Below are 72,089 nucleotides of genomic sequence, written 5' to 3'. Positions count from 1 at the left end.
TTGTGTCTTTGATGAGAGATTAACAACAACATGGACAAAAACAAATAGTGGGGGTTTTAAAAAAAAATGCGACACGGCGGGCAGGGGGGGGGCGGAGCGGGTAAAATAAACAAATAAGACGGGGAGAAGATAGGGGAGGGGGAGGAGAAATGCGACACGGCGGGAAGGGGAGGGGGCGGAGCGGGTAAAATAACAAACAAGACGGAGGGAAGAGAGGGGAGGGGGGAGGAGAAATGCGACACGGCGGGAAGGGGAGGGGGCGGAGCGGGTAAAACAAGACGGACGTGCACGCGCTTTTAAGCTCAATGCGCATGCGCATTGAGCTTAAAAGTCACGGGCACTGCAAGGAATCGCCACGATTCCTTGCAGTGGATAAAGAGTGGATAAGCCCCCATAGTCTCGCTTGCTCGATGCGCATGCGCATCGACAGGCGAGACCTAAACAGGGTAAGAAAAGAAAAGAAAGTTGATCTTTAAAGTAAAGAAAATAGAAAAATAATACACTGTCCCACTATCCCTGATACTAAAGTTCCATCATTTTCAGGCAAGTTTGTGCATATGTGACCAAGCAAAATGCATTTGATCACTAGGTAATATAGCCAATGGCAGAAACCATTATGACGTACTTCCCGCCTGCTATATTACAAGTGCCATTGGATATAACGCATTCGTAATATGGCAGAGTATCTCTAAATCTGCCCTGGTGTCATAAACACCAAGATCCGAAACCGATCAGATTATTGATAGCTAGTCATCATAAGCAACTAGGGCCATATTATACAATGCAGCACATTTTCCATGTTAGCGCAGGGCACACCTTTCAAAAGGTGTGCCTGGCGCTAACAAGGAGAGTGTGCCGTATTAGATTGAATGCGCTGCAACCAGGGCAGCCGAAAACTCATGCTGACCTGAGGGCAGCGCATTCAAGTTAAATACGGACCAGCTTTGAAGCAGCCACTCTGTGTTTCACTGTGCAGGCGGCAACCCACCTGCACTTTTAAAAGGGGTGAGAGATCTCTTGCAGGGGTTGCAGTGAGTAACTGCATCCGCCTGCAAGGGGATGTCAAGGAGGTCCACCGGAGCCTCTTCATCCCTTCCAGAGGGCTGCCATCAGGGGGCACATTTACAGTGCCTCCTAACAGCTTTTTACGTTTGCGCCCATGTCTATAATACTGCGCAGGCACAGAGGCAAAGAGATTCCCTCATTTGCATGGGGCAACAACCTTATGCAAATGAGGAAACGCCCTCTGATGATAGTGCTGGTGCCATATGTGCATAGTGCTCTGGGGTGTGCAAAGGGGGTTCAATTGCAGTTGCGCCCCTGGGGCACTTTGTATAATACGGTCCCTGTTCAATTGTATTGTGCATACTCTTGCCAAAAGACAGCCATCAGGCATACAAATATAAAATTGCAAAGGTACAAAATTACAGATGCCAAAACAATTTATAACCCTCGTAAGCATAGTTCACCCGGATTACCAAAGTGCAAAACCCCCAGAGTTTGACACAGGGGGTTGACCAAAACTAAAACCCTTGCTAAATACAGTAATATGTTTGATTCCATGAAACAAAATACCTCTACATGGGCCAAATGTACTAACATTGGGAATAGCGATTTCCAAATTGTGATTTTCTCTGAATGTCAATTAGGAAATCGCTATTCCTAATGTATGATACTTTTATTTTTAAATTTCTTACTGGTAGGTCACAAATAAACGTACCTCAATAATATTAATGAGGTAGGTCACCATTTGCAAACCGTTAAGAATGACCTTCTGTGGTCTGATGACCACCATGTCTGTGATTGCTTTTAAGTACAGCAGAATTGTTTTTTAAAAGCAGCCTGTTCTCCTTAAAGAAAAAGATTAAATGTTTGTAATTTTTTAAGTGTGGCAGTGGCCCATGTCAATGATATATAAAGATATTAGTATTAAGTTATAGTTACGTATGGTAATAATCATCTATCTTATGTAAAAAAAATCACTGAATAAAACAAAAGTTAAAGTGACATTACAGTTAGGCACTTAAAAGTGTTAAAACTCACACTAAAGAAACCAAAAAGCCAATAACATTCTGAAGTTATAATTTACTGAGCTATCTATAACTTGTGCCTCATCATGCACTGGCCTTCGGCTAGGCCTTGCACCCACCCCTCCACAAACACTCAACCCACTTTCTCGTCCTTTATTCTAATTTTTTTTAAAACAGCAGTTACAGTAATGTTGTAATTAGGTGTTGAGATGAAAAATGAGTCAATGTTTATTAAAAAAAATGAAATTCGGCAGTTACAGTTTAATCAGTTAGCTGTAAATTCCACCCCTTCATGCCCTGCTAATGACCTCACATATTACATCACTTGTGGCATGTTGAATGTCATCATTGTAACGTTCTAGTTGTTTACTAGACCTCTGTGGTGACGCTGCAGTTGAGCATTAGGGAGTTAATTGACAGACTGCTGCTGATGTTGAAAGCGGATTCTTCAGTCTGCATTTCATAATGTTTTACTGACATGGATGATAAATATATATGAGTATACAAGGAAAAAGGGCCCTCATTTTAGCTTTCTAAAGCACTAACCATTACTTCTATGGCAAAATGAACCCTCTCATTAATTTCTACAGGAATACTTTATGTTTTATGGCGGTGATTTCATCAACATAGTGTTCAAGTTTACCTCATTTTTGCCATATATACAGAATGTTTGTACTCTTGTTACAGCACTGTGGGGAACCACAGTAGAACTCTCAGTAACAACTGAGAGGCTCTGCTGTTGGAAGTATAGGTTTTACTCAGGATATAAGGATTTCTTCTCACATGGCTAAGGAGGATAGTGTGAACCTATAGAAAATGTCCTCTTATTTTATCTTCTGGAGCACTTTCCACCTTTCTATATGCGAAAATCATGACAGAAAACAGTTTTCTGTCGAGCATGGAGCTTCAATTCCCAGCAGAGGATCAGCCCTTTTCACAGGGCAAGATCACCTGAGAACTTACCAGAAGTAATAAAATGTGTATAACACACCCAAAAATTGGTTATCTCTCTCGCATCATATGTTCCTTTTTTGTGACCCTCAAAAACAGGCTTTCACTACCGTGTATTTCAGTTGGTGCCATAACCCTGAGTTCTGATTATGGCTGCTGCAGCATGTTTTCTATGTTGCAGCCAGCCTATCAAGGGGAGTCACCTTGGGACCAGGCCCTTGAGTCCTATAATGGCTGCCACAACATATTGGTCATGTTGTGGCCGTCAAAATAAGGTTGACTCATCCCCTCTAAATTGGCTAATCAGAGCATCTCTGAACACCAGTGGTCCTGATATCTCAACTTTTTTACCCAGTACGGCCTGTGCAGGTAAGACGGTGGGGTGGTGGTGCAAGTGGGGGGTACTCAACAGACAAGTAAATATTTAATTGTCCCTTGTCGTCATCTGTCGATTCCCACCACCCAGCCCACCGCTCATACCTTCACGGGCCGCTCCTGCTTTTTATTCTCTTCATGCCCAACCTGACTACCTCTTTAAACACTGATTTCTCAAAAACTGTTAAAGTTCAAACTTTCTACCCAATACAGTGTTATCACACTCAGCCATTTTTTTCTGTATTAGAGAACAAAGTTTCCAATGGAAATAATCATGGGACCTGCCTTTTTCTTGGGCCCTGCTTGATAGATCACCAAAAAGCTCTCCTAGAAGAAGCCCAGGTATTTCGGGGTCCTCCAGTTTGTCGGCTAGTCCATTAATGTTCCAACTGCAAATATTGAGTTTGTCTTTGTTTTTATAGAAACCCACGGTTTTGGTGACTAAGTCTGACTTTGTTTGTCAGTTGGTGTCGCTTCCTGTTATTGTGCGAGTTATTGTTTCTTTAAAGGGGGCTGTTCGTTGAAACATTGGGCTTTGCGGTTTCGTCAGAAGCCCAGGTGGATGAACTCTCTTTTTGGTAAGTTTCATGCAGATTTGTCAAATTGCACTAAAGTCTTTAAAAAAACAAACCATGGCAGGGGTACTCGCAAACATTTTCCCAAGGGCCACACAGTTTGGTCTTTTATGTGGCCGAGGGTAGCAACGATGCCTGCATGGTACCGATTGAGGGGACAGTGCAAGATGGCTTTGAAAGTAAAGGAAATCCTAAAGTTAAGTGATGCTGGGAAATATAGTCACTTCCTTTCTTTAACTTCAATTAACCTTTAAATAAAGCCCTGCTTGTATATTTAGCATCTTTTTTATGTTAGTTCTGAATTGATTGAACAGCAGCCCAGTGCTGCGGTTGAGCAGGTGGCTGCATGGGGAGGGGTGTGGCGCCGCAGCCAGGCCGACTGTCACTGGACGCTGGGGATCACGGTTCGATCCCCGGCTCCGGCGGCAGGGTTCTGCCCAGCACCATGCAACTCTGGCCAATAGCTTGCTTAATCTTCCCAATGGCCCCCAGCCCTTTTGGGGGCGATTCATACTCTATACAAGTACTGGAATTACATTTACATTTATGTAAAGGTCAGGAGGGCCGCCAGCGGCACCCGGGCCATACTTTGAGTACCACTGAACCATGCTATTCCTATGGAAACTCCAGCCTAATTGTAGCTGCACAGAGACTGTCACCACGGTGTAGTTATAGATTGGTCAGAGTTTCCATAATACAAAGGACATACACAGTGGGTGTTTGGTTGCCTTTGGGTGGGTTGGCTGAAAATGATCAAAACATCCCAGAAATTCACTGAAAAAAGCAAAGATTAATGTGGCATTATAGTTAGGTTTGGTAAAAGTAACTTAGCTTACTTAGAGAAAACCTTAGAAATCCATTAAAAAAACTAAATTGTAACTGACAATTTAGTGAGGTGTTGAAAAGAGATTAGAAACTAATGTTTTTAAAAAAAACACTAAAATTCACTATCCTCGTCATCTTATTACTTTATTCGTTTTTAAAACAAAAGTCATACAAGTATGCAGATCAACCACACTTCATCTAATATCAATAGAGAGATATCTAAAAAACAGTGCTAAAAATACATTGCCAAATAAAAAAACAGTAGTTGGAGGAATTCCAAAGAGCCTGCAGACAACATTAAACAAAGATCAAAATACAAAAATAAATAGTAACCTAAACAGCAGTTAAAACTGAAATATATTTGAAAAAACTTGAGAATTGCACTATAAACACCAGCCAGAAACTGGGACACATACGGAGACATTTTGGAATCAGATAAAAGTTGCAGGCATAAAAATGCAGGTCTAACGTGCCTCAAATTTGTCGAAAGCATGAGAGGCCTTAGGTATTTATGGTGGAGAGCAGTAAATCTGGGACAGATAAGAACAAGTGCATATATCACAGACTGAAACCTTATCACATATACAGGGCGGCAAGTTAGATGATTTGTACCAAACACCTTTCGGGAACAATAATTGATGAAAAATGCCCAATCACTAATTATTGTTTACAGAGCTAACTATAACTTGTGCCCCGCCATGCACTGTGTATGACCTCACATATTGCATCACTCATGACATGCTAAATGGCATCATTCAGGACATCACTGATGACATCTTAAACAACACCATTGATGACATCACTAACGACATCATACAATCATTGTGACACTGTTCTTTAAGGGTTATGGAAGTAATTCAACAAGCTATACCTGTGGATAATTTTCTAATCACCTTAATGAGATTACCCTCCTAAAGACTTCATGTGATCCGCAATTTTAAGTCAAAAGGTTGACAGATAAGATTGGCTTTTGAAAAGACACCTTTGTTCAGGCCCTATGAATAAACCTCTGTAGTTTAGTAAAATACAATATCCACATTTCTGAGATGGGCATACTGGCATACAACCTTAGAGCCATGCTTATAACACCACTGTGAGATAAATCACCTCTAAGTAGGACACCTCTAACATTCAACAAAATGCAATGCCTCTAAATCTTCAGGGAAGTTCCCGAAAGTAATCATCCACACCTTATCAATGCCCTAGCTACACAGAATTAGTCTATACAACTCTATTACAACTAGTTAATGTGGGCATGTGCCAAGGTATCCAATGGTAGATCATCTATCATCTATTGTCAATAGAAGATGTGGTCCCATGCCATGGATGCACAAATGTACACTTAGTAACTTTATTTTGTTTTTGACTATTGTGTTATCACTGATATCATCAGCGATGTCAGTAATGTCAAATAACAGTTCAAGAGTGATATAATATGTGCGGTCATAAGCAGCGCTTGCTGAGAGCACAAGTTATAGTTAGGTCAGTAAACTGTAAGCTGCAAATTTCAGTGTTTTTTAAATCTTATTGCAACTCTCAACTATGTCACTAAAACCTTTGTTTTTTCAGTGAATTTCTAGTTTTTTTTAAATAAATTTTTAATTTCTTATTAACATACCTAACTATGACATCACTTTAACATTTGTATTTTTCACAGAATTTCCGGAGTATGTTTAAAACAAGGGAAGATCTTATTACCATACCTATCTATAATGTAACTTTAACTTTTGTTTTATTCACTGCATGTTCATACATATAGCTATGCATATTTCTGACCTCTCTTTCTATTATTAAATGGTGGTCACCACTAGATAGTGAAATTTAGGCCAGTTGTTCCATAGGAAAAGCATTTTTTTGTTACTAATAACTTTGGGTCTTTGATGATTCACCACAAAACTTTCCCTAAAGGTGCTACTTTATGACTAGTTTTTGCATGGAAAGTTTCGAGGTGATCAGTCAAACTGGAGCTGAGAAAAAGAGGAGTCCCAAAGAGCAAAATCCCCATGCATTTTCAATAAACTTCTTTAGACAGGGCTACAGCAAAAACTGCTGAAACGGAACAACACTATATTTGGCAGGAAGCAAGATCTTAGTACTCTGATTGTGCTTTTTGTGATTTGCTGCAAATTCGTTCAGTAGTTTTTGAGAAATTAAGAGTCATACAAAGATAGATATCTGGATGGTTAGGTCTGCAAGAGTCTACAGAGACTCTTGTAGCAGGCCCAATTAAAAAATTGGGCATTCTGATTGGCACAGGGAGCTTTATTTCCCTTGGGCCATCTCACTCCGGTGGGAATCAGACTCCTGCCGGAGGAAACGCTCCGATTAGCTGCCAGCAAAATGAGAAAAAGGTTGCTGGCAGCCATTACAGGACTTAGTCCCATGTCCTGAACATATACAAAAAAATATTTAAGGTGTCTGGGTAGGGATACCTTCCCCCCCCCCCCTATGCCCCATAAGGAGGACCCAGAAGGACCCAGCTCCCCGGGCTAAGATAAAAAAAATCTCAGCAGTTTTGGACACAATCCCACAAGACTCCCACAAGTACGAAACAGAAATGGTGGCCAGGAATGCTTTCTTTTATTAATAGGATGGGGCACATGACCCCCCTCCCCTAACCTACACAGGCCCTGTGAAGCCCACCCCAAGGGCCAAAATTACTCAATGTTGGGAGGTGATTCATGCAGCCCGATTCCCGAGCATTCACAGGTCCTGGGGATGGCATCACCAGGGCCAGAATTTGTCAAAAAGGGTAGTGGGCTATGCAGTCCTCCTCACCGACGCATTACAGGCCTTTGGGAGCCCACCCTGGGATCAATATTTGTCAGAAAGAGCAAGACTTGGGGAGTGTGCCCCCTCCCCAAGCTTCTAAAGGCCCTGGGGACCCCATCTCCCAGGGACGCTAACCTAAATAAAAAGGGAGGGGAGCTGTGCAGCTCCACTCCCTGAGCCACTAATGGTCCCAGGACCCCATCCCCTGGGGCCGACTCATTAGTTATGTTCCATATTTGCTAGCTATGTCCCAGGCCCTGTACTTGTGGCAAACTGCCTGATGCACTTGGCCGATGGCTGTGTGTGGTGGAGGTTGGCTTTAGATATGATTAAAAAATTATTTTATGTAAAAAAAAAACTAAAGATTCACTGAAAAAAAACAAAGGTTAAGTAACATTTTATAGGTGTGATAAAAAGATCTGTTTTTGTTTAATCAAAAAAACCTTAGAAATTCACTGAAAGGTTAAACTAACTTTATAGTTTGGCGAATATGTCAGTGACAACATTAGCGTTGATGATATCAAGTGAGATGTCATCAGTGATGTCATAAATGATGTCATAGAACATGTCATGAGTGATGTAATATGTGAGGTCATAAGCAGTGCATGGCAGGGGCACAAGTTATAGTTTGCTCTGTTAACTATAACTTGTGAATTTCTGCATTTTTTCTAGTTCAAAATTTTAATGTTCACACTGACATATCCACCTAACTATAACGTTCCTTTAACCTTTGATTTTTTTCAGTGAATACATAAATCTATACACATATATGTATATATAGAGATATAGATAGAGAGAGTGAGCGAGAGCGGTACCGTTCATACAACTCTCTAAAAAGAGAGAGATGTATTAACAGTATCACATATCGCAGTCACAATTAAGCCTTATAGAACTGTTAAGGTGTGCCTGCCTGAACTAACATTCAGTAGTTCATAGAGTGTGCGGTCATTTAGCTCTTTGCCCTCTAACAGATGGTAAAATGGAGCTAAGAAGGGAAACAAGTAATTGTTGTCTTGTCAAATAAAATAAAAAAAAGTGCACATTCTACTTAACAAGAATACGCACCGGCTTCCACCAATTTTTCTGCAGCTCGTTTCCCTTCAGACGGCAATTGTCTGGCCTTCCCTTTCATGCATCCTTCCATTGAGACAGGCAGGTCCCTCGAGGAGGTGACACCCACCCAGATCTTTGTGATTTTAGACCTTCGTTTGCGTCATTTACACTGGAGATAGATCATTGAGCTCTGGCAAGAGCACATCCTGTGGGATGAAAATAACAGGAGACATTTGACCTCAAAGTAAAACAAGATTTAGGTGGAAAAGGAAACATGAAGCATCGCAGTGGCTATAGGAAACCCGCTCCCTCGCTAATGCAATGTAATTACAGTGTCTTCTCAGCTAAGCACTGCACCCTGGAGATTGCAAAATGTAGCTCATAACAGAATATTTATTAGAGGTAGTCATCTTTTATGATAATTGGCGTAATCTTCAACCAATAAAATCAGGAGATATATAATGTCATCATCTCAAGTAAAGTACTTCCTGGGACTCTGGAAATATTAAGTGAAGTGTGAAAATGTTATCTTTACGACTATTGTTCACTTTAACGTTTTGTCCACTGAATTTTTATGTAACACTTTTTAGTGCTAGTTGGTTCCATTAGGCCCACAAAAATGGAAGAAGGTCAAGGGTCACTTTGAAATATATTAAAATAAAGTGGGAAATGAAATTGATAAATACGCTAATCACTTTGGATAGAAAATGCCATTTATAGAGTATATTGTAGTTTTCTGAAGAAGACTGGATAGTATGTATGGATGCTAACATGCCATACTACATATCGTTTTTCTTTAAGATAAATAGCCTAAAAGGATTAACCTCAGGGCACAAGACAGGGCTAGACGCAGGTGGACGGCGCCCCCCACCATTTTCACTGGATGGACGCCGTCCCCCCTGCAACAAAGTTGGGCCCCAGTGAGATATGATGAATGTGTAATTTGCCAACTAGGGTGACCAACCGTCCGTAAATTTCACGGACAGTCCGTAATTTCGGACGTCTGTCCGTTGTCCGTGAAGGATCCTTTAACGGACGCCATTTGTCCGTAATTTTAACTGGTCGCACAACCGGCACAGCTGGGCCCCACCTCCCTTCTTGACTGCGATGCTGCTGAGGTCGGGTGTAATGAATCCGAGGCAGTACAAAAGCTCAGATACCAGCAGCATTGGCGAGGCACAGCGGGATGGCAACCCTCACACCTTCAGCCCTTGATGAGCTGTTAATAGGTGCTTGAAGGTGACAGAGGGAGGGGCGGCAGCTTCAGGAGCAGGGGCATCTATTCAGATGCAAACAGCACTGAATGCTTCTTGTATCTGCAATTGGTGTGAGACATTCCCTTTCTGCCCAGGGCCCCAAACATCTTAGAACCGGCCCTGATTACACCAGGGCAGCACCTGGTTCACTTCACAGAGCTTAATTACTGTCACTAAATTGTAAACAAACCTCGATTCTTCGAACATGCAGTCTATATTGTATTAAAATAGAGAAATGAAACAATCGCACCCACACGAATTAACAAAGTATGGAGGACAATCAGTTAAATCAGTTCTCTTGGAGTATCTCCTTTCAGTACTGTACATCAGTGTGGGGGGAGGGGAGCAAAACTAAAATTTTGGAAACAGAACCTGTCTTCTCTTTGTCTTGTCCAGGAGGGGGTGAGGAGGCCTCCCCCACCCTGGAAGAGACCAAGATGATACTATAATACTGCATACCCATCCCTGTGTCCACCCTGGTGGATCCTGTTCCCCCTCCAGTGATGGCTCTTGTCCCCCCATGTGGTGGCTCCTGTCCCCCCCCACCCCCGCCTGTTATGGCTCCTGTCCCCTCCTGTAGTGGATCCTGTCTCAGCCCTGGGTGGCTTCTGTCCCAGTCCTGGAATGGCTCCTGCAGCGAGGGTGAAGTTCTTGATGGGCCTCTTCTCAAAAAGGCTCAGCTCAAAATTAATATGAAAAGGTGGGCGAGTGAGTAAGTGAAGGGATGGCTGGATGAATTAGTGAAAGGGTGAATGGATGAATGAAAGATTAAATAGATGGATAATGGGAGGGGATGGATGGATTGATGAGTGAGTGGAAGGATGGAAGAGAGAAAACGGAAATAGCTGGATGTATGGGTGGAAGGGTAGCGGGATGGGTAAAAGGGTGGATGGATGAGTGAAAGGATGGATGAGTGAAAAGGTGGATGATGAGTGAGTGGGTAGATGGATGAGTGACATGATGGATGGATTGATAAATTGATAAGTGCAAGGGCGAATGGATGGACGGACGAGTGAAAGGGTGCATGTAAGAATGGATGAGTGAGTGAAAAGGAAGGTAGATGGACAAAATGATGAATAGACCAGTGAAGGAGTGAAAGGATAAATGGATGAGAGAAAGGATGGATGAGTGATAGGGTCAATGGATGGATAGATGGGAGGATGGATGGATGCAAGGACGGTGGGTGGATGGATGGATGGATGGAAGGAAGGATTGCTAAGTGAAAGAGTCGATGGAGAGAGAAAGGGAGGATGATGGATGACAGAAAGGGTGGATGGGTGGAAGGATCAGTGACTGGGTGGATGGATGAGTAAGTGAAAGGATGGCTGGATGGGTGAAAGGGTATATCGCTGGATTGATGAGTGAATGGATGGATGGGTAGAAGAGTGGATGGATGAGTGTACAGATGGATAGGGTGAAAGGGCATATAGATGGATAATGGATGGATGAGTGAAAAGATGGATGAAGGGATGGATGAGTGAAATGAAAGATGGAAGGTTACATGATGGATAGGTTTGCAAATGGCTGAATATGTCTAGATATGGCTGGGCTTACTTTTATACAATTGCGCGACCTCTGATGTGTCTGTAAAACGTATCCAATTGTCCTGAAGTTTTGTCCTGAATTTTGACCTCGTGTCCTGAATTTGTGTCCTGAATTTTGACCCTTTGTCCTGAATTTTTACACTCACCGTCCTGAATTTGCACCAATGCCAGTTGGTCACCCTATTGCCAACACCGGGACACGTTGAGAAGTGCCTGCCCGTTGCCTGCTTTCCGTCAAGAGCAGCAAAGTGCGAGCGCCAAGGGGCTTTTCGAATCTGAGATTCGAGCTGGGCCTATTACAAAGGCCCACTTTAAGGCACCATCAGTCCTCTTTTTGTTCCACTAGGATTCTGACTGGGCTATCTGGGGACTAACACCTAGATTCCTATACAGTGAAGGGTAAACAAAGGGGCACAACTTCTCACTTAAAAGAAACTACAATCTGGAGGCAAGTGTTTGACTTTTTTCTGTCCCTATACACACTTGATATGAATGCACTGCAAGAATGTCAGATGCATCAGTCTTTATGAGTAATTTCAGGCATCGTAATTTAAATACTACTTTTTTAAATAATTTTATTCTGTTTTGGAGCTAAACATTCCAATATAGGGTGTCAAAATGCTTTACATCACAAACATGATACATTACGAAAAATCACAGAAGTGTGTAAAATTCATGTGCAGGATGCGTTACAAAAGGCAATGAGGGTTACAAGGTGTAGGAGTTACATATCACCTTTACCGGTAGGCATTATGGGCCATATGTATGAAGCCAAAAATGAGTCGCAAACGCTGCGAATCGGTAAAAAGTAGCGTTTGCGACTCAAAAATCGCTAATCGCAATGTATGAAGCCAAAAACGCATGCAAAGTAAGGAATCGCAAATTAGCGATTCCCAAGCGTAGCGAAAATGCTAAATAGCGATTACAATAGCGATTTCCAAATTAGGGATGAAACCTGTTTGCGAAAATCGCTAAAGTGGAAATCGCAATTTAGAAATCGCAATGGAATGTATCAACCAATCGCAAATAGCGAAATACTCAAAATCGCAAAATAAGGAATCGCAATTACCATCAAGTGGGAGCAGGTGGTAACCAGGTGCAAACTATAAATTGAAGCCCAGAATGCAACACACTCCCTACCACAATGTCCGGCCTGTACATGATAGTGAGGAGGCGAAGAGTGAGAGCTCTGGCGCAGAGGAGGAGACGGCAGGAGAGGATATTCCGGTTGCGCACCACCATCTTTCAACGCACTGAGGAGGATATCTACACCCATTACAGACTGGAGGGAGACAGCATACTTGATTTGATAGAGGAACTCAGGCCCCACCTAGAACACCCCACCCGCAGGACACAAGCCATACCCACTCACATCCAGGACCTCTATTCACTACACCTGCTGGCCTCAGGTCGTTTCCAGGGGGTCATAGCCTCTGCAGGAGGGGTGTCACAAAGTGCCCTGTCACGCTTTTTCCATGCGTTCATCGACGCCATGACACATAGGATGCAACATCACATACACTTCCCCAGCACCCCACAGGAACTAGCACAGATCAAGCAGGAATTTTACAACATAGCCCAATTTCCCCACGTCATAGGATGTATAGATGGAACACATGTTGCCATTTCACCCCCCTCAAACATAGAGTATGCATTCCGGAACAGGAAATGCTCCCACTCACTGAACATACAGATGGTGTGTGATGCCAAAAACATAATCACCAATATAGTGGCAAAGTACCCTGGAAGCAAACATGACGCCTTCATATTCCGACATAGTGGGCTATACCATAGACTCTCAAGAGGGGAATTTGGAGAGGGATACCTACTAGGTAACAGCACACACTGTCAGCCCACATTTGACATGGCCAGCATGTGCATTACAGTGACTGACCTTTACACATTTCCACCCACAGGGGACAGTGCCTATGCAGTCCGGGATTTCATCCTGACACCCTACCTGAATCCTGCCACTGCTGGGGAGCGGCGCTACAACCGGGCACACATTTCCACAAGAGGCACCATCGAGAGAACATTTGGGATTTTGAAGAGCAGATTCAGATGCATACACAAGAGTGGAGGAGCCCTCCAATACAGCCCTGAGACGTGCTGCAAAATTGTTGTAGCTTGTGCCATGCTCCACAACATTGCAACCAGGAAAGGGACACCTATGGAGTTGAATGACTCCGAATCCTCTGACGTGGAAAGACCTGGGCCTATACACATGGAAGCTGGCGTAGCTGCTGCTGCAGCTGGCCGACAGAGGCATGATGAGATCATGCGAAACTACTTCTAGGTGAGTGAAAATGATACACTGACAACTTCTTGCTTTGAAAACGTGTTTACTACCCAATTGCAACAATGTAACACATCCAAAACAAACATGGATGAAGTCTCAAAAACAAAAGCACATGTTTCCATTACAGTGCTACTTAATCAGTCATTAGTGCAGCAAGTGCTACACTGTTGCTGGCCCCATAACTCCCCTGTGTGGTATTTTCTTTTCGATACAGTCCCTATTGTAGTGTGGCAGGCCTGGTGCTCCGGCCACTACGGCGCCTCTCAACAGTGGGTGGTGGTGTTTTTGAGCTCCGCACCGACTGTGAGTCCTCCTCACTGGGGGTAAGCACCCCGGGTCCAGCAGTGCGTAGCGTACACAGCTCGTCAAGGGTGGCAGTTGACTGCACCACTACAGTGGCTATGTCCTGGATACCATGGGAGAATTCACGCTGTGTCTCTATGGCACGCCTTGCCAGCATATTGGTGGAGGAGGTCAGGCGATTAATAGCACGTGTGTAGTGGTCCATGCGGGCCATTTCTTTGCGCCTGGCTGCGCGCTCCGCTCTCAACTCTGCAGTCAGCTCCTGCACAGCCCCCCTGATTTCCTCCCGTATTCCTCTGTTCCCTGCCCTGATTTCCCTCTGAATGGCCTTCATGTGCTTCGCTTGCAGCCGGTGAACCTGCAGCATGTGCATCTCCAGGCCTGCGAAGACAGATTTCTCTTGTTGGACATTGAAGCTGACGGCCGTGCGGGGTGTACGCCTGTCTCTGGACATTGGTCTGGACTCCTGCTGCTGGGGTACTGGTGCATCAGACTGCACATTTTCATTTTCATCCTCATCGTCATTCAGAATCCTGAATGGCCTGACGTTCCTCCTATTTTGTCCCTATGGCCGGATGAAAGGACTGTCCTCCCCATCTGATTCATGGCCATGGCTGCCTTCTCCTGAGGCTTGGGGTCCTATCTCAGGTGCAGTGGCTGTGGCCTTCCCACTTGCAGGTGCTGTGGATAGAACAGCACACGTTAATTTATTTTGCATTATATGTGATGTTCTAATACATTTTTCACAGTCTTCCCTGACTTTACTTGTGTCATTCACCTATCCTGACCTGAACATTTGTACTAAGTTAAAATCTGTAGCTACATCTACATTACAGTCTATGGTGACTACAACTCCAATAATGCATTGCTGTGTCTGCCTGTGTAATTGCTGTAGCCTGCCATGTGGTTCCCCCAATCCCTAGGTTGCTGCAGGGGGTTGCTGGGGGTGGTTTAGGGTGGGGAGGCATTCTTCTTACCTGGTCTTGCAGCTGGTTGTGCTGAGCTGTCGAGCACTGACACGCCCGCAACACTCTGTGGAGGCAGTGTGGCCTCTACCAGCTCCTCCAGTGGTGTAGAGTCAGGGACGTCGGAGGTTCCCCCACCGGCGAGCTGGGACTGCTCCAGCCTGGCAGCCAACTTCTCCTTGGAGCGCTGTCTCAGGTCATACCAGCGCTTCCTCAACACTTCAACTGTCCTGTGGGTGACTCCTAGGGCATTCACTTTGGCTTGGATGCCCTCCCAAATCCTCCTTTTGCTGGCTTCTGGCACCTTGTGGGAACTCCTCCCAAATAATGCCTCATGGTGTGGCACCATTTCGGTGATGAGGGTCTCCAGTTCAGCCTCTGAAAACTTTAGTTTCCTCTTCCTGCCTGCTTCCCATTCTTGCTGGTCCTGCTGGCTTGCTGGGACATCTTGGTTTCCACCTTCTGCCATTGCTCCTGACTTCCAAACAACACTCTCACACTCTCTGTCTCTGTCCTGAAGCACCTTGGGTAATCACTCACTTCCTGGATGGTGATGTCATCATTATGCATCTGGATTGTGATTGGATGTTTCCAGAAAATCGCTAATTTGCGATTTTTCGCGTGGGAACATAGCAATTTAGCGATTTTCGGATTGCGATCGTGCAATTTTGCGAAATACTGGTTGCGAACTCGCTAAATTGCAATTTTTTACGTTTAAGGAATCGCTGATATGCACCGTGCAAATTTTTAGCGATTTTCTCCAAATCGCTAAAAATTTGCGATTGCGTTGTTACATCCCGATTTGCGATTCTGAATTAGCGATTCGGTAATAATCGCTAATTCAGAATCGCAAACCGTTTTCTTGCTACATATGGCCCTTCGTGTTAAGGGTGCATGGCTGGGAGAAACATTAAGCTAGGATTTCAAATGTAGAGCAGTGATTTTCTCTGTCTGTACTAATATGAATGTATTACTGCCCAAAGAACCCATTTTAGCAGCCTTAGATTAGCATCAGATTGAGAAAAAAGAATAGGGTCTAAACCAGGGCCACTGGAATTATGTGGTAGCAGAGGACTAAATCGTGTAGCAGGCATGACTAAATTCTGCTGCAAGAAAATTCTAATTATGCGGTGTAATGTGGAACATTCTGCAATAGCATTACTTCAGTATTTTGTCATTTTTACACATGGTGACAGTGCCTGGGAAAATATTTCACTTTAATAGTACTGGTTTAATACCCAAATACAGTAATAAACCACTGAAAGATGACCCGTCAATATTTGCAAAGGCCCTTCCAGTGCACAAGGACACAGCACCACATTTTTAGTAATTTTTCATCCATTTCAGCTAGAAACCTTTTTTTGTTAAAATCTGCAGATTATGCAGCAGATGATGGTCTATGTGGAAAGTACAGCAAATCCATAATTATGCGGGAAATGCTGCAGCTATGGAATAACATAAAACCAGTGTCCCTAGGTAAGCCCATGCCTTGCGATTTGCATGTAGGTCCTTGATGTCGGTTTATAGCTCACTCTGCTATATTAGGATTTAAATTTTTGAACTGCAAATAACAAAAGAATCTCAGTGTTAAAATCACCTACCTCTCTACATAAAATAAAAATCTGTCATCTGCATTTTATAGGATGTGCTTGCCAGAATACACATTAACCCTCTATGCTACTATACGAGTCGTGACTTGACAAAACACAGATCTCTCCAGCAAGTGCATTTACCACTAGAGTTATATTATCATTAGCATTAGGTTTCCCTGAGATTTACAGGGCATGCATAGATATCTGCACTGGGTGTCTTAAACCCATAGGATATTTTTAAATGCAGCCTTTGCGACCAATTAAGCCAGAACAGATTTTCTGTTGTATTTCCCAATTGTGTCAATTTCTTTGTGTCAGAGTTTAAAATAAATAAATATCTAAGTTAACTTTGAGACTGCTTTTTAGGGCTCTGCCCTTGTTACTCCACCTTCTCTTTTCATTGCCACACCTTGACTCCCAAGTTATGTGTTCCTGAAGTAAAGTTTATCCAATCCCAGGTCTGCTGTAAGGATCATGAACAGTGCAGTAGAAAGGCAGGAAAACCATTTCAAGCCTGCCTCGCGTCCGCTCTGTGATCTTTTGCAGCATTCCCAGTGCCAGAAGCCTGGAAGAAACCAGCAGGAAGAATGTAAAAGAATGCCCACTCTCAATTCTCCCCGAACGCAACTCATCAAAAAAACAGAAGATCAACATTTGTGGCACACCATTTAAAAAGTTAGGCAGCCAAAATGTTGATCTTTTTGATCCTGACTCCCTACATCTGCTTTTGCCCTCCTTCACCTTGCCTACCATAGACCCTGTAGCACATGTGCACATGGACCGAAATAGGAAGAAAGAAGCCCAACAGAGATTGCTGGCGGAGTGAAGTCGGCTATACCTAAGCTCTTATTATACATGGAGCAACACTGCAATCTAATAAATGAAATACAAGACAAATATTCCCAGGTTCACACAATTTGGTTAAGCATGGACGCCAGGGTTAATCCCAAGTGTTGTGCTTTCACATCCTGTTATTCTGCCACTTGATGGGTGTGGTAAATTGTGTTAATGATTGAGGGGGTGGGAATCATTCTCAAGCAACAATCATAAGCTTTGCCAGAGTGATCCAAAAAAGTCACTCAAATAACCTGTGCTTAACCCTCTAGTATCTTGGTACAAAAGCAGTCAGGCTTCACTTAGAGGCACTGTTTAAAGTATTTATGAAGCACACAAACAGTACTGAAGTGAAAACACAACATAAATAAATACTGGTTTATAATTGATTCAAATTTAATAAACAATTTGAGAACATAAAACAAAAATCTAATCAGTACAGCAGGAGATACGCAATTTAAAATATTTACGTGAATACAAGTTCTAAAGGCACAAAGTGCCACTCGAGGCCATCTGGTTGTGCTAGACTAAGGGAAAGTAACAAGTTGAGGCCAACCAGGATGGAGCACGGGCCGGAAACAGGAACCTGGTCAGTGCAGTGGAAAAAGTTACCTTCTCAACATCTGGCTCAAATAGTCCACTTTGTGGTGGGGATATCGCGAGGAGCAGAGAGAGCATCGCAAGTAGTTGCCATTGTAGGGGGTAGAGCAGTCCGAGTGTTGAGGGTGGTCATCCCTGTAGCTCAAAGATTCTGTTGTATGTTGTTGTTTGCTAGGGCTTTGCATTGTTGGTTGCTGTGGTGTTAGACCTGTCAACCTTAGGGTGGTTATTAGAACTGGCATCTTTTGGCACGATTTCCGCAGACTTTTTGCCTTTGACCTCCTGTTTTTGACTGTGTGCTGCATTTCGTTTTTGCTAGTGTTAGGATTCTGGGCACTTTACCACTGCTAATCAGTGCTAAAGTGCAAGTGCTACCTGTGTAAAATGTAATGGTATTTGTTTTCTCCAGAATTGGCATATTAGATTTGTTAGCACATCCCGAGCACAGTGCACCATATGTACCCAGGTCCGTAAATCAAATGCTACTAATGGGCCTGGAGTACAAATGTGCCACTCACATGAGTAGACTTGCAATCAATTCTCAGAAATGCCACTGCAGTGTCTGTGTTTGCAGTTTTAAACTGTCTTGTCGATCTGGCAAGTGTAGCAACTTGCCAGGCCCAAACCTCCCCTTATATTACATGTAAAGTAGGTCCAATGTAGTCCCATGGGCAGGGTGCAGTGCATTTAAAAGGTAGGATATGTATTGCTGTGTTTTACACATCCTTGTAGTGAAAAACAGCTCATTTCGTTTTTCCGTAGAGCAAGGCCTATCTCGTCCATAGGTTAGTATTTGAGCTGCCGTGTAACATCTTAAAAGTGTATCTTCCAATTGGTAGCTGATAGATATCTGGAGTTTAGTGTCTCTGGACTCACTATTTAAAAATACATCTTTTAGTGATGCTGGTTTTTAAATTGCAGGTCTGAAAATGAAGCTTTTAGAAAGCTGGCATTTTCTTACTTTAAACATTCTGTGCCACTGCCTTTCTCTGAATACCCGTTTGGGTCAGGATGACAGTTGGGCTGTTTTTGCATTCACTCTATACAGTCAAACAAAGGTAGCTGATATGTGCACTGTATATCCTGATGGCCCCTCATAAAGCTGATGGGCCTCCCTGAGCTAGAGTGATGGGAAGAGTTGAAACTGACACCCGAATAGGGTTGCGCCTGTCTTCACACAAAGAAGTCTCCACCCCCTGCAGTGTGTCTGGAGCCAGGACAGGGAAGGAAATGGGTCTTGTGCACTACATAGACTTTCATTTGAAGTTTGCCTATTTTTAAAGGCTTTAAATGGGCAACATTTCTGGATCTCTGACACCATATACTCAGAACAATAAAGGGTTGAGGACATTCTGCAAGGAAGAAGAGCTGAATTGCTGTCAGGAGGGACTGCCACTTTGCTATTTGATTTGACATGTTTGCCTGCTGCGTGCTGCTTCTGTCCTGGGAGTGAAATAACTGGACTTTGCTTTCTACATGCTGCTTCCAAGGTTCTCCAAGGGTTTGAGTTAAGCGTGCCTCCTTTCAGGAGTCTCAGGGCCATGAAGGACTTCACCTGCAATCACCTGGACTCTGCTGCTGTGAGTCCTACTCTGCCAAGTGGTACCAAATCCAGTTCATGGGCCTTTAGAAGTGGGTTCTAGTGATACAAAGAAGAAAATCAATGCATTGACTCCAAGTGCCGTTCAGAACCGTCTCAGTACGACGATCAAAACTTAACTGATCTCTGATGCCTGCACCAGTGCATGGTTCCGGCTTACAACGCAGGCACCAGCTTTTTGTTGCTGTGCATTTGTGAACTGCCGCTGTGGGAGTCTCGAGCACTGCTGCACCAAAGTCCATGATGCATTGCACCTGCTTCAACGCTGCAGAATCAAAGCAGTGGGACTTGACTTTGGGTGAATCATCTCTGGGCACCGATTTCTTCATTGACACTGCACTGCAGTAACAAAACCGAGACATTGTGCCCGCAAACTACGCATCACCTCCCTTGCCTAACAGTAAGGAACCAACGCATCACCTTCTTTTTCAACACCTTACATCGCCTGTGCCTCGCATCACTTTTGCATTGTGATGCATCTAAAGAACTTTGACCTGATCAAGGGCAAGTTTTAAGAACTACAACATCATTTAATCTGAGAAAATTCATATCTTGACATGTGTATGTTGGATGTTTGTCATTTTGGTCTTGTGTTATTATTCTAAACTGATGTGGAGTTCTTTTGTAGTGTTTTCACTGTGTTACTGTGTGTGTGTGTGTGTGTGTGTGTGCATGTGTGTGTGTGGAATGTATGACGTTGCAATGCATACATTTACAACACATGCACTTACAATGCAGTTTTTACATCGCAACATCCACTACAACGCATTCCACTACATGACACTACATTGCATATTAAAAAACTAACTTTACAATGCATTCGAATACATCGCATACTAGCTTTACAACACATACCATTACATTGCATTCAAAGTAAGTATTGGATAGTATAGGGGTAAAACATTACTATTCTAACTCCAGTGGGTGCAACAGTATGGTAAGTGTTGTATAGTGTAGGGGAAAAAAGTTACTATTCTAACTCCAGGGGGTGCAACAGTAGGGTAAGTGTTGGATAGTGTATGGGTTAAAATTACTATTCTAACTCCAGGGGGTGCAACAGTAGGGTAAGTGTTGGATAGTGTAGGGGTACTATGCGTTGTAATGGTATGTGTTGTAATGCCTGTATTGTAGTGACATGCAATGTAATGTCATGCATTGTAATGGTATGAGTTGTAATGCCTGCATTGTAGTGACATGCGTTGTAAAGGATGTTGTGATATAATGACTGCATTGTATGTGTAGTGCGATGTAATGACTGTGTTGTAAAGTTTGTTTCCCTTGTGTGTGTGTGGGAGTGTACCAATACATTGCACATTGCCTCTGGGATAAGCCTGGCTGCTCTGTCCCAAACTACCAAGGGGGTGAGAAGGGGTGGTTATCTTAGGTGTGTCACTTACTTGCCTTGGCTAGAGTCAGGGTTACTACTTGGACAGGGTGCAAGCCACTGACAACTAGAGACCCATTTCTAGCACTAGTCTTCCCCCCAAACATTTTGTTTGCATACCTTCTCTTTTTGTCAATTATTTTTGTTGGCCTTAGGACTCTGAACACGTTACCACAACTGACCAGCTCTAAGTGCATGTTTATCCCATCTAAACATGGCAACATTGGTGTAGACCCAACTGGCATATTTAGTATACTAGTAAAGCGGTATACCCTATACCTAGGGCCTGTAAAGTAAATGCTGCTAGTGGGCTGCAGCACTGATTGTGCTACCATCATAGGTATCCTTTCAAACCTGTCTCAGACCTGCCAGAGCAGGGCCTATGTATGCAGTTTACTGCCACTACGACTTGGCATTTAAAACCCTTTACCAATTCCTAAACATTTCTTTTACACATATGTCAACCCTAAGGTAGACCCTGGGTAGCCCATAGGGCAGGGTGCTGTGCAAGTGAAAGGTAAGACATGTACTTTTAAGTTTTGCATGTCCTGGCAGTGACAAACACCCAACATTGTTTTTCACTACTTACTGTGAGGGCTGCACCTCCCAAAGGTTAACATTGGGAATTCCTTAATATACCTTTAAGCTATAATTCTGGATTAGAAAGGAGTAGGTGTCTCATGTTTTATATCATTGGAGTGGTAATGATAAATCTTCTTTACTAATAAAGTTGGATTTAATATTACTATTTCAGAAATGCCACTTTTCTCTGCTCTTACTGCACTGTATGTCTGCAGCCTGTCTAATGTGGGTGGCAGCTTCACTCTCTGCATTACTTATAGACAATCACAAACACAGGAAGGTTAGGTGTGTCTGAGCACTCAATTCCAATCTGATAGCCCTACCTGGGCAGAAAGGGAGAGAAGAGCTGACACTTGCAGCTGAATAGGTAGTATCCGGTCACCACACAAATGGCAGATAATCCCCTTCTGATAGTCTGGAGCTTGGGTTGAGGAGAAATGACTTCTGTGGACTTCAAAGATGCTTATTTGAAGTCACCCCACTTAAAAGGCACACATGGGCATAGGTAGGGGGTTCTAACCCTGCCAAATCAGACACTGCTGGACCACTAAATAACTCTGCCAGGCGGAAGTACTGCTGTAATGCCACACAAACTGCCACTCTGCTGGACTGCTGCTCCGTAAGAACTGCTTGTCTGCTCTGATGTGCTGCCTGTTGCCTGCTGCTTGCTACCCTCTATCCTGCTGACAAAAGGACTGAACCCATCTTAATTGAACCCAGAGTGACTCCAAGGGCTTGCTGGATTGCCCCCTGTTCTGAAGTCTCAGGGACATCAAAGGCTTCCTCCAACTCTGCAACAGCACCTGAACTCTGCCATCTGTGAGCCCTGCCTGGCCAAGTGGTGCCAATACAGTCCTTGGCCCTTGAAAATGAGCTTGTCTGAGATGACCAAGAAGAATACACACATCGACGACTTTCTGCCAATCGGAACAGACGCATCTCCTTCAATGCAAATTCAGAGGCTGCTCGATGACATCTCTTCAATTGCGTGTTTCTATAGACTGAGTGGCTAAACAATGACGCATCACCTACATCCAAGGGATCAATGACGACGCATTCGCTCCTCTGCTCCTCTCATCAGGTCTTCAACATCACACCTTCCTCCATCCAAGGCACTACTTCAGCGGGCCTGTGTGAGTCCTATAGCTGGCCTACACTCTATTGCGTTTGGCCTGAACTTTGGATTACAACAGTCTGGTGCTACCAGATAACACAGATTTACCCTTTAAGACTTTAAGCACTATATTTTTAAATATTCTTTATAGATTCATAACTACAGTCTACTTATTGGATTTTTGTCAGTTTGATCGTGATTTACTCATTAAATTGATGTGTATTCCTCTAACCCTCTGTGCATTCTTTTTGGGGTGTTTTCATTGTGTTACTGTGTGCGTTGCACAAATTCTTTACACTTTGCCTCTTTAGATAAGCCTGATTGCTCTGTGCCAAGCTAACAGAGGGTGAGCACAGGTTATCTTTTAGTGTGTTTCTAGATTATCCTGACAAGATTGGTGGTCCAAACTTGGACAGGGTGTATACATCTGACAACTAAAAACCCTATTTCTAACATATGACTATTGCTGTTGTTGTGCAAAATGCATATCACATGTTGCTGGTCATCATAGGGGGTTAATGAAGAGTGAAGAGTCAGATTCACAGGAGCGTCGCAATGACTTTCAGTCTTCGCACAGGATTATACCATCAGTTCCTGTGGGGAGGGTAACGATTGACCCAGACCTAGAAATTCAACAGCTGATGGCTGGATGGTTTCATGTATTGTGACAAATGTCTGGCCACCTACCAAGAATTTGAAATTTTGGGTGCATTTCACATTAGTGGACTCTTTGTTGCGGAATAAGAGTAGTTGAGTTAATATTATCCATCATTTCCAAAACAGTACTCAATAGTCATCCAACACTTTGTGCTGGACACGTATCCCTTGGGGACTCTCCTTTTACCTTTGAGGCAGCTTCACTGAAATATTAAGGCTGCTTCCTGCCCTCTTTGAGGCCCTTTTTGATGGAAATGTATTTGTTGGACATTGTTTGGTGCCCTGAGTAAGATGTAAGACCTAAGAGTTGTGTTACACAAAAACATGCATTGGTCCAGCATGGGAAATCTGACTAACACAATAATGTGACACAGTGTGGGAAACATGGAAAAGTATGAGAATGATATTTGATGACATTATAGGGTAAAACTATGTTATAAAAAGTATTCTGATAAAAAACTGATACAAAATGAATTGTCAAGAGAAGTTCTATAATTTGGTCATTTTACTCATTTAGTTGGTTTCTGGATTATGAGATATTTTTATTTTAACAGGTGTGAGTATGATGTGAGTGTGTGGTATGAATGAGACTCAATAGGTTTGTATTATTTTGTCTGGATCTCTTGATGTGGGTTTAGGGGAGTTAGATAGATATCCAGATTTGGTTATTATGCTCCAGAAGGAATTATGAAATATTTGCAAACGAATGGAGTAATTATAAAACACATGGATGAATAAGTAAAATGCATATTTTTACTTGAAATAGATGAATGCTTTTTACATTTACATACATGATTGTAGACCAATAATCTTTTTGCAAATTGTATTGGGGTAGCAGTTTTTTTGCTTCATTATTGAGTGTGGGTGGCGAGGTCTCGGCACAAGCGCGTCTGTTTGGAGTCACAAAGAGACCACAACTTCAGGATTTCTTGTTGGACTTCAGGGAAGTGTACCCTGACACCAAACAAGGTCCCAGGTTCAGGGAGGTCCCTCTTAAGGATCACAGACTTATTCTTGCAGAGGTCAGCAGGGTTCAGGCAGATCCAGTAGCAGGTCAAGGCAGGTCAGTCTTCTTTCTAAGACAACGGGCATGCCTCAAGCAGCAGGGCAGGCCTCTCGCAAGCAGGACAGTACTTCTTCTGCAGAATACACAGGTCCAGGAGTGTTCTCAAGAGTTGCTCTGCAAGACCAATATGTATACCTGGTACCAGCTTTGAAGTAGGAGAAACTTCTAGACTGCCCACCACATCTGGTTCTGAAATTTCCTTCCCTCGGCCTGAGTCCCAGGATGTCTGGAATCACACAAGGTTAGAGTGAAGTTCTTTGTGTGTGTGCTGAGAGAGCTCCTTTGAAGTACAAGTGAGGTAGGGGATATCTCTGGCCTCCCATCTGGTCAGGATGGCCCATCCTGCCAACACCCAGACCCCCTTTGGGATACTCTCTGGGAGAAATACACAAAGGCCAACTGCCAACTACACCTAGTCAAGTGACCAGAGTCCAGGCTGCAGGCTCCAAATGGTTAGGACAAGAAATTGCCAACTTTATAGAAGTAATAATGAATAAATGCACATACAACTGATGTAGCCACAGACGGCATGTAGCTACAACTGTAAGCGTTTGTGCCCCCTTTTTAATTTTGTTCACATAAAATGTTCTTATGCTTTGAGAAATTCATACCCGTGTGTTAAATAATCATTTATTATTTCTACTAAAATTATTCAATTTATGTTTAGATTATTCTTCTGTTAGCAACCAGTTGGGGCTTTACCACCAAGTAATTGTTCTGAATGTGTTGATAATGGCATGAAATGAAATCCCTTGTAGACGCAGTTACCCATTATTAGTTTTCGTACCCAAGCCTCCAAGAGTATATTGGGTTCCCCACTTTTTTGTTACAAAACTTTATAGAAGTGGCATTTTCAGAATCATGACTTAAAATACAACTTTCCCATTAAAGAGGGTTTTAAATTACAATTCTTTTGAGACCAAACATGACATTGTTGAACAGTTATAAAGAGAGGATATGCACAACCAAGTAATTCAGCATGTGTGTTTGTGGCGTGCCTCTGGGGTTTCACTCTTTGGTCGTAGAATGTATCCAAAATAATGGAATGTGGCGTCTCCTGATTATGGGCCATCCCCCTGAGCACAACGTCAAGGCAACAAGTGGGTTAAAACTTAAAAGGAATGTCAAGTACACAAATTTTGTTCCGTGAATAAAACGTATAAATGCTGTCATTTATTAGTTGTAGTGCTATTCAATCTTCATATCAGCACAACAATCCTGAATGCATTTCGGTGACGTCAATCAAAAGATTTAAATACATTTTTCATTTCCCAATGCATTTCGGTCCATATCAGACCTTCGTCAGGTAACAAGTTCTACAAAAGAATGCCTTAGGGGTAATATTTTAGAGGAAGTCAAGCCATGAATCATAATAATCACATAATCAAAAATGATGGCACAAACCCATTGCAACATGTTAATGTGATTTTGGTGAAAAAAACGACATGAATAGGCAAACTAATCAAAGCACGTAAGCATGCTGGGCAGTGGGGTGAAGAAAACGTGAGCATGATGATTAGAACAATAAACATACAAAAGTGCATACCAGATGTAAACACAGAAAACAACGGAATAGAAGCGCAATGCTTGGGGCAAATTAATCGGGCAGCGTAATCATACTTGTGCCAATAAAGTAAATAAAAGTGAACGTGATGGTAAAAACGCTGAACACATCTCATGTACATATATATATTTATCCTCTACCACTACCGGTCTACAAATTTTCTCAACAACAAAGAAGACACAGCAAACCGAAGGTCAGTTTCCAGTGATCATTTATTTATTATAGGCTGCAACGCGTTTCGGCAGGATCCCCTGCCTTGCTCTCACATCGAGCCATAATTCATCACTTCATTTTAAACTCTCTTGCTGTCACCATATGGTAACAGACATAGACAACATACTTCCTTTGTGTCTCTTCTCATTTTCTGTTTTGTCATTTTGCCTGGCTTGGGTGTTGAAAATATGTCACCCTTCAACGACAAAGACCTCACATATCTAGGGCACTATTATGTGTTTGTTTGATCCATGCCCAATCGCATCCAGGTTGAATCCAGTCCGCGTTTGCGTGGGACCCGCTGTGTGAGCGGGAAAGCAGCAGCAACCAGCACCGGCAGCGGCGGATGCGGAGAGGAACCCGAGAACCGCGGGGGTCCAAGAGGCGCGAGTCCGGAGCTAAGCCTTGACTCGCGAGGCCATGTTGAAGCTGCGGGAGGCTGCTGGAAGGCCCTGGTGAGCCCCGGTGAGCCCCAGTGAGCGTGGGAGCGAGCGGTGTGCTGCTAGTGTCGGGCTGGCATCGGGAGCATCAGGGGCCGTGGCAATGCTTGGCAAAAGGAAGGGCTTTGGAGACCAGACAGACCCGACGCACCCAGCCCGGTCAAGCTGTTCAAGCTGTTCAGCAACAAGTCAGGAGGAGGAACTTGTGTTCTGAGGGTGCCGTGATCAGAACTGGCAGTAAGAAGCAGTGAACAGTGAGGTTGAGCAGGTGCAGTGAGGGTAGCCAAGCTGAGGCAAGCTGAGGTTGAGCAGGGTCCGAGCAGGTAGAACTGGTTGCGCGGGGTAGTGCGTCAGTAGCATTTCATTCTGCTTCCACACCCCAAACACCTTAAGCAGAGTTCAAGCAGGTTGAACGCTCCTGCTCCTGCACTCGCCCTCGCTCCCAAGTTCCTCCCAAGCTCCTTCCAAGTTACTGACCTTCCCATATGTCAGTCAACCGCATTTCACCGGGCCCATTAGACTTTTAACAACAAAAACTACAGAAGCCTGGCAAACCAATTTATAAGCTGACTGATAACGCCCTTAAGCCTGCTGAATAGGCGGTAGAGGCTTGACCATATACAGGATCATACATAGCCCTTTAAAGCTGTCTCGGAATACTTTTATTTTAGATTACTATGAGATCTGGTCGACTGCATGGGGCACTGCCAAGATCCTAACCAAACTGGCGGCAGTAGAGCTAAGTGTGTTCAGGCATAGGGGGTGTCCCACTGCAGGTCACCCCTAAAGCAATCTCCTCCAGGGATTTAGTTATGCCAGTTGTCATTAAATCTATGTCCAAAGAACACATTCCAGCCCATCTTAACCAATTGTCAATTAAGGATTTTTTTAAGCAGCAGCAACAATTAGCAGATTAGGATAACAGCAAAGGGCCCTCTGTAACATGGTCTCCATTTATCAGTGTAAAGAGAGATTATCCAGTGGAGTTGATCACCGGGCTTAATTTCTCTCTTTTCTCGGACTTGGAGGCGGTGAACTATGGCAAGGAAAGTAAAGTCTTTGGACTCTGTTCGTCGGCTACGATCTTGAACCCTCCTCTCAAACCGTTGTGTATGATACAGACAAAAGCCCAAGTTCATGTTCAAGTCCATGTTCAAGACAACGTACAAGACACCGTTCTTCTGGCATCAAGGATACCCATGGTTGACGCAGTTCTATCTGCAAATTCATCTGGTCAAGAGGAGATATTTAATCTACGGGCTTGTAGTCAAGACTCAAATAGTGCCCTGACTAAAATCCCCCCTGGCATGGACCATAACCCAATTGATGAGGTTTTTTTGATAGACTCCAACCCACTTGAGGCAGAATGCGCCAGGGGGGCAATTCACCGATATTAGAAATATCTAGCCCCAATGGCCTAAATAGCAGCATAAGGTTATTTAACCTGGACCAATCGAGTATAATACTGGAAAACAGCTCTACTAATACTGATAATAAGTTAATACTGGCTCCTGGGAAAGTTAGATCTGAAAAGGTGTCTATTTTAATGGAGCAAAATAAATGTACTCAAGCAGTTGATTCAAATAATCTGTTTAGCTCTGCAGATCTATCAGTACTCGACACATTGGGAGAAAATCGTTGTAATAGATCGAATGCAAAGGAAAATAAACTCAACAACCTAGATTGTGGTATATGGGAGAGTCTGCTAAATACAATGGACAATATTACCAATGCTCTCAATTTCCACTCAGATAAATTAAACACTCAAGTCGATTTATTAAATATATTGGCTGTCCATGTTGTTGGAATAGATGCAAAAATTCTCCAATTGACTAATTTGATAACTAAAGTTCAATCCAACACGGAGAATCAATTAATAACCTGCACTTGTGAGCAATTGATTGATAACATTTTGGATTTACCACTCATCGTTAGCTCTATGGTTAAAGAAGTCAAATTGATGTTGAGCAGAATGGTCCAAAAGAAAGCAATATTGAACGATAGACTAGTTGATTCATTCTTGGCAACAAATTCCTTAAATTTAATAGAAGAGCTAGGGATCCAATCGCAAAATGCGAATAGAGAAGAACCAAACACAAATACAATAACCAAAGTTTGCAAGTGTAAAACTCAGCAACAAAACATAATTCAATTTAAAAACTACTGTCGCAGAGAAAAAAAATCGACTTTCAAATGATGATACATCTCAAGATGGGATTAAAGACAGTAAAATTATGGATGAAATATTAGTTGACAAATCAAACTTAATGCAAAACAATGTCAATCAAACTTCTATTACAACTAAAGAAAGCCTATCGAAAAGGGAGAGAAAAAGACTGAGGAAAACTCATATTAAATTAACTAAAACAAAAAAAAATTCACAGGTGATGCTGCTCTGAAAAAAAAGGGATTATATCCGATCTTTAGACCCTTGGAAGCACGTGCAGTCAAATTGTCGGCTGAACCAAAGGAATAAGTCACCGGAATCACAGCCCCCGACGTGCTCAATGACAATATATGGTCCAAAATTACTGCAACATCGAGCACAGGGGTTAATGGACAAGATCAGGAATTCAATGGAGCTGACAAACAGTGTGCTGAGCTAAATCCCATTATTCAGAAAACCAGAAATAATCTCAATCATAAAATTTATAATGATCATATTACTGAGGAAATAATTACTCCCGATCAAATTACAACTGATGACCCTGTGTTGGGAAAAGTGTCTATTCAGGCATTACTACCCGAGGCAAGGAATAGTGTTACAACTAGTAATATATATATAATGATAAACTAATGGCTCGTGATACCTTGAGTGAATCAGGAAAAGTAGTTTTCAGTCCACAATATACTACTAGAGGTTCTCATGACATATTGAATCAGGGCAATATTTTTAAAATTACTGAATGCAATTGCTGATTTGAAGGGTGTAACATTACATGATTTAGACTCAGTTTAGTTTAGGAAAGACCAGACCCACCCTAACAATCAAATAACAATAGCGACCTGGCATCATGAGGTTACTATTAGTAACATTTTAGCTAATAGTAATCAATTTGAGAAATGGGGTATTAAAGTCTGGAGAATATGTGGTTCCCAATACCCAACACTACTCATCCCGATGACAGCAACTTATAGTCCAGCTACAAAAACCAGTGTATGCAAATCAAACCCGGGATCACAAGTCATGGCTCTGAAAGGAGCCGTAGGGCCATCATCAAAATTAGATCTGTCATTTGGGATTAAGATCATGAGTGGGAAACCAGACATTCGAACTTGCCAAGAGCTAAAGAATGGAATTCCTTTTTCTGACGATTGGAGTTGGCTGCCAAAAATATTGGTCAAAGGGAGCCCAATAAAGCATGATTGATGCCTAAATTCCATTAACAAAGTGTTAAAACCCACTTAATATTTGTTCCTGGAATGTAAATGGCCTTAAAACCCTTGCAGAGGATTCTGATGCAATAATCTTCCTCAGGGATTTTTATATACTAATGTTCCATGAAACTTGGAATATGGATTGTGACCCACTAATTGGTTATTATGAATATCTAAATACTGCTTGCCCTAAGGCTGCCTTTGGTCATGCAAGTGGAGGTCTCTCCACTTATATATCTTTAAGCTTGGATGTTAAACATTTAGAAATTGATTTTCAAGTGGCATGGCTACAGTGTATTAAGTTAATATTTAGTCATTCTATTATTTTCTTAAATATTTATATAAGTGCAAAAATCTCGGATCAGGCTTTTCAATTCTCAGGTTTGTGGGAAATAGTAAAAGTCTTGTATTATGAACATCTGGACGCAATGATAATCATCTCTGGTGATTTTAACATGCACTTTTGTACTCGTAACACCCCTAATATACCAACGAGATTGTTAACAAGGTTGATTAATTCACAATTCATAACATTTAACCTTAGGTTGCTTTTGGATGATGGACAAACTCCTACATTTAAAAAAATAGGTAACCCAACTATTATTGATTATTCAATAATTTCAAACTTGTTAATAAACTTTCTTTGCAGCTATCGTGTAATATCGAGAATAGAAAGTGACCATAATCCGCAAATAATTTCTTTGGCACTTCCAGTGGATCATTTACCGGAAGTGAAAATAATCAAAACTATTCCAACACCTTTTAATTTGAAACGAATGGTATGGAACCAGAGAAATGAAAAAGAGATATTGAATGTCTTAGCTTCCTTAATCAACAAAGCTCAAGAAGAAATTGCAGAAGGAAAATCTATGATTGATTCCTGGCCACGTCTCTGTTCAGCCCTTTTGGATCATTTTCCTCCCTCGACACCATCTAAAGGTGCGATCATGAGAATAAAAAAGTCAGGATGGTTTACTAACCAGCTGCTTCATTTGAAAAAAAATCTCAATAGAGCAACTACAGAATTCTGTAGAAAATGTTAAGGTTCAATTACTATTTTTGAATCGCAACAACTGATAAAGCAAAAAAAAGTATACAAAAATGAAATATGGAAAACTAAACACGCGTATTATGAAGGTATATGGATCAAATTGCATCATTCATGTAAAACAAGAGACTTAAAATTATTTTTGGGCATTATTTATAATCTTGATCTTGGTAATTACAGAGGGAACAGTGCCAATATTGAAGAATCAAGTTGGGCCACTTATAGCTACAAACTTTATGTGCTCCATCGGTTGTTCATTCTGATCTCAATAGTGTTTGTCAAAAAAAAACACATTGGAAAGTAAAGAACATACAAAATCTTGTTCAGATCACCACAACAAGCAAAGAAAACTAAAGGCTGATGGTTCAAGTTCTGATGCTTATGATTCATATACTCTACAAGATAATGACTTTTGGACGACAGATTGAGTTAAAAAGGCAATAAGTAAGATCAGATCTAACGGTGCGCCAGGTCCAACCGGTTTTCCTAATTCTGTGTTTAAGGTAAATCTGAATCACTGGCCTAAGGTTCTAACAAATTTATTTAATGATGTTCTCAAAACCCGAACTGATCCTGAGTCATGGCAAGGAAGCATTATACAGCCAATATATAAAAGAGGTCCGCATGATAATCCTGCCAATTATCGATTGATTGCCTTAACGGATGTAGAGGCAAAAATAATTGCGTGTTGTCTTCTTCAAGACTTAAAAGCATGGGCATCAAGGAATTATCTAATCCCAATTTTTCAAACTGGTTTTAGAAGAGGAGAATCGACCAACACAAACTTGATTTTAATGACTTTATTGGCCGACAGGGCTAAATTTAGGAAACATAAGCTGAAGGTATGTTTTATTGATTTAAAAGCCGCCTTTGACTCTGTACCACGAAACTTATTATGGGCTAGTAGACATGATTAAACTTTTATACACCAATACATGGGTCCAGGTCAAAGTCGGCAATGGTAGAAGCACTACACGCCGGCTAGAAACTAATACGGGTTTGAAGCAAGGCTGTGTCTTGGCTCCCTGTCTTTTTAATCTCTTTATGTCTGATCTACCATCTCATTTTAATGATGTAAATGCCCATTCTCCAACCATACAAGATAATGAGATTAATTATTTGCAGTACGCTGACGATACAATTTTACTGAGTCATACGGCCATAGGCTTAAAAAGAATAGTTGATTCTTTTAATCAATATATTACTCTGAATGGTCTTAAAATAAATACTAAAAAGACAAAAATTATGACTATAGGAGGAAATAAAGTAGGTTCAAAAGTATGGAACATTAATCGGTTACTTATTGAATCAGTCAAATCGTACAAATATCTAGGAATTACATTTGATGATAATATGCCATTTGAGCAGCATTTCAGCAACTTTGAGGCAAAGGCCACATCGTTATCATTTGCATTTAGAAAGTTAAGGGATAAGTTATCATGCGCAAATTAATAGCACTTGCTGAAGGTCATGAAAGCTAAATTGATTCCATCCTTGGAATACGGTTCGATGATCTTCCATGGCAAAGATGCAAAAATCTTAGATGACATTCAGATAAAAGTTTACAAATCAGTCTATAGGATTCCCATATATATAGGCCTTGCCAATTTAGGATTAGAATTTAGACTAAAAAGACAAACTTTGGCCCGGCAGTCTACTTATTTAAAAACCGTTACTATCATTATCACGCTCAGAAAAAGGTTCTCTCTCGTGTCAGTGTTGGCACGAGATTCTGAGTAGTGAGCATGCAAGTAGCTGGAGATCATTTTTAAATGAGTGCTTACTTAATCTTGAATGCCCAAACTTAGAAGATGAAGTTAGAAGTAAAAACAAATTTAAAAGATCAATAAATCAGTCAGTTAATTTACTGTCGACTATAACTGACAATGATGAACTTAGGAAAAAGAAGCATTCATGGTCAGTTGCTAACTCTTTTAGAAAACTGGAACCTCAACCATATTTGTTGTCTTATTTAAAAACAGTTCTTAAGAATAGATTTATGTTAATCCGGTTTGGGCAATACCCAACCAAGGATGGATTTCAAAAATGGGAAAAAAGGGCCTTCTAAGGTATGTAGGATGTTTGGATTAGGTGATGAAACACTAGTTCATATTGTAACTTTGTGTACCCAATTATTAGATTAGCGGAAATTCTTATTGAGATCTATTTTTAATTACTTGGGGGTGAGATCTTGTAGAAATGCTATCATCACATGCCTTACTGGTGTATGGCCACAAATTACTTTTCGTTTTGTTAAGTTTATTTTATTAGCTGAGAAAAAATTATTATTTTGTGATGATGCGGTTTTATGAAATAGGTGCATAGACCATTAATGTGGTTATAATTACATCAAGAGAATAAATATGCTTGAATTATAGTCAGAATATTCATTCAAATACTTTATTCGGTTTGCTTAATTTGAAACCATAAAAGTTATAAAACACACGGATACATTATAATCAACAATTTGAAATATATACAGAAAAAGATATTCACGTTCCCTGAGTTACAGACAGTAATGGGGGCTTAACTTCGGGATTGACAAAATAAGCAGGGCAGCATAGGAAATCCAACAAATAATATGGGTTCTAAAAAAAAAAATCCAAAACAACAGTCAAGGAACTGTATAGGTAGTGGTGATAGAATTACCCTTCTAAATTGTATATATAAACAGTAAGATTCTATCAATGTGCACAAGTGAATAACTTTAATTTTTCAGTTCTGTGGTGATTATCTATCTAAAGTTTGTGAGAACGGCTCTCTTTGCTGATGGCAAAGGAGAGCACTATGTGTTTTTAAAATACCCCTCACACAATAAGAATCCCTTAGTGTCATGCTTCATCATGGGGTCTTCTCGTCCCTCTACGGGGCGGGGCATGCTATGACCTACGAGCTACGCGGGAGCACTTGATATTGTGACGATAGGCTATGTGTAGTGTGAAGACGGTGGAAGTGATTCGGAAAAAGTGTAGGGACCTAAATATGTGAAAGCAAATGAAAAGTTCCCTGGCTAGTAGAAAAAAACGATGTACTGACTTCTCTAGCTGGGAATGTTAAAAAGGGGTTCTTAGTAGAGCGTATTAGGCTGTCTACTTGGTCGACATGACATGTTTCATAAGCAGTCCCCTACTGCTTACTCCTCAGAACCTCTACTGGTCCCTACTAATTATACTCAGTTTTGATAACTATGTAGTATGCCTAAAGTCCTAAAACAAAACAGCAGAAATCAGCTGCTTCGTTTTGCTTCAGGGCTTGAGTAGGCCCTAGATGAAGCAAGAAAAATGAGCGACCAATTATGGTCTCTGTAAGAGAAAGGGAAGAAAAGGGGAAGAAAAAGAAGAAAATGCAGTGTTCATTAGCAGAAGCCTCTTTGCACACAGTTCTCAACGTTCGCAGGTTTACGTAGGTCACATTGCGACAATGCATATGTTACCCTGTGTAACGTCATCGTTATTTATTATCATTAGGAAATCGTGATTTATTTTTCTTATATAGTTTGCATATTCTCATGTGAGATGCTGTGGTTCAATATATTCTTCCAATGATTCTTTAGTCTTGGGTAAATGGTAACCCCCTAAATCTCACACACATAAACACATGCCTCAATGCATTCATGTCACACAGCCACGTCCACGGTAATTGCGACCCCGGGAATGTGACAGGGTTACTGTTATAGCTGGGGCAATATTCTACTTAGAGATTCTGTTCATGAGAAAGTCAGTGTATTAATAAAAAAGAGGTAAATATAAAAACAGGGTTTGCTTGGTTGTTGTCTAAAAGGGCGACCTGTTGCACGCATTATTTTTAGTAAAATGGTTATACATACTGATATGTGAAATCTAGCGTGCCCCATGAGCCTGCATCGTAGGGTTTTCCATGCGGTTGACTGAAAAGAAAAGCGCATCACAGAGTCACTCGAGATGCTCGTCTTGTATTTTGCCCATAGTACACGCCTGACCATGTTTTAATGACCTATGATCGTGGTCTTACTTACATAGCCGCTGGCAAGAAAATACCCCAATCCTACCCCTCTGCAGCTCCGTGGGTTCTGGAGGTGCTGACAGAGATTGTTTATTTAATGGGAGTTCGCAGTGTGTCACCCGTGTGAGAAACGATTAGTCATCTCCAGCTCTGCTCCGTTGTAGCGAGAAAAAGCTGGAGCGCTGACCCAAAATGGCCGCTCCTCGTGGCACCAGCAGTGGAGAAGACACAGCGGTGTAGTCTTTCCTCTATTTCTTGAATGAAAGTTCTTTACTGTTTCTGATGCGATAAAAAAGGCTAATTGAGATAATGAGTAGGTAGCGTAAGCGGACGCTCACTAGGCGTTAACAAATTGGGCACTAAGTGTAAAAAGGTCAAAAATGGAAGAAGGCTCATTTAGCGTTTTATGGTTTTCTTTATGCGCTAAGTGTGAAAGGTTGAAATAGCCATAACGTGGTCTGTCTGATCAGATGTCCATGTCACTTAGATTACGTTGGCATGACCAGTAGGGCCATCAAGATAAGAATAGGGGAACACAAGAGTACTATCAAGTGCAAAAAAGCCAGCGCAAAAATAGCTACGCATTTCCTGGAAAATGGGCACAAACCCGAGGACATCTCGTGGACAATAATTGAGCAAGTTGAAAAAGAGGAACACCTACTCGAGAAAGAACAAAGATGGGTGTTCCGTCTGAACACCAACAAATCTGGCCTGAACGACGAGATACCATGGGGACAACTGTAACTGGCTACCAAGATCCCTCTAAGAATAGAAGACGATGACCTCCTGACCATTCTGTTTATCAGATGCGTATCCTATGAGCATCCACATCACTCTCTACAGGAGGGTTTTACCTACGCCATGTTAAGGCCCTTTTGTTACAATGGTTTTCATCTAAACCACACACACAGACCTGACTTGAACACTTATAACATTGCTACAGTTGGCCATCACACCACTGAGCAAATATGCGGATCAAGACATTTGCCCATACATTCTATGTTGGTCACAATCTCCGTAAGTGTCTTTCAACATTTATTGAAGCCTGGATTGGCTTTAAGCCAACTACCACTCTCAACTATCTTTGAACTACTGTTAACCAGTTCTTGCCTCATGGAAAGGGCCCTTATGTATGTGAGCATGGGTTTACTGGAGACTAGGCTGCTTAAAATAGGATCAGATTTAACCAGGTGCCAGTGCCTATTAATGCAGTCTCTCACCCTTGCATGATAGACACTGTACCTGGTTATCATTCAAATATCTTGCGCAGAGGCCTTTTTCATTCAATTCTTTTCTTTCTTCTCTGCAAGGATCTGTTGTCTGGATTTTTTCTCCACTTTTTCTAGTCCTTGACTTAAAACTGCCTCACTGTACCCTTTTTCATTGAATCTCTCTCTCAGTTCTGCTTGTACTGAAGCTAATGAGTTTCCCTCACTACAATTACTTTTCATACACATTTGTTCTTCTTATGGGAGACTCAGTTTTACATTTTTCGGGTGAAATATATATATGGTGTATATATGATATACATATATATGTGGTGATCTGTCAAACGAGAAGCGAGAAAAAAGAGGGGACCCAAAACGCTAAATCATCATGCATTTTCCATATACGTGCTACAGCAAAAACTGCACCAAATTTGGCAGGAAGCGGAGTCTTGGTCCACAGATTGTGGTTTTTGGGATTTGGTTTAAATCCGTGCAGCAGTTCATGAGAAATTAAGGTTGAAAAATAATTGCATATCTGAACAATTGGATCTGCGACAGTCTCTCGAGCATTCTGATTGGCCCAGGAAGCGTAATTTCTCTTGGGCCCTCTAGCTACCATGAAAGTAATACTACCATGGGAGCAAGCACTCTGATTAGCTGGCAGCAACTTGCAAAAAAATAATATTGCTGGCAGCAATTAGAAGATTCAGGGACAGTCCCCGGCCCTGAGCATGTTTAAAAAATATATATAAGGCGGCAGAGTAGGGATAACCTGACCCACTAGGCACCATGGAGAGGACCCAAAGGGTACCCCTGTGGCCAAAAAAATCCACAAATCTATCAAAATTGCTGCACTCTCACAAAAATATGCCAGTAGGAGGTGCTTAATTTTAATAACGGGAGGGGCACGCACGCCTCCTCCCATAGCCTTTACAGGCCCTGTGGAGAAATTAATATAAATGAGGAGGGGGCACATGGCCCCTCTTCCTGTGCCATCAGATGCCCAAACAGTCCACCCTCGAGGCCGAAACCCTTGTATATGGAGAGGTTCAAAACCCTCCCTGAGCCATCATATGCCCTGGGGAGCCCAGCTCGGGGCCAGAAACCTTGTATATGGGGAGAAGGACTCGTGCCCCCCATCCCTGAGCCATCAGAGGCCACAGGGGCCCCACCCAAAGCCAAAATCATTGAATAATGGGAGGGGGTGATGCAACCTCCCACCCCAAGCCTCTAAAACCCAAGGGAGCCAACACCGGGGCCAACATTTCTGTTAATGGGGAGGAGGACCAAGTTGCTCCCCTCCCTGAGCCATTAATGGCCCCATGAACCGCTTCCCTGGGGACCAGCTCACTAACTATGTCCCAGGGAGCCCACCTCAGGACATAAGCAAATTCCCAGCATGCAAACTTATCCTACAAATCATTAAAATAAAATATTTTAAGAAATACTAGACCCTAATAATTTCAAGCGCATATACTGAAAGTTTCAGTCACATAGCACACTGCATAAATCATTTGCACAGATTTTCATTTTGGGGTTTGTGCATTGCAATGAAGAAGACAAAAATCCTAAGTTTCAGCATCAGTTTTCATTATGACGTTGTTAAAAATATAAGGTACTCTGTTAATAAAGATGTCAAATACATTATTTTCTCAATCCTGCTATTTCTACATATCTAAACACTCTTTTCTGGTGCTGGGACTTCAACTTTTTACAGTTTCTGTTTGTTTTTCTAAACATGTGCAAAGTGCACATAGGAGTTTTGTTGCCATAGTCACTGTTTGTGTAATGTAAAGAATAATCTGCGTTTTTCACTTTAACAAGTGCTTCCGCTTTTTGGAACCTTGTTTCGCATGTGCCATATTACTAGGGCTCCTCTCGCCCTGTCTTATGGTTGTTCCACCTCGTGAGGGTCCACAGTGGTCCTGCTTCTAGAGGTAATGTGTTGTGGATATAACACAGTAGCAATTGCCAATGTGTAGTTATAGTTAGGACCTAGTTAGCAGAGTAAGAGTGTATTTTGGTTTGCAAATAACTTTGGCGCTGCTTGACAAACCTTACAAAACTTTTCTATGAACATTTTAGAGTGAACCATCAAGCAGGAGCCAAGAGAAAACATGCGGTCCCCAACATGAAAACTCATGCAAGTTCATAGGGGTTTTTGAACACCTACATCCAAAATGGCTGCAAGGAATTACACCAAAGTTGCCACAAAGGTAGATCTTTATCCCGGAAGCTTGCTTTTGTAATTTGTTGTAGATTTGTTAGTACATTTTGAGAAATTAAGGTTTGAAATGTATAAATATTTAAAGACGCAGGAGTACCGCAAGTCCGGCAGATCAAAAGATAAGATCTCATGGGCTGCCTCACATCAACAAAGATGTTTGGCAGCCATTTTAGGACTAAAGACTCAGTCCCTATGTCCTGAAAAATAAAATAACATACTGAAGGACTGGGTTATTCTAAGACCCAGCGGTGCCAGGGATAACACCTGAAACCTTCGTGGGTTACCTGTTCCGGCGTACAAATGACAGAGACACGGGACACTTCCTTCGGCGTCAAAGATTCGAGGTTTATTTACTGCAGGGAACACAGAAGTCACGAGAAGTACATAGCATGTAGGTTCGCGGAGTCTGATTCGAATTGTATCTGTAGATCGCTCCTTTTATACAGTTTTTCGTCATAGGATAACATGATAGACAAAAGGTTACAACCCGGTTCCCACAGTAAATGTCATAGGGGGTCGCTTTCATGTATTCAGGGCCCGGAACATAATTACAGTAGCATTTGGCAATTCCCAACTGTAAAAGTACATCTTCCCACCATTAGTACATTCCGTTCGGCTGTAAACGAATCAAGGAAGAGGCAGAAACAGGTGCAGAGGAAGACGAGGATAGCGAACAGATCGAAGAGAGTGTAAAAAGGGTGGTATCAGGAAACACGATTGCAGGGATCAAAGGAGACGTGCCTAATGAATGCGCAACTGAGACAATAGACTGGCACGGCAAGATGAGCCTCGAGCGGAGCCATCTGCCTTACAGTGTCATCCCCCTCATCATAAAGACACCCTCAAAGGAACACGTGTCTTCCGCAAGAGTTTGGGAATCCCAGGGTCACGAAGCGGACAACGTCCGTTCGCTGGCTACTTGAGGGCAAGAAACAAAATGGATGCCATATCTAAAATGGAACCCGTGGGTTCAGATGAAGAAACCCACGAAACAAACGAACGGTTTAGGCTAGCACAGCGAAAACGCGTACACCCACTAAACTTGTCATTTGCGGTTCATAGATACCAGACTCTACCATATTCGGGCGAGTCGAAAACACCACTTACAATTGTCACGGAACCTCAGACGCTCCTTTTGCCCTCATGTAGGCAAGCACTAGTCGGAATCAGAATCGATTTCGATATTCATCAGACCTTCCAGATGTTGCTGCAACATTATTCTATCCATCAGCGCTTCCTTGGTAACAGGCGGCCGTCTTATACACGTTGTAGCACAGAGGCCACATAAGGCAGGACCACACTGCACACAAAGACAACACGTGAACAGAAATGCTACAACAACCCCAATGATCATCAGAATTTTCCAACCCCACGTCGACATCAGGCCCCAAAACCACCCTAGTAGCGTCCAACCCCCTACGTCCACGTGTATGGACTCGGAGATCTTATGCAACTTCGAGATGGCTTGATAGACAGTTGGAGCGTTGTCAGGAATGAAAATACAACAACTCGAATGGATCACCTTACATACTCCACCTCTATCTGCAAGGACAACGTCTAAAACCATACGATTTTGTAACGTCATAAGCCTGTCCGCCTGAAGCTCTGCTGTGATATTGCCAAGGGCACTTGCAGTGATATTAGCGGTCGATTCCACCACTCGAGTCAACTGTCTCAGGTTCCTACTATTGATCATAGGTCCCCAAAACGGCAAGAAACCCTTAAAGAAGTCTCCCGCTTCTTGACCGGCAGTGTCCTCTTTGCTAATCACGCCTCTCACAACTCTGGTCTTGTGATAATCTGAGGCAACTGTAAAAGTCGGTGGCAGCAAATTTGCAATATAACAGGTGCCCGAGAAGTCAAGGGGCAACCATGTACATGCACGGTCGTAACATACAAAGTACGTACCCTTGGCAGTCAGGAGAACAGGGGAAGAGAGCATTGGTAAAACATACGTTTCAGTGCAAGCACTCTCCCCAAGATGAGCTCTCGGACTTCGACCACGACCTTTCAGACAAAAATTACCGAGGTGGGGTACGATCCAGATTGGAGATGAGCTTTTGAGCTGTCTATCACCCACTAACACGCTATACTCGGCCTCGCTCAGATCCCTATAGGCTCGCACCTCTTCCTCTGGAATAAGCGATGGATCAAAGATATCTCTATCTAAATCAGCAATCGCTATTGCCAAAGACTTATGGTACGGGCCGGGACCAAAGTGTGGAGAACGTGGCTCTCGATTGGGGTAAGAATCTAGTGCGCTACGGAACATAGTTTGAAATGCTCGAGCTGAACCCTGGGAACTGTAAGGAAGGACCAGGTACGGAATTCCCTTATCGGTGGTATGTGGCATTAACCCACACACCCAACAATTGGTAGTGTTCATCACCAACTGATGCTGATGAAGGAGCTGAACGAAGGAATTGTTCATAAATTCCGCACGTCTAACCTGCTCGTGTTGAGGTAAAATATGAAAAGAATGAGGAGAAACAGTGGAGGTAGGTTTAGGTTCAGAAGAAGGGGTAGGTGAGGCAGAAGGCAATAATGACTGTATCATGTAATACACCCCACCCACCAATAACGAAGAAACAGTTAGGAACAGAAGGAACACCTGAAACATGAAGCATTTAGTACGTGCAATTCTATGCAGTTCGAACCTTTGAGATTGAGCCTTTTCAAATTCCGACAGCTTCGAGAAAGCCATCCTCTAAAACCGTCCGCAACGTTCTTGACGCACTTCGTTCTGTGTAGCAATAGTCAATCCCCAGGAGTTCCTAGGAATCGACGGTCTCCAACCTAGTGTCAGGACCTACTAAACAGAAGGAAGTACCCGCACGGCCCTACGGTTCACCCGGATGTAAGGTACTTTTAATTAAACAGTATATACAAAATCTCCTAGCTGTGGAAACAAATACACAAATGCGGAAATAAACTCAGAATTTACAAAAATTACAGTTATTCAAAAATGTTCAAAGTGATAATGGGGTAACGTGAATGTCAGGGGAGAAAGCAAAAATATTTTTTATTAGTCTCTAGTGTTGGAACGGAGAAAATATCTGCTTCTCCCAGGACGAGTCTGATCTTCAAACAGTTGGTCGGATGGTAAAACAGAATCCTGTCGATCAGACAATGGTTCAGATCTTGAGTTCTCCAATGACAAATGTTCAACAATATCGTCCGGCTGCACTGAGGTATCTCCCACAGGCTGAGCGTCGCTAAATGGAATAAAGTTCGGCAAAACCTCAGCTTCAGACGAGGCGATGCCCTTCCTCACCCACGAGTCCGCTGGCAAAGGTATAGGTACCTTCTTGGTGTGGGTGGCATGCACCCAGTGTTTGCGGCCTTCCAAACGAACAGCAGTTCTAGTGGCAAGGAGCACCTGATAGGGTCCGATGAATCTCGGCTCAAGATTTCGTTTTCGGCCAAAATTCCTCGTAACCACCCAGTCTCCGGGCTGGAGCTGGTGGCCTGGACCCTCCGTCTGCGCCGGCAGTTCTTCAAAGACCTGTTGATGAATTAACCTCAGTTTAGCAGTCAGATCATGAAGGTAATCGATCAACATTGGATACTCAAGATCAGCGAACACACAGGGTCTAGGGACCCCCCAAATATTTGCAGGACGGCCGAACACAATCTCATATGGGCTGAGCCCTACTCGAGAGTGTATAGTCGCCCTAGTTGACAGGAGAGCCAGGGGCAAAGCGTCAGGCCACGGGAGACCAGTCGTAGCCTGAATCTTTGCGAGTTTTAGTTTGAGAGTACCATTGTATCCCTCAACCAAACCTGCTGACTGGGGATGGTTGGCGCTGTGGAATTTTTGTGTAATTCCAAGGCCCTTACACACACTCTTCATCACACTCCCCACAAACTCACTTCCGTTATCAGACCATACAATCCATGGCATTCCATACCGAGGAAAGTATTCCTTCAGTAGGACTTTCGCTGTGGACAGGGCAGTGTTGTCTTTGAGAGGGTAGGCTTCGATCCATCGGTAGAATGCGCAAACCACAACCAAAACATATTTTAGGTTATTGCATCGCTCCATATGGATGAAATCCAACTGAATCACCTCAAAGGGACATGAAGGAGGAGCAAAGTGGCCAAGGGGTGTAGGAGTTCCCTTGCCAGGATTGTACATCATACATATCATGCAATTCTTGACCAATCTCTCAGCACATTTAGCAATACCATCATTCTTCCATACAGGGGACAACAACTTGCAAATACCTTTCGCACTAATATGTGACAAACCGTGTGCCATAGTCACAAAAGCTAGCACATATGCATCCGGCAACATCCACCTTTTATTCTCCGACAAATCAATCCAACAGCCATTCGCATCCAGCTTTCCCCTACTCTCCTTCCACTTGATCTTTTCAGTCTCGGTGGCCTCCTTCTGAATCGCTTTCACACTTTCGATAGTATCCTCACACATACCAGCTTCTGCAGGCCACCTTACCGAACTCGTCACATACATTCTAGTTGTAAGGTTTCGCGCAGTCTCCTTAGCAATCTCATCAGCAAAAGCGTTGCCCCGACCAACATCATCCGTCACCTTACGGTGTGCACTACATTTAATAATCGCCACCTGCTTGGGCAATGTAAGTGCATCCAAAAGATCATTCACAAGCTGTCCATGCTGAATCTTCGTACCATGCGATGTCATAAAACCTCTCTCCCTCCACAATCGTCCAAAGCTATGTGCAACACTGAACGCATACTGACTATCCGTAAACACATTCACCCTTTTCCCTTTCGACAACACACACGCTCTGGTTAAGGCAATTAGCTCTGCCACCTGTGCAGAGTTCTGATTCAACCTCGCAGTCTCCACAACCGTACTCAACGTCACCACAGCATACGCAGTCATCACATCACCATTCGGCAACTTAAAACACGAGCCATCCACATACAAAGTACCATCGGGTTCTTCCAATGGAGTGTTTTTTAGGTCAACACGACCCTTTGTTTCCTCCTCAGTTCGTAAGTAACAATCGTGTGGTGCTACCTCATCTGATTCCATATTGGTTGGCAACAAAGTCGCCGGGTTTAGGACATTGCAGCGCTTTATTTGAATGTGACTTGCCAGAAGCGTCAACTCATAACCAGACAACCTCGCGCTCGTCAAGTGTTGGGTTTTCGTACGATTCAAGAGAGTGTCAACTGCATGCGGAACCATCACCATAAGCATATTATCCATAACCAATCCTGCAGATTGTCGGATGGACACCGCAGCTGCCGCTGTTGCTCTCAAACAACTCGGCAATGCTCTAGCTACCGGGTCCATTGCCTGCAGTAGGACGTGATACCTAAGAAGGCACGCACATCTCTCTGAGTTGTTGGCACAGTCATTCGAGCGATCACTGCAATTCTCTCTGGGGTCAACCTTCTCCCCTCCTTTGACAATAAGTGACCTAAATAGGTTACTTCTTGGCAACAATATTGCAGTTTAGAAGGTGACACCTTGTGATGTAAGTCACAGAGATGCTGCAACAACGACACCGTAGCAATTTGCAAATGTCCTGTGTGTCCGCAGCCACCAATAAGTCATCGACATATTGGATCAAGGCCGCACCAGCCGGCAACACAAACGCGTCAAGTTGGCTCTTCAAGGCTTGGCTGTATATCGATGGACTCTCACAGTAGCCCTGAGGAGCGCGTTTAAACCTAAAGCTGCGGCCACCTAAAGAGAAACCGAAAAGGTCCCTGCTCTCCTCAGCAATCGGAATGCTAAAGAAAGCATTCTTCAGATCGATCACTGAGAACCAGGACGCAGATGCTGGAATCAGAGTCAGTAAAGCCGTAATGTCAGGCACCACAGGGAACTGAGGAATCACAATTTTTTTCACCTCCCGTAAATCAATGACAAAACGATAAACAGGAGGCTTAGACGGATCAGTGCGTTTCAAAATGGGCAACACAGGGCTATTACACACGTTTCCCCGAGTCTCCTCGATAACATCTTTCTCGATCAAATCATAGATGATCGCTAACAACGCCCGCTCACCATCAAGGGAGATACGATACTGGGGAATACGTGGTAATCGCACATTGGATTTCAGATGAACAACATAAGGGGAGATGTCAAGCAGGCCCACGTCATTGGGACCTGTTGCCCACAAAGATGCAGGAAGAGAACTCAATTCCGGTGGGAGCTTATCGATGGACAAGTACATAGGAGTGATTACTCTCTCACCCAATGTAAGCTTTACTCCCGCAGGAGAACAGTACAAAGTCGCATACAGACGTTTCAGCAAATCCAGGCCCAAAAGATTTTCACCACAACCAGTAGTCAAAATCAAAGGAGCTTTCAGCTCACGAGGCCTAATTGTAAGGGGCAAAGGGCGAGAAACCGGATTGCTAACAGCCAGACAAAGGTGCGCCAGGGAGTTTCGAATGCATGATGGAACTTTTCGCTGCACCAGTGTCCAACAGAAAAGGCTCAACTACGCCCGAGGCGGCAACTGCGACGTAAGGCCCTCTCTGATCAACCGGAACTGATACTACTCCCTCTCCTTGTCTATGGCTGTCCTAGTTGTTACCGTCGTCAGCGCCCTGATTGACGTAATAATCATCCACATTGTACTGTGCGGATCTACCTGATGATGATCTACGTTGATCGAAACAATTATTAGAATCAGAAGAATTATTAGAACGATCATTTTGATTTTGCGTAACACCACGACCTCTACCCCGTGAAGCCTGTTGAGGACCACTACGGCCTCCTCTAGATGAATTACCACTATTGCGATCACGCAAAACCGGACAATCAAATTTCAAATGACCCTCGCCTCTACAGTAGGCACACTGATTGTACCCAAGCATAGATCTCTGCGAAGAAGAGTCATTTCGCGATTGTGACCTAGATGACTGCGATTGCGATCGATTCCGCTGCTGAGAATCATTCTGATTCGAGCGTGGAGGATATGCTTGTTGAGTTCTTTCGTCTTTTTGTCTGCACGATCATTTTCCTCTTTCTCTCTATTCTCATAATATTGGGCCGTAGCCAATATCTGAGCAGAAGTGGAAACAGCCCACGCACTCTCTGAATTTTTCAATTTGTTGCTTAGGTCCGGCAACAAATTCGACACAAATTTGTCCACAAACAATCTCTGACCTCCCTCAGTGCCCATATCTTGACCACTGTGATCGATGAATGCCTCCTCAAATCTTGTAAAGAAATCGGAGACACTCTCGTCCTTCTTTTGCTTGCAAGCGGACAATTTGTCCCAGTTAACTTTCATAGCTGGCATAAGCGTTTTCATAAGGGTAATTATTCTCTGAGGCAAAGCCGTAATTAACTGTTCAGGCTTAGCCCCACCAACCTGCAAACCGTCCACGGCTGTAAGCGCAGCCCAATCACCACCTAATTCAGCTGCATGATCTTCATGACGTATTTTTGCCCATACCGGTTGCGGTACAACATTGCGAACAACATATCAATGTTGGCAAGATTCATGATCGTAGCATCCACTAGCTGAGACAATTATTTATAGTACCCCGCAGGATTTTTGCGAGGGTCAGGCAAAGTCTGCTTAACCTGCAAGACTTCCGATCGTTTCCATGGAAGGTGTATCCACACTCTCTGGAAGTGTGGCAAAATAGCAGGATTAACAGTAGCATCACCTGGCATCCACACTGGTGGAACTTCTCGCATGGGATACTGACCAGGCGTTGCTATCCATTCCTCAGTTTCGTCTTTAAACAATGCTCGAGTCATTATAGCAGGACGAAAAGATAGTAGCTGCTCGACAGCACGTCGAACATTGCTACCCACAATTATACCGCTCGAAAACTGGAGCTGAAGGTCAGTTAGAGCAGCCAATACATCATCAGCCGCATCTACTGATATCTCATCGCGTAAGAGCTTGCACATTTCTTCAAACACGAGTCTTTGCGTTGGCTCGTTGAATTGAGAAAAAGTCTCAACAACTATACGTGGAGGATTCTTAAGGGGATATCTAATCCAATTGTTCGCCATATTATATAGCGTGTCACGTTCCCTACCACCAGGAAGCTGACTTCGTCTTTGGGGAGCATCAGAACCAGCAGACCCAAGAATCGGTCCAAGCGATGTGTAGAAGTTAGCAGCAACAGTAGGAACACGACGTCGAACAGACGGGGAAAAAGAGAGAAGCAAAGGGGTAACAATAGAAGAGCCAAAAACAGGAGGAGCAGCAGGAGTAGCCACAAGAGTGGAAGTAGCGGGAACAGTAGTATGAGAAGGTATAGCTGGTGGAGAAGTAGGAACAGGAGCAGGTAGAGGAACAGGAACAAGAGGAACAGCTGCCGGAACAGCGGGTTGAGGAACAGGAGGAACCACAGGAGCTGTGGTGCCCTGTGCATACGGAGGTGGCGACTTCAGTAGATAGGACAACAAAGGATCCTCTACTGCTTCCTCTCCCTTCTTATCCGTACCCGTCGGTAAAGCGTGGTAACATTTATCCACTGTCATACGCTGCAATCTATCAAACATTTCCTTTTCCTTCTCTTCTTTGTCTCGCTGAAACTGCTCTGCATTTTTCATCGTTGCAACGATACCTTCTCTCTTATTACGTTTAAGCTGCTTGATTTCTTTCTGCTTGGCTTCTTTACGCCATAACCGAAAGGAATCAAACATGGCCTTGCTTTTCTTTGGAACAATTTAGCTTCAAGATTATCTAAAATCGGGGCCTCAAAACTACCATGAGGTGGCCAACTAAGGACACCGTCATCTTTGGTGTAGCGAACCCAGCAATCATTGAATGTGATAGGACCCAAACCATGTCGACTATATAATTCGTAAGTTGGAGTTCCGACCGGAGGTCTCGGGCACGAGTCCTCCAATCGGGAATCCGCACCACAACCTCTAAAGCAACTGAACAAAGTACTACGGCCAGGCATCGTGCACACTAACCGAGTTTCACAAACGTCAAGGGTTATAGGATTACAATGTCCCTGCAAAAGTGCAAAAACCCTCGGTTTTTGGTGACTGCAGACGTCAAATAGAACAACGAAGAACAAAATACCAAGAACCACAAATGCAATGGAACCATGCAACAACTAAGCACCCATAACAACAAAGGATTTTGGGAGCGACCCACAAATACTTAACTCAAAGAACAATGGCGTCACCAGGAAATCCCGTCAATCGTCTCGCTGTACCAAGGTCTACGCCAGGCGCCAAAACAGGTCTACAGTCAGTGCAGCAGTCCGTCGCAGCTTCCAGGAGGCGGGGATCTTCGCGGGAAAAGTCTTCGGGCCACTTATTTCGACAACAGGATTGATGAAGCGGGGTGCACCTTCCCTCGGAGATTTCACACGAAGTTCCTCACGATCGTCGGGCTTTGGACCGGTACCATTGATGCAGCCCCACATGGGCGCCAACTGAAGGACTGGGTTATTCTAAGACCCAGCGGTGCCAGGGATAACACCTGAAACCTTCGTGGGTTACCTGTTCCGGCGTACAAATGACAGAGACACGGGACACTTCCTTTGGCGTCAAAGATTCCAGGTTTATTTACTGCAGGGAACACAGAAGTCACGAGAAGTACATAGCATGTAGGTTCGCAGAGTCTGATTCGAATTGTATCTGTAGATCGCTCCTTTTATACAGTTTTTCGTCATAGGATAACATGATAGACAAAAGGTTACAACCCGGTTCCCACAGTAAATGTCATAGGGGGTCGCTTTCATGTATTCAGGGCCCGGAACATAATTACAGTAGCATTTGGCAGTTCCCAACTGTAAAAGTACATCTTCCCACCATTAGTACATTCCGTTTGGCTGTAAACGAATCAAGGAAGAGGCAGAAACAGGTGCAGAGGAAGACGAGGATAGCGAACAGATCGAAGAGAGTGTAAAAAGGGTGGTATCAGGAAACACGATTGCAGGGATCAAAGGAGACGTGCCTAATGAATGCACAACTGAGACAATAGACCGGCACGGCAAGATGAGCCTCGAGCGGAGCCATCTGCCTTTCAGTGTCATCCCCCTCATCATAAAGACACCCTCAAAGGAACACGTGTCTTCCGCAAGAGTTTGGGAATCCCAGGGTCACGAAGCGGACAACGTCCGTTCGCTGGCTACTTGAGGGCAAGAAACAAAATGGATGCCATATCTAAAATGGAACCCATGGGTTCAGATGAAGAAACCCACGAAACAAACGAACGGTTTAGGCTAGCACAGCGAAAACGCGTACACCCACTAAACTTGTCATTTGCGGTTCATAGATACCAGACTCGACCATATTCGGGCGAGTCGAAAACACCACTTACAATTGTCACGGAACCTCAATATGGAGGGCAGGTTAATGATACCCTGGCACCCTAGGCCTTGTGGAACAAGCCTCGAGGGACCCCCGTCCCTAGGCCAAAATAATAAAGAAAACTATGATACTGCTGTTGACTGGTACAGCTTGAAAATTTAAGAAGAAAAGAGACAGGCTCGCCTTTATATTACCATATCTAACCATATTATTACTTTAGCACCTGTTTTTTGACTGAATACATATATTAAATGTTAAACTAATTTAATTCAATTAACAATATATCACACAGGTTTCTTTTTTTATTCTCTGTCTCCAGTTGCTTTTTGTGGGAGAGTTTTTACTACAAGTTGAGACCATGTGTTGGGCTCTTCTCAATGCTAGGCTAGAGCACATTTAGCTCTTTTTCGACACCATTATAGAGCTGTATTTCCGTTGGAAGTGTATTTTGTAAATTACAACAGACTTACTCTTCCATGGGTTTGGATTTTTTACTAGCATGTTCCTCCCAACCCCCTCCTTAATTTTTTCTTCACCCTATTCATTTATTAGCAATTATTTTTCCCACCACTCCCTATTGACCCTCCCAGACTTACTACAAATTAGTAGAACTATCTGTGTGATGATCTCCACACACACGAGGAATTCTCAGCAAAGAAAATAAAGGAGATGTGAAGGCAAGATCTCCAGCTGTAGATTTTTTAGTGCATCTTATAAGTTTTATGCGCTTCAAAATGCTGAGTGGATGACGACGAGCCGCCTGAAGCTGAACACAGATAAGACGGAGGTCCTCATCCTGGGCTCCTCGCCCTCCGCCTGGGACGACTCCTGGTGGCCCCCCGCCTTGGGCACCGCACCCAGACCGACGGACCACGCACGCAACCTGGGTTTCATCTTGGACTCCTCCCTCTCCATGACCAGGCAAGTCAACGCCATCTCCTCGTCATGCTTCAACATCCTGCGCATGCTTCGGAAGATCTTCTGGTGGATCCCCACAGAGACCAGGAAGACCGTCACCCAGGCCCTCGTCACCAGCCGACTGGACTACGGCAACGCACTCTACGCCGGAACCACCGCCAAGATCCAGAAGAGACTCCAGCGCATCCAGAACGCCTCAGCCAGACTCATCCTCGACATCCCACGACACAGCCACATCTCCGGACACCTAAGAGACCTGCACTGGCTCCCGGTCAACAAGAGAATCACCTTCCGCCTCCTTACGCACGCACACAAAGCTCTCCACGACCAAGGCCCGAGCTACCTCAACAAACAAATCAACTTCTACGCTCCCAAACGCCACCTCCGATCCGCCAGCCACGCCCTCGCCGCCGTCCCACGCATCCGCAGAGCCACTACAGGAGGAAGGTCCTTCTCCTACCTGGCCGCCAAGACCTGGAACTCCCTCCCGGCCGACCTGCACCTGACCCAAGACCACCTCTCCTTCAGGAAGAAGCTCAAGACCTGGCTGTTCGAGCAGTAGCGGCACCCCCCCCCCAAGCGCCTCGAGACCCTAAGGGTAGGTAGTGCGCTCTATAAATGTCTTTGATTGATTGATTGGTTGTGACTCATGCCCAGAGTATTGATTTTGCTTGATAATTTATTTGAGAAAGTACCTCCTCCCACGTGGCTGCACAAGATCTTTCGTCAAGGAGGAGGGAGAGAGATCAGTCGATCAGACGGGCACCAATTACCACCCTAAAAAGGGGGGAAGGTCCAGTGTCAGCTTGTGCCCGTGTGAGTCACACGTTCAACAAAGGAGAGTGCTGAACTGTTCCTAAAGAAGATTAAATAGACTGGCGTGACCGTAGGTGTGTGTGTTACACCTTTGGGCATCCATTATGTTGGACGTGTTTGCCTCACACACCCGAAAGGGTGTCATGCTTCATCATAGGCGTTGCTCCTCGTCGGGGAGGCGGTGCAATCCCCGACGGGCTCACCTCAGAGAGGGGCTCTTTGGTGGAGATCTTTTTGTCCAACAGCCTATTGGTGAAGTGCGGGTATGTGGGTCAGGGCAGTAGGTTTCCTGGAGAAAAAGTGATTAAAATGTAGCAGGGGGTGCCGGAAAACACTTTATTCTGGGGGTCCCCCTACTGCAGTTAAAAACGTGGGACTAGCTCGCTGGGTGACGGCAGATTAGGTAGCGTAACCCTAGACGAGACTAGAGTGAGGGTTGGTCAACATGTTTCTTGCCTGGGAAATTTCCCGCGATTCGTCAGGACCTAGTGAAGGTGAAGCTTAAAAAGAAAGAAAGAAAAACATGCTGGTGTCATTTGTTTCGTGTAGTTTTACCTCAGGGGTTAATCCTATGCCTAAACAATGGAGAAAAAAGGCAACAAGGTTAACATTTTTAACATTCTCTTGTAAAGATATAAAAGGTCACAGCCAAAACAACAACATAGTGCAGTGAAATAGCGGCAGTGTGGGGATACTCACACGACCAAAACATGCCTGTGTTGTCGTCGGGTGTGGTGTATAGTGAACACTCTTCCACACTATGTACGTGAAGGGAGTAGTGTGGTGTGAAATTAAAAACCAGTGTTACTAAAAAACCGCAGCAGCAATCTCATAGAGAATACCATTACTATGGAGGTGTGAGGGCCAACAGTGGTGGTGGTATGATGTTGACTCACAACTCACCTAATGGTCTTGGACTAATTACCACCTGAGTAGTCGGCGGGTCGGTACAACGGGGTTGTGCCTACAGTTCTGGCTGAGGGAGAGGAAGGAACTGTTAGCTTGGGAAGGTACAAGTCAACGCAACCCCTAAAGAGGTCATGGATGTGTTGACTCCGGCAGTGAGTTTGCCAGGGGTTCGAAAGGAGGGGACTGTCTTACCTCAAGCTTCCCGTGTCCGTGCGGAATCACCTACCCATCACCGCCGAGCTCGAATAGGTAAAGACGCTCGGGGGCGTGTACTATTTATAGGTGACCGCGTGATAGGGTTGCGCCAGTGGACGCCCACTGTGTGGATCACGTGTTAACTGAAGTGATGGTGACGGCCATAGTTAAGTGGTGGTAATTAGAGTTGAACTATAGAGCCAAACTTCATTGTGTCAATGATACCAGAGGTACGTAGGGCAGGCAGAAAAGCTCAAAGGAAGTGGTATAAGGATTGCAATGAAAGGTTTATGTAAAACCAGATGGTAGATGGGCGAGACAGACAGTAGCTAGTTTATAGAAAATGCCAGGGAATATCTTCATTAAGTCCTTGTTTATCTGTACAGAGGCGGTGGACCCACCTTTGTTCTTTTCGGAATAGGGCATTCTTGGGGCAGTTAGGACTGGATTCAAGTACCACCCACCAAATTGAGTCTGCGTTGTGATTATTTTCCACATAGTGCTTACACATTTTGGTGTGGGTTTTCTTACACCGAAAATTACTGCGGTGTTCAATGATTTGTGTTTTGATTGGGCGGGTTGTCATCCCAATGTATTGAAGACCACATGGGCATGTTAGCATATATATGCAGTTGGTGGTGTTGCAGTTAGTGTGGCCCCGGATTTCCCACTTGAAGGTTTCAGAAAGTTGGATTGTTTTTTGAGGTGTGGTGTATTTACATACCCCGCATGTGCCGCATGGGTAATGGCCGGTGACGGGAGGTAGATTCCATAGGGTCTGCTGGGTGCATTTCTTTGTCGTTTTAGGTCTAGTGTTGATGAGGATGTCTTTCACGTTTTGTGACCTTTTGAATGCGAACCTGGGTTGTTCGAAGTTCATATCGCCTGTGTTAAGGATCCCCCAGTGGCGTTTGATTGTGCTCCTAATTCTATTAGATATGGAAGTAAAAGTAGTGACACAGGTGATAGGCTGGTTCTCGGCAGGTGTTTTTTCCCGTCTTTCCAGTAGGGCTTCTCTGTTGTTGTTTCTGGCCCGTTTGTTGGCCTTGGCGACCTCTCTTTTCGGGTAACCTCTGTCAAGTAGATTCCTAGACAGGATGGTGGACTCTTTTTTGTAGTCTGCCACATCACTGCAATTCCGCCTGATCCGGAGAAATTGCCCGAAAGGTAAATTAGAGCGTAAAGCTTTTGGGTGATGGCTTTCGTAATGTAGCAAGCTGTTACGATCTGTGGGCTTACTGAACATTGTGGTGTTAATTCTCCTCTCCAGTAATTTTATCGTAAAACGTGCACAAGATCTTTCACATCTAGTGAAATATAGCTGAGTGGCTCCACATCCTACATGTTGGTATATTCCTAGTAGTCCATAATTACTCTTGCCAATTTTCCAAAATCAATGCTGGACACACTTTTACAATTATAAACAACCAAAAAGCAAATTATTCTTTAAATACGTGCATTGGTTATTTCAGTCTTTGTCCCTACGTCAGATATACTGAACATAAGTGTTCCTCTCCCCTTCAACACCCTGGGAAAAGCGCCATTCTAGATCCATTCTTTTCTATGATGTCCTCATTATGAGTGATTTGGTAGCTTTTATGATGCCACTACCAGAAGATACTGACCCTATCTGAATGAAGAGATCTGTAAGAACGCTAAGCTCAATTTGTTTTCGCCTAGTTATTTTCTCTGCTGCAAAATCTTAGGGTGAAATTATGAAGGAAAACTCTGAATTTACTGATTCCCTCAGTGGCTACTCATTTCTCAGAGGGGCGTCACGGCGCCATCCATAGTCAACAGTAATTCAGCAATATCAGAGTTACTAGTAATCGGTGCAGCAGGACTGTGTTATTACACACACCAAATTTGGGGCACTCATGGTGAGGCCCTAATTAGGTTGCAGTTTCTGTTTGTAAAGACAAAGCAAAGTGTTGGCCTTTTATGTTGATGGCCTAAACAACCAACTGTAATTGCCTGACCAGAAAACGAGCACTAATACTGACAATTAAAATTACGTGGGAGTTTGGTTAGGAACCAGGCTCTGACTTAGTGAGAAATGGATGCTTGTCTGAATTGTTTTCAGGTCAGCTTGTTCTAAGCAGCAGATCGGCCGTCTAGTTTTTCTGTCCGGCAGGCCAAGCCCTGCGGCACCATCCAGGACCCATTTTGGAAGTGGTTGAAATCTATTTGATCTTGAGCCTTAAGGATACATTTTATTTTCTACAAAGTGCCTTAAAAATCAAATTCATAACATTGGAGGAGGCAGGGGAATACAAATTTAGTAAAATAGGGAATATTGGCTGCATTGTCATGTGCTGAGTAGTGCATGAAAAAGCATGGCTTACGTGTAAGCAAGTTGAAACAATCCCATTTGTACAGTACATTAAGTAAATGGAGGCTCGGGTGTGGATGAAATGATGCTTTATTGAATGGGATTTCTTCTTCCAGAGCCAGGTACCCACTGGCAGAGCTTTGCCTTATCTTGCCAACATTAGGCGTGGTCAGAGTTCTTGATTACACAAAACATGCCCTAACATTCCCTTTTAATTACTTTAAATGCTAACTTGGATATTCAGAATACAGGTCCTTGATTGCAGATGCTGTTTTGCTACTTACATTGTGCTCTATCTTTTTTTCTGCTCTGGTTACATGCTTATGCTCATGTGAAGCGGAGACTGATAGAGCAATTAGTCATGGCTTACACTATTGCTGGCGAAAACCCTGTTATATTTGGGCGTGGAGCCATGACGCCCCAGGGCATCGTTATCTTACGCAATAGCCTTAGTCACCTGATCTGTACATTAGACTCAAAATCTGTGCATGGGCTTTGATTCTGATTTGAGGCATTTCATACTCTCTTCAAAGTCCCTGAAGTGTTGAATGTTCTTTAAATGTTCCCAAAATAATGTAGCCTTTTGCAAGACGGTGTCTACCACACAAGAAACATTTATTTCACGTTTTTTTAATGTCATATAAGCTCCTTTTTGAACCCACTTTAGGAATCTTTTAAATCAAAGTAATCTGTTTTTTATATCCATAAATTAGATAATAAACATTACTTTCCATAAGTTTTTAGGGAAACACACACTTGCAGGATTTAGAAGGAAATATTTCCCTGGTCCCACACCATAGCCAAATAGTTGTATCTTAAATTATTGATGGTCCCCATTTGAGTAAGTAAGTTGATCGTGGTAGCACATGAAGTTATACTTCCCTATGACAGGAGGGATGGTGAGCAGAGCACGGGCTCCGTATGATAACACATTTCTCTCGCGAATACTGGCGAAGCAATGGGAAGATTTCTCCAATACCACACACGTTTTCTTCTGGAGGGGTCAGACTTATTAGCTCAGGTGCACAACCCATTGATGGTGCACCAGGATTGCTCTGATCTACACCTGGATCATTAATAAATTTCCCCTCTGGTTTTACATACCTAGCCACACTTTGGGTCTTCCTGTTGAAAAAGAAAAAAAAAAAAAATCCTGGTGGATATTACTATTTTACTTATCCTCAGGCACTGCTGCTACAAGCCCGAGCCCCGCTGCTCAACATACCTGGAGGATAAAAATATTTGAATAACCTCCAGTCGTTTTCTTTTATTATAACTTCTTGTTTGGTACGACAGTCAGATCCTCATCGCCGGTCCTCTATCACTGGAACATTCAACGTCACCAGGAATATGTTTCTCCACTCCTTGCCCTGAAGAAGTCCCGTCTGGGGATGAAACGCGTCGGCTGTTCGTTTCCTTCTGTTGAAAAATAAAGAATCAAACTCACAAGACTTCTGGACTTTATTATTTGTGCCTTAACATTATAGTGTTAATTTTGGCACAAATCCAATTTATGGTGCACCTGTGCTTTTTTTGTTACTATTCCACGTTCTATCTATGAGTCAATGGCTCGGTGCTCTGTCTCCACATAAGTCTTGAACGGCCCCCATATATCTTTGGGATGGGAAGAGCGAGGGAGTGTGCTGGAGTAGACCTTAGTGTTGGTGTTGCCGAATGCTAGGCTGTTTAGCTACCCTTGTACTGGGGGGCTCGTCTTGTGGCCCCAGTGAATGGCGATTTCCCTTTTGGCCAGCAGTAAACGAAGGGAAACAAACTTCCGGACCCCCTTGGAGAAGTTTACCACATAACCCAGCAGAGCAACTTCAGGTGTGGGGACGAAGTTCAGTTCAGTTATGTCGCCTAGCGGTTTGTGGACTGCCTCCCAATATGACTGCAGATTGAGGCAAGTCCATGCGAGGTGTGCAAAGTCAGCATACGGGGTATCGCATTTACGACAGTTGTGAGGTCTGGATGGATCAACCTAATGTGATCTCATGGGGGTGACATACCTTCTACTTAGAAATTTAAAATGTAGTAGTTTGTGTCGCCTGTTTAATGAAACTACTTTCGCCACTGCCCAGCTTCTGTCCCATTGGTCATCTGTGATGTGGCGTCCTAGGTCTTCTTCCCAGTCTTTGCGAACCCTGTTGTCATTAACCTGTATAATGTCAGAACATGTCTTGTATAGCTTAGATATGAGTGGATCCCTCCCTTACTCTCAATGATCGTGAAGAGTGCAGTGAACGAGTCGCGTGCAGGGCTGAACGGATATGTACCAGGAAAAAGTGATCCAGAAAGGTGGCATTGCGGAAGCGCTCCTCCTCTGTCACTGAGAAGACATGCCCTCCGGGGAACAAGTCCCCACCTTTAGTGATGTCAAATTTGGCCACGGTGCGTTGCACCAGTCGCTCACCTGTGATGGGGAGCCAGCGAGCATTGGGGATAGGTAAAGCCGACGAGTACAGTGTTGGCGTGCCAGTGATCCGTCTCAGTTTATCCCAGGCTCAGCTGGTGGTAGAAACTGTCTGTATGTCATTCAGGTCTCAGGGAATTCCCTTTGGCAGTAATGTCTACAACTTTTCTGGCAATACCAAGTCTGCCTCTGGGCATAGAAATGGGATCCTATGTCTGGGTGGAACCAAGCAGAGGCGTAGCTGCATTGGGCCACTAAACAGTACAACTGCAGGTCAGGTACCCCAAACCCACCTCCCTCATACAGAAGGGTTAGTACTTGCCAACGTACGCGAACCCACTTACCTCCCAGACCAGTCTGATTAGATGTGAGCGAACTGTCCGGAAGAAGCTGTGCGGGAGAGGTATGGGGATGTTATTTGTATTTGTATGCTGTATTTATAGAGCGCAACTATCACCTAACAGGTATCTTGGCGCTATAGTACGTGAATCTTCAATCAGTTATTAAAAAGATCTAAAAACTTGGGGAGAACAATCATCTTAATGATTGCTACTCTCCCCACGATGGATAACAGCAACTGCAGCCATCTCTCCACCTGAGCCTCGAGGGTGCTAATCACTTGACCATAGTTGAGGCGGAGGATCTGGGCTGATTCCAGGACCATATGTATGCCCAAGTACTTGACAGAGTCGGTGCACCATTCCATCGTGAATTCGCACTCCCATTGCCTCATGCTCGTTGTCAAGGGGAAGATGACCGACTTGCGCCATTTGATGCCCAGTCCCGAATGTTGTCCAAAACTGGTCATCTATCTAATGAGCGGCTCCAAATTAACCTCTGGCTCCCTGCAATAAAGATTAGTGTAATCCGCATAAAGCGAGACCAGAAGAGGGCCAGTATTGAACTGGAGACCTCTCTGCAGGTGTTTTTCTTGGAAGTGTCGGATTAAGGGGTCCATAGTGCGGATAAACAGTAAGGGTTACAGGGGACAGCCCTGCCTTGTACCACGTGTTAAAGAGAAGGGTCGGTAGAGCTTGCCGTTCAGGCAAAGTCTAGCTGTGGGGTGACTGTACAATAATTCAGTGGTGGCAATGAATCCTTGGGCATCCCCATGTGGCGCATGATGGACACAAAGAAAGGCCACTTAAGGGAATCGAATGCTTTTTCAGTGTCCAACAGGACAGAGGCAGGTGGGTTCTCGGGGTTAATCCTGTGAAGCACTGAGAAGAGCATCCTGAGATTCAAAGAAGTAGAACGATGGGGCACAAAGCCGGATTGAGCTGGGGAGATTATAAATTCCATCAGGAGAGACAAGCGCATAGCAAGCACTTTGGCCAGGATTGTATACATTAAGTAGGTATAGGAGTCTGTACGAACTGCACAATGACGGGCCTGCCAGGTTTAGGGAGGAGTATGATGACGGCCTCTCTAAGGGTGGGGGGTAAAATTTGCCTTTTGAGGGCTTCCGCATATACTTTGATCAGTCTAGGCGTCAGCAGATCCTTATATGATTTATAAAAGTCTCCAGTGAAGCCATCCAGACCCAGGGTCGAGGAGCTTCAAAGGGCCACAATGACTCTAGTGACCTCCTACTCCCTAATTGGCTCCACCAGGAATTCCTGCATTTTCTTCTCTAAATAAACCAAGGCGATATCGGATAGGTATGCTTCCTGTGCAGTTGGATTGTGTCCCACTTCAGAGGCATTTAAAGAGGTGTAATATTCAAGGAACTCATTGCGAATCTCCAAGGTGTCAGTGAGCGTCAGATCTGTGGAAAATCTCAGCTCCGTAATGTAGGCTTCTGCTGTATGGGGGTCGGAGCATCTGGGCCAACGACCTTCCCTGATGCTCTCCCTCACCGTAGCGACGAGGAGTTTGATATTTACCTAGAAATAGTATCTTGCAATCTGTGGAATCCTTATATTCAGTGAGGAGGGCACACCGGCGTTTGTGTGCCTCCAGAGTGGGATCGTGCATTATTCCATTGTCAATGTCAGTCAGGTCTTGCTCCAAGCGAGAAAGTGTTGTTCTTAAAGCTTTCAGCACTCCAGTATGTTTGGCAATGCAGACACCCCTAATATATGCCTTGAAACCCTTCCACAAGACTGCCCAAGTGTCGACCAACCCGGTGTTGATGGAAAAGTATTCTTCAATGGCTTTGCGCACCTCGGAGTAGAAGAGGTCATCATTGAGAGCTTGGCTGGGAATGCGCCACTGTGGTTATTAGCTCTCAGTTTTGGGGAACTCTAAGGAGGAGCCTAACTGGGGATTGGTCAGAGTATGTACGTGGAAAAGTCATAATAGAATGGTACCAACTGGAAATGCCTGGGGAAACAAGCCAGTAATCAATCCTAGTCCAGGTAATGTGTTGGCCAGCATAATATGTAAATTCAGTGGTGGAGGGGTTGCGCCTGTGCCATATGTCGAGGAGTGACAATTGGTCGCAGAGGTCTAAGAGAGCTTGGCAAGTGCGTGGTGTAGTGCTAGGTGCTTCAGTGGTTCCATCCAGGGTGGGGTTAAGAAGCAGGTTAAAGTCCCCCCATCAGTAGCAGAATCGGTCCCAGCTTAACAAGTTGGGCTTGCAGGGCGTGGAAGTAGTACAGGGAATCAGTGTTCGGGGTATAGACACAAATCAGAGCACCGTTGATAATGGTGTATCTCCCCTCATTATCCCCTATGGTGGAGCGGTGACTGAAGGGAACCCATTTGTGGATAAGAATGGCTGTGCTCCGGCATAGTTACTGAATTCAGAAAAATATTTGTGCGCACCCCAGCTTGCAGCGAAGCATGTGAGATCAGATTTGGGTAGGTGCGTTTCCTGTAAATAAACAATGTCAATGTTGTGACCTGTCAGATAATGGACAACATGTTTTCTCTTACGATTGTCATTCAAACCTCTAACATTCCAAGACATCAGCGACAAGCCAGAGGGACCCTCTGTATTATCTAGTTGAGCCATTTAACGGTTTGACATGTATGCCAGTAACAGACAATTGCTGACAAGTGTTTAATCAGATAGTGAGCAAAACAGTGAATAAACATTGACTTCTAAGTGACGAAAATTGCCACCCCACCCAGTCTCACCACAAATATAGCGAGTCAATAACCACAACAAACAACAAGTCATGACATATCTACCAATATGCAATTGGAATGCAAGATCTCTGGAGCGATATGCCCATGTCCTTAGAAATAAACCCAGGGTGTATACCATGAGGGGTGGCAGCGCCACGTCAGTCAACCAGCTATAAACAGTATTTCGTGGTGGAGAGTAATGTCTTCCCAATACAGCCATACTCTCAAAATGGAGAGTGCACAATGCAATATATTCAACCAGTTCCGGCGCTTGCAAAAAGATCAATACTTGCATTGGAGCTACTGCGTAGAGGGGAGGTCTCAGCACGAACAGCAACTGTCTGCTTGTTGTTTTGTTTGTATGCGTGGCAGAACTCTTGGACCTCAGTTGCGGTGTTGAAAATACTGTCCCGGCCATTAACATCCACTCGAAATCTAGCGGGGTAAAGCATGCCGTATCTCAGACCCAAGTTCCTGAGAGTGGCCTTGACCCATTATACTTACTACGGGCCTCCTGCACCATGATGGTGAAGTCCAGATATGAAGCCAGTTTGGAGCCATGCCATCTGGTGTCCCTGCGCTCTCTGGCGAGGCGCAGCGCTGTGTCTCGGTCTCTATAATAATAATATAATAACAAAGCATTTATAAAGCGCAATGGTTCCACCATCTCGGCGTGTCCCTATACTTCATGATATGTGCAATAATGTGTCTTGGAGGGCAGTATAGATTGGGCCCAGGGCCCAGAGTGCGGTGGGCACGCTCCACCACAAAGCCTGGGGTGAAGGACTCCCTCCCCAACATATCGGTGAGCAAGGACTCAACAAAAAGTTCAAGACAGCCTGTAGCAGTGGTCTCCAGCACTTGCAGTATGCAGATGTTATTCCTCCTCCTACGCGCCTCAAGGGCCTCATTTTTAATAGGAACACCTGTGAGGACGCGCTCAACACGTTCCAGCCTTTTAAGAGATTGCGCAGGTGTTGACACTCCCATCTAGCGCCTTAAAACCCCGCTCTCATCTCCTGTAGCAGTGATAAGGAGTGAGCGCTGGGGTCGCCCCCCTGGTCTGCACCCTCGCCTCCCTCCGCCATGTTAGGGCCGCTCTCCTGAACCGTTTCTGCAAGTTTTTCGAAGGGAAGCGTCCTTTGCTTAAGATCCTTGCGGCCCATGCCTCTGTGCAAATATGGTGGACGGGAAACGACCAGGTGCGTACTGAACATTGGAGGTGGGGGCACTATCAGCACAGCCGACCAGTAGGGGGAGAGGGGAAAATGGAGACAGGGTCCAGAACACACCAAAAGCAGCTGAGTCGTCTCACTGCGCCGCCCAATGAGAGGGGTGATGGGACCTCAAGTGGGTGCGCTCTCTCGCAATTATGCTCTGATCCGGAGATTCACCCGGGTGGTAGCTGCATCACTGTGCAATATTGGGCCTGTGTTCCTGAATGTGGGCCACTGACCGCCAGATCTGCATGAGATCAGGGCGATGGTATACAGGTGGAGGCCAAGGGATCTGCCTTCCTCACACACTGCAAGATGTTGCACCATGGTGCCTTCTGCCACCTGTCCTGCCGTGTATGGAGTGGTGATGATGTCTGGACCCACCGGCCGCTGGTCACACGCTGGCCGGGTTTGAGCAATGGGGTGGCAGACGGGCGTCAGCGGGCATAGAGACCGAAGGACCAACCCCTTACCCACCCCCCCCCCCGCATCCACATCCACAGGCGACCGGGTGATCGCCCTCCGGGGCTCGCCCGCGGGCCCTGTCTCCACGGGGCCTCAGGGAGAAGGCCCGAGGTGGTAGCCCGGGCCGGGCGCAGTCAAACGTGGCCACGCCTCCGCAGTGTCAGAGACTATGTGGGGGGGGGTGCCAAGAGGGATCTGCGCCCAGCTCACTCACAGTGGTGGATGCTGCTTTTCAGGGTCAGCTGCGGGTTCCTGGCCGTGTTGGGTCTCAGGGTGAGCTACGCAGAGAAGGGGCCCATCTGCGGCCGGCAGTAGCCACACCTCTTAGTCGTCCAGGCATCGGGGAGCAGCCACAGAGGTTCCAATCTGAGATCTGGAGGGATCACCAGATACACCACATACTGTCCAGCTGGTATCAGTTAGGGCTGCATATTGTTTGGATGACGGACTGAGCTGGGGAAGGTTGACAAAGCTTTAACGCCGCAAGGCCATCTTGGTCAGCGGCTTAGCCATGCCCCCTCCCGGGCACGCTCTTGAAAAGATGTAGTGCCTTTATGGCATCGGGAGGGCTGGCTCCGCCTCCCACACCAGAAGTGGTGGACACTAATGAACCGAGTCCCTCCCAAATCAATTGTTTGGAATCCTGACAGTCACAGACATAATCAGAGTTGGAGAAAGGGCAGAAGCCAGGAAATGAGAGGTGGTAATAGGACCAGTGGGCAGTTAAAAAGTCTGGCACAGAGTAGAGCATGGGGCCTGTTGTTGGTATACACCTCTATTGACATTTGACATAGGAAAAGAGAAACAGAGATGGTACAACCATCACGAGGGCAGAGTGATTCTTCCTGACATGACAAATAGTGACGAGTCAAGGGCACATATTTTCAGATTCGTATCAGTGACTTGCTAAGAATTGAATATCTGGGGAACTGTTTCCCAGGAATGCGATAAACGGAATTAAAAAATGTCTGTAACTCAATTGCAGAGGAAATCTGTATTGCTGCTCATCAGGCTTCAAATAAATGTAAAATGGTGGCATGTCACTTTTTCTAAAAGAAGTGGGTCAGCAAAATTATTTCTGTGCAAAAGAAACTCATCGTATACGTGCTGCAATTCAACTCTTGTGCTCTCCAAATGTCTCAGATCTGGATTGCGGTCAGTGAAATTGAAGTAAATAGAAGAGAGAGGCCATTTCGACGTCAACAATGCATGCTTGAGTCTTGTGAGATTCCAATATCTCAGGCACCATTTTGGGGTCAGACGTTGTCCATCGCCTCCACAGAAAACTTTTTGGATGGTTAGCTTGGATCCAGGAATCTGCTCATTATGATGCTTTCACAACCTGATGAAATTCATTACTATTGAAAAAGTGGCAACTTGGCTAACATGGCTAGGTGGTTGAATGGGTTAATCACCTGCTGCTGGCATCTGATTGGTCTACTCATTATGAGCCTGAGTAGGAGCAATGGATACCCAGACTTTTCTTTCTGAGGTGATTAGATTACCATAAGTAGCGTAGTTGGGTCATTAGTTATTTAGGCACTTTGAAAATGTAACAAACTGTGATTTAAGTGCATACAATTAGAGAAAAGTTGGCAAGCCCTTAATGCAATAATATTCATTAAAACATGTCTGTGATTCTTACACTCAATATAATGCATGCTGTCAACTCTCAAAGTCATTAATGCTTATTTGCATTGGACAGAGTCACACTTCTGATCTATTTGGTTTGATCAACAATTGTGGATAATATGTTACTCTGATGTAGGAATGTGTCTGTATGTGATATATATGGTGAACTGTGAATCGATCTAGAAAGCAATTCAGTGCTTTTCAAAAATCAGTGTGTGCCGCAAGGGTGAACCAAGGGTAGAGAGAGGGTATAGGTGTAGGGAGGAGCAAACACACAGATATTAGAATGACAGGGCGGGAACTAGTAATGTGATTCTGGTGGGTAATAGCCTAGAGTGGGAAGAGTGCACAGCAACAGAAGCTGCGGAATCACATTTGGTACTAGTAGAGGAAATTAATGTCTGGAAATGACAACAGATTAGAGTGAGGGTGAGAAGGTGTGGCACATATAAAGAGTCATATTTAAGACACAAGTCATTCTTCATGTGTGCAAATAATTTTCTCACTGGATTGAAAAAAGTTAACATCTTCCCTGATAGGTCCGACTGGCTCTATTGTCAATCAGGCACTGGCGGACAAGTTGGTCTGACATGTCAATGTGTGGGACTGTTTTTTGTTTGTTTGTGGGCTTTTATTGTCTGCTGGGTTGGTTTTTACTGTTGTATGGCCTGATATTAAAACCCATTTGGCCTGCAGCAAACTAAAATGCATTGTAAAATACCTATACAGCGTGTCTTTACAAGTTCAAAACTACCCCAATTTGCAAACATGAGTCACTTTTTTTAGCCTTTTAATTCACTAATGAGCAGTAGCGGTCGGCAGTAGGTGTTTCTATAGGGCGGTGACGTGGGCAGGAGGAGGGGCAGGGTGGGGGGAAATAATGTATGGATTACGGAGTTTTACAGGTAAGTAAACATTTAAATACATAAAACGAATTTCGTTGCGCACACTGCATCACCAAATGTGATGCAGTGCGCGCAACGAAATTCGTTTTATGTATTTAAATGTTTACTTACCTGTAAAACTCCGTAATCCATACATTATTTCCCCCCACCCTGCCCCTCCTCCTGCCCACGTCACCGCCCTATAGAAACACCTACTGCCGACCGCTACTGCTAATGAGGGCCACTTTCAATTTGCTGACCAGAACTTTTTTCTGTCCAAGTCCAATCCTGTTTACCTGGCATGCACTGCTTGTGGTAGTGTTCCCTTCTGTAGGCTAGCACCATTGACCACCGTTTAAAAAAAAAAAAAAAAAAAACGTATATCCATATATCCTTTTGTCAATCTAATAACCATTAACTTTTCAAGCGATAGGTGATTTAAAATGAGAAACTCTGGGGCTTATTTATTGAGCCCTTGGGTCACTTTTGCGCTGCTGGTGCGTCACTTGTTGTGATGCACCAGCAGTGTAAAAATGCACAATGTTGCGTCATATTTACAAAGTGACGCATCTCGGTAGATTTGTCACTTTCTAAACCCCTGTGCCACATTATACCTGCGCCAGGTATAATGTATGCAGGGTGGGCGTTCTTATGCAAGTAAGCCTTATAGAAGCCACGCAGTGAAATCTATGAGATTTCACTGCGTCACTTCTAGGACGCAAAAGCGTCAATATCTTATGCCTGCCTCATAGCAGACATAAGACTAATGCAGGCACATTTGAAATGGGACTGGCCCATGTGAAATTACTCATTGAAGGAGTTGCGTCACTTTTGTGACACTCTCCAGCAATGCGTCATTTTTGCGCCTATAGATACGTCAGAAATACTGACATATCTGTTACTCCTTGCGATATGATGCGCCATACTGTAAATATGACGCATCCAGGATGTCGCAAGGAGCGCACAATGAAAAATTATGCATCGCTGTTTTCACGCCACTTTTCATAAATGAGGCCTTCTGTATTTGGCTGATTCATAAAGTGAATTATTCCACTGACAATCTTTTTTCTCATCATTTACTTAAACCTGTTTTGTTTCAGTATATTGTTGCAATGCCCATGCATACAACTTAAAATGTAAGCTTTTAATGATGTGAAATGATGTACCTCGTTGTGCCTTGTTTTTCCATTAATGGAATATTCCACCAAAGCCCGGGGGAGGAGGCTGTTTTCACATTACCTTTTGACCATATCCCTATGATTTTGTTTGATTAAAAAATGGAAAGATTGTATAACTGCCCAAAAACAAATTTCGGGAGAAATGTCAACATTGAAGGAGATCTCTCAACTTTTTTAACTGAAATATAGAAAGAAAAGAAAGCTCAGAATAAGTGGCAAATAGGGGAAAGCTGAACTGTGCAAAGGTCAAGTGAAAAACTGCACTGAGAATGAAAATACATTTTGTTTGGTGAAGCATTTAGTCCTTTTTTTATAATCAATATGAGCCTTTTACCACTGCTTTTTGTGTTCAAATAGCTGGATTGGAGTTTAAACGCAAGAAAAGTACAAATAGAAAATGCATTTAGTGATACAGGCTAGGCAAGGCATATCATATGTAAAACGTAACAATATAAACCCGAAAGCGCACACGAAAAGAGTTCAGTATGAGTCGCAGGGAGATAAGCCATGTATCACAAAAAATATTGAGTGGGGTATAGGGGAAAAAAACAAAAGAGAGAGAAAAGGGGAACCGGGGACTAGGGAAAGAGGGGTCAGTTGTATTCCAGTGGAGCAATTCCTACAACAGTAAGTAAGTGGAAATGGAAAAATAGATAAAAAGATTATGCACATGAGAAAGCCCTAAAATAGGTCAGGTAATTGACGTAGCAGAATTGGATGCCCTAGAAACTAGGGCACCATGTTAGACATAGATGTTCAAGGTTTGTCATACTGAGCTGGAAATTATCAGAGAAGAATGACTTTCAGAATGCAATGTATGAACACTATGAAGATTAGACACCCATGCCCACCATGAATGAAAAGAGATGTGTTGGAAGGACTTCCATTCTATAAGAATCACTTTGACATAGACCAAAGTAAGACCAATAATACCGTCAGACTTATTTAAAGGGAGAGGAGGCGTTGCTGCCCCTGGGCCTATGTAACGATAGAGAAGGACAAACTAATAGGAACATTAAAAATACTCGACAAGTGCTTCTGTGTAGAAGTCCAATTGTCAGCTAAAAGTGTACAATCAAAGAACATGTATTGATGTGTTCCTGGTTCCAAATCACAGCTCCAGCATTTATTATTAACCCTTAATTTGAATTTGTGTAGTCGAACAGGAGTCCAATGAAGCTAGTGCATTGCGACATATCTAGATGGGAACAGGGCAGGGGCAACTTTATTACGAAGGCAAAGATTCCCAATCAGAAACCAATCTTGCAGCGAGATGTGTTCATAGACCCCTTTGTCAAAGTGTTTGGACCATGTGGTATAGATGGATGAACACTGTGGAGCTGACGGTTTGGATACAAAATGTGTAAGCTTGGGACTCTACATGCCCTAGATGAAGCCAAAGGGCTAGAAGATCAGCTAAGGATGAATGGCTAGAGAATTGAAATGTTGTTAATTTTATCTTAAAATTCCAAAAGCTAAGAAGTCTAGCTCAGTAAAGATCATATTTTGTAGCAACAGATGAAAAAGTAAGAGGATCACCATTAATGTCTTAAAAGTCCGGAATAGTCTTAATGCCATAGACGCCCAAGCATTGGAAAGGTGAGGATCAATATCAAAAGTGAGTTTTGGATTAAACCAAATAGAATACCTCCTAGAGTTATTGAAGTGACTCTCAAGTTGCTTTTCAATACCTTTAAGAGCAGAAACAGTACCCGCAAGTATACTATGAGAAATGACAAATTTTGACATGGAAATAAAGGAAGAAAGACTATATCGGTGACAAAGAGATAGTTAAATAGGTATCCATGGAGGAGAATAGTATGAATCCGGGGAAAATCAAAGCGCACCCTGAGATGCTAGTAAAGCCAGTTGGTACAAACACCAGTTCGGGAAGTTACAACCACCCAGAGCAACAGGTTTCCTAAGGACTTTATACGAGATCCTTGCCCGATGGTCATTCCACAAAAACTTTCCGATAAGTTTTTCAAGCTCATGAAAGAATTGTCTGAGAGCCTTATAGGCAGCATTGAAGATAAGAAATGAACTATTGGTGTAATCATCATTTTAACGTTATGTAATCTTCCGAACCAAGAAATACATTTGGAAGACCAATTATTAACAAGGTCTTTTACTTTGGATAATATAAAAGATTTGTTAAAAGAAACTGTTTCTAAAAGATCACTACAAAACCAGATACCCAAATATTTAACACAAGAGGATTGCCACTTTAGACCTGGAGCACCCAAGTGGGAGGGAAGACAAACAGCGTTAAGAGAGGAAACCTTGATTTTATCTCTATTTATTGTATACCCAGAGACTTTTGAAAAATCCTGGATAATACTAATGAACAAGGGAATAGCCAGCTCAATATCCTCCAAGAAAATAATTATAAACAGTTTACAGCTTTATTACATAATAGAAGATGATTAGATTGTTGGGCATGGACCCCTAGGTAGGCTCTTTTACTAAGATCACTGACATAATATCGAGAGTCAAAATATCGACTTACAAAAATATCGAGGTAAAAATATCGAATGGCAGAATATCGACTTCCTATCTACAAACAGGTAAGTACAAAAATATTGACTCCAAAATATCAATAGGAAAAAACACACACATATATATATATATATATATATATATATATACATATAAATATACATATATATATATATATATATATATATATATATATATATATATATATATATATATATATATATATATATATATATATATATATATATATATATATATTCACTGACAAAACCATAGATTTCACACCATTTATAGTTAGCTGGAAATTTTACTGACATAAAACCATTGAAATTCCCACGTTATAGTTAGTTGGACTCACTATAACTTGTGCGCCTGTAATGCACTGCTGATGACGTCACATATTACATCACTCATGACATGGTCAGTGACATCACTCATGACATCACTGATGACACCATCCAGTGAATGTGTGTCTTTCTGAAAAATAAATTTGTTTTATATATGTATTTGTAAAGGTCGATGGAAGAATAAATGTTTAAATAAGTGTGTAAATGGATGTTTTTTTAAAAAAAAATTGGTTGGGTAACTGGCTTATTACGTGTATCTTAGTGAATACATATATTAGCGAGTATTGTTTAAATATTTAAATGTTTGTATCAGTGTTTCTCTTTGTGTATAAGTGGCTGCAGGGGTTGGTGACTGACTCACTGTTTGTATGTGTTTTGAAGACAGCATATGTGCAGGACTGTATGGGTGGATGAGTGTTTATATGTGTGTGTTAGTGAGTGAATGACTGTCTCACTAGTGTCTTCATTAGTAACGACATATGTTTTAATCTAGTATATGTGAGTATTGATGTATATAAGTGAGTATAGTATATATAGTGAGAGATTGTAGGAGTTCCTGTTTAAATAAGTATGTGTTTCTATAAGTGATTGTTTAAGAGAGTAAGTATGGGTAAGTTTCCTTAGAAGTAAGGTGGTAGTGTGTGTATAAATGTATATGCAAATAAATGGATGTTCAATAGTTTATTTGCATGTGTGAGTATGTGTGTGAGTAACTTTTGGATGACTGCTGATGTGTAACAGGATGTATAGGTGTATCACTACATATGATGAGTGAGTATATATATGAGTGACTATATAGAACTGTTGGTGAATGAGTGGATGTGTATATAGATGGTGGAATTACTGAATTGGTTGTTGTTACTGGTTTGGGTATCTCCATTTTTTTCAAAATGTTTGTTTCTATTTTTGAATATGTGTTTCAAGCGTTACATTACACTGAAATTAGGTCTGTCACTCTGTCACAAGGATGGTGTCATCAGTGATGTCATGAGTGATGTCACTGACCATGTCATGAGTGATGTAATATGTGACGTCATCAGCAGTGCATTACAGGCGCACAAGTTATAGTGAGTCCAACTAACTATAACGTGGGAATTTCAATGGTTTTATGTCAGTAAAATTTCCAGCTAACTATAAATGGTGTGAAATCTATGGTTTTGTCAGTGAATTTAATAGGTTTTTTAAATGCTAATTCCTAACTATAACTGGTGTGAAACCTATGGTTTTTTCAGTGAATTTCAAAGGTTTTTTAAATGCTAATTCCTAACTATAACTGGTGTGAAACCTATGGTTTTTTCAGTGAATTTCAAAGGTTTTTTTAATGCTAATTCCTAACTATATAACACCTGAAAGCCCACCAGGAATCTCCAGTATGCGCCAGGGGACTGCATTGCAGAGAGGTGTAATGAAGCCACAACCCTTTTTACACCTCTCTGCAACGCAGCCCCCGTGCATGTTTGAAGAGGGGGAACTAATTCCCCTTGCATACTGGGGGCCCCTGGGGGCCAATTAGCCCACCTGGAACCTCCAGTATGCGCCAGGGGCTGCATTGCAGAGGTGTAATGAGACTATGCCCCTTGTTACACCTCTCTGCAACGCAGCCCACTGCCGCGTTTGCAGAGGGGGAACTAATTCCCCTTGCATACTGGGGGTCCCTGGGGTCAACTGGTCCACCAGGAGCCTCCAGTATGCGCGAGGGAGCTGCATTGCAGAGAAGTGTAATGAGGCCACACCCTTGTTACACCTCTCTGCAATGCACGCCACTGGCGCGTTTGTAGAGGGGGGACTAATTCCCCTTGCATACTGGGGGTCCCTGGATCATATCTGCCCAAACACCGATATTCCGAACGATTGTAAATTACTTTTCTTGAGAAACATTTGGATTTGGATTATCATGTCCTATACTTTGGAATTTTTGAAAGACTGACTTTGAGGATGCTATAAATTACTCAAGTCTGCCCGAATTGTGTGGGTAAAATTGATACCTAGTCACTTTGAATAAGAATATACTTATGTCTCGTCTAACATTTGGAAGAAATATCTAGTTATATGACAACTGGATACCGACATAACTTGAAGGAAATAAGAACGCCCTGAAGAAGTTCTGTTGTACAGAACGAAACCTTTCGGCTGGCTGTGGTACATAAACTTAAGGAAAATAAAAGCATTTGAATATACACCAAGATTCAGCGCTTCAATAAGGACTCTAAGTGATATGATTTGATTGGACTCATTGTGAAAGTGGTGCTGTGCCAAACTTTGGAATATTCTCCACTACTCTCTACTACTTACTCTCTCCTACTCCACTACTCTCAAATACTCACTGTCTACTACTCATTCTCTACTACTCTACTACTCTCTACTACTCTCTCTCTACTACTCACTCCCTACTACTCGCTACTCACTACTCCCTACTACTCACTATCTACTACTCTCTACTACTCACTCTCTACTACTCTCTCTCTACTACTCACTCTTTACTACTCACTACTACTCTCTACTACTCACTCTCTACTTCTCACTCTCTACTACTGTCTACTACTCACTCTCTACTACTCTCTCTCTACTAGTCTCTACTACTCACTCTACTACTCACTCTCTACTACTCACTACTATTCTCTCTGCTACTCATTCTCTACTACTCTCTACTACTCACTCTCTACTACTCACTCTCTACTACTCACTCTTTACTACTCTCTACTACTCACTTTCTACTGCTCTCTACTACTCACTCTACTACTTACTCTCTACTACTGTCTACTACTCACTCTCTACTACTCACTCTCTACTACTCTCTACTACTCACTCTACTATTCACTCTACTACTCTCTACTACTCACTCTCTGCTACTCTCTCTACTGCTCTCTACTACTCTCTACTACTCACTCTCTACTCTCTATTACTCACTCTCTACTCTCTACCTCTCTCTTCTTCTCTCTCTACTAATCTCTACCTCTCTACTGCTACCTCTCTACCTCTCTACCTCTACACCTCTACCTCTCTACCTCTCTCTACACGCACACATATACACATATATGCATATATATATATATGCATATGCATTTATATATATATGTATGTGTATGTATAAAAAAAAACAACAAAACATTTTTTTTTTTAAACAGCTACTTTTAAAACTGTCATTCTTTTTCCCCATGGTACTCTCCCCGGTACGCTTACCGGTGCGCGTACCGGTGCGCGTACCGGGCGCTCACCCCGCGAAAATCAAAAAAAATTTTTATTTTTTTTTTGCTTCGCGGGGCCCTTTTATGGCCCCCACATCAAACCTAGGGGGTCAAGGGGGGTCTACTCTGCCCCCTTATGGTCATTTCCCTCTTTGTTTTGGCCACCTCTCGTGTCTCGATCCTACCGAGACACAAGATGGCGGCCGCTCCGGACTGTTTAGAATGTTTACAGACACCCCAGAGCCAATCAGCTTTCTGCGCGCAAGTCGCGGTAAGCGCCCGGTGCGCGTACCGGTGCGCGTACCGGAGCGCGGCTATAGATATATATATTTTTTTGAACCTTAATTACTCAAAATCCACTGGAGCACATATCTTGAGACATAGCAAAGGCACATCGGGCTACCAGTCCCTACAATTTTGCCAAGTTTGGTGGAAATCCATTCAGCCGTTCGGGCTAAAAGTGAAATCGACCGCCCTATGGAAATTAACATGGGGAAAATGCGTTTTGGGACCCCCCTTTTATCTCGGCCCCCGCTTGACGAATCCCCCCCAAACTTTCAGGGAAGGACCGGAACGCCGCAAGGCCATTTTGAGGAACTTTTCAGGCAGATTCGTCAACCGGCGCCAAAGTTATTCCAAATAGAATTTTCAGATTTAACATTGAAAAAAATCCTAACTATAACTACCTACTGGCGACCGCCAGTAGGTAATATATATATATATATATATATATATATATATATCAAACACAGTTTTGCCTGCACGGAGGAGAAGAGCCCAGAGCAAGGTACAGAATTCGGCCTTTATTCAGTGTTGTGAGCGTCTCGCGAAATGGATCCAAATCCAGCAACAGCTTCAAAAGCAGCACACCCCACTGTGGTTTTATTGAACTTAAGAATAAGTGGGCTCCGAGGCTGGCAACTCACTGAAGGAGGACAGGACACTACAATTACCATGAGGCCATTTGTTTGGCAACGCCCATCGAGGCGGAGGATAAATTGTTGTGTAGATGCCCACAAAATGTTTGCCTTGAAGCCCGAGTCAATGCCTCTGAAGAAGTTTTAAAAACGAAACGCGTCCGGCTGACTTTTGAAAGCTGTTGCTGGATTTGGATCCATTTCGCAAGATGCTCCCAACACTGAATAAAGGCCGAATTCTGTACCTTGCTCTGGCCTCTTCTCCTCCTTGCAGGCAAAACTGTGTTTGATATATATATATATATATATACACATTATTAAAAAAACATATACAATATTTTTTCTGTAGGGTAGCAAGAGTGTTAAATTTACTATTCACACTCCAGAGAGTGCAACAGTAGGAAAAGCGTTGGATAGCGTAGGGG

Source organism: Lissotriton vulgaris, chromosome 12 (assembly GCF_964263255.1).
Source record: "Lissotriton vulgaris chromosome 12, aLisVul1.2, whole genome shotgun sequence".
Lineage (NCBI taxonomy): Eukaryota > Metazoa > Chordata > Amphibia > Caudata > Salamandridae > Lissotriton > Lissotriton vulgaris.
This window is presented reverse-complemented; position numbering follows the sequence as displayed.